The sequence below is a fragment of the Juglans microcarpa x Juglans regia genome, chromosome 2S, assembly GCF_004785595.1.
Source record: "Juglans microcarpa x Juglans regia isolate MS1-56 chromosome 2S, Jm3101_v1.0, whole genome shotgun sequence".
Taxonomy (NCBI): Eukaryota; Viridiplantae; Streptophyta; class Magnoliopsida; order Fagales; family Juglandaceae; genus Juglans; species Juglans microcarpa x Juglans regia.
The window spans coordinates 28,559,860-28,631,948 of NC_054597.1; the positions used below are offsets into that span (position 1 = coordinate 28,559,860).

A 72,089-nucleotide genomic window follows, 5' to 3' on the forward strand; every position below is an offset into this window, starting at 1 on the left:
TTGTTTCTGTAACTCTTTTTTTTTTATTTTTTTTTTATCTATTTTAAACGAGACTAATTTTTATAAAATAATAATAATCTTACAAGATTAAATATCATCCATTTAAAATAGAATTATAAAAGAAATTATATCTTATTATTTTTCATTTTTTTAACGTGTTACATTAGCTGTGAACTAAATATTCTTTGGTTAAAATTTGACTATAAAACTCACATTTTTTATTTTAACTATCCACTTTTTAAAAGTATTACGTAATAAACTCTTTAAATTTAGGGTAATCCTATATACAATTTTGGAGTGTACGGTAATTACGTATTTCCTTTGAAAAAAAGTTGAGTGCCACCATTAAAAAAAATTATATAAGTAAAATTTATTTACTATTTTTAAATTAAATATACGAGAATTACATACTTCAAAACTGTAAATATTATTTAAAAAAAAAAAAATGCCTACTTTCCATACATGTTGCATGAAGAATGAGCACAAAAAGATAAGAGTGGACTAAAAACAACATTAACTGCCACGTTAATATCGTATCTTTTAAGGAAATGCTTACCTCCCTCCCTATAAATGCAACCACGGAAGCACATTTCATGCAAAATAAGACCAACGGAATTGCGCTTACACACTCTCTCTCTCTCTCCTCTCGCCTCTAGTTCTCTCTTCTCTGGCTCAGTGTGTCCTGAGGCCTATTCGTTTCTCGGGGAAATGGAAAATCAGAGCGATAACGATATTGAAGCCCCGAAGATGTCAGTCCTCAATTGTATTGATCTCTCCAATCCTGACATTCACCAATCCGTTTCATTGCTTAAACAGGTCCATTTCTATCTCCTATACCTTATTATTTTACGATTCTTTTTATCCTTTTCAAAACTCTCAGCTGTTAGTGATTTCTTCCCCCTTTTCTCTCGTTGGTGAAGGCGTGCTTGGATTCGGGGTTTTTCTACGTTGTAAACCACGGGATGAGCGAGGAATTCATGGACAAGGTTTTCGCACAGAGCAGAAGATTGTTCGGTCTGCCATTGAACGAGAAAATGAAGCTTTTAAGGAACGAGAAACATAGAGGCTACACCCCTGTTCTTGACGAGATTTTGGACCCTGAAAACCAAACTCACGGTTTGCTTTCGCTACCAAGTTTCACTCTTTTGTTTTTATTACGTTATAATTGTACTTATTTTTATTTCTCTGTAATTTTGTTGTTTGGTAAAAAGTAGGAGATTACAAGGAGGGATATTACATAGGAGTGGAAGTAGCTGAAGACGACCCAGAAGCGGAAAAACCATTTTATGGGCAAAATGTTTGGCCTGCGCCAGGTAACTACAGGAATTTGATACTAACAATATTTTTCTTTGAAGGGGGATATATAGCGATTTAGGAGGCGAATTTTCATTATTCTTTCATAATTCATTATAATGAAAATTAAGGAATGATAAAATAATAAGTTATATTATATTATCATTATTAAATTTATCTTAATTAACGTCTTATAATAAAGAAACAATGTTCCGTTACATAAATTTCACTTAGCATACAGTTAATTATTATATATATATATATATTTTTTTTTTAAGCAGGTCACTCTTTTAATTAGAGCAGGTCACTTTTTTAATTGTTTCCTTTTTAGTTTTGAAAAGTATGTGATTGAATATTGAATTTTTTGCTATTTTTAAGGACTATTTCCTGGATGGAGGGAGACAATGGAGAAGTTTCATCAAGAAGCTTTGTAAGTTTTACAAACATAGGGTTTGTATGATGGAACGATTAACAAAGTCTTCTATACACACATGCACGCGCAAGTACGAAATGTAATAGAACCACAAAAAGCAGGATTTTTAATCTTTTTTTTATTATAATGTTATTGTGGGATGAAAGTATCCTTTTGTAAGTGAGTATATTGCCAAGCAACATATGGTGAGACCAAATCATAGCCGTAAGGGTTGTATAACTATCCACAATGTAAGAAGTTTACATTTTGAATGCGAAGAAGGGCTACACACTGCTAATGAACCTTCTGCTCTTGGCAGTGATTGTGTATGTGTTGTTTTAACAAGCCTAAATTATTGGGTATGTTTAAAGTTTGGTTTCCCATATTAATGCGTGTTTAAAACATTGTGATTCCATTCTCGACTCTCATACTTGTTGTTCCTGTGGATCAATTTTCTGTAGAATGGCCGGTATTCAAGGATCCAGATAGTATAAGTTATTAGCTATTTATTTATTGCTTGTTTGTTTTTAATCTATTCCTCGTGTATATTCAGGGAGATCGGGAGAGCAGTTGCTAGGATAATAGCTCTTGCACTTGACCTGGAGGCTGATTTCTTTGACAAGCCAGAAATGCTTGGCAAGTCTATTGCAACCTTGCGCTTACTACACTATGAAGGTTGACTTTAATTTCTTGTTCTTGAACAATTTTGAACCCGGCTGTGTTATGGCGTTGGTAACACATCAGGGGACTTTTTTAGGTCAATTGTCTGATCCCTCAAAGGGAATATATGGAGCTGGAGCCCATTCTGACTTTGGTTTGATTACTCTCTTAGCAACAGATGATGTCTTAGGTCTCCAAGTAAGAAGACAGCTGTCAAAATTAAATCTTTTTGGGTGAAATAGAATAGTTAGTTTTTTTAATCTGATTAGCTATTGCAATTGTGTTAATTAATCACCAGATATGCAAGGATAAGGATGCTAAACCTCAGATATGGGAATATGTACCACCACTAAAAGGGTGAGTAACTGAGGGCTTTGGAGATTGAGATTCTAGAGCTTTATTATATTGAGTCTGGCTGATGCATTAGAACTAAAATTTAGTTTTCTAGGTAGACATTATTCTCAAATGCTTTCTGAATTCTATTAATTCATTATTATGATCAAACTTGATTTTGATCTTCTTCCACTTAATTAAACATCAGAATAAACCCCTAGGGGTTGGCTCAAGGGGTAAAGGCCTTAGGCTTGGAGGTATGCTCCTCCCAGGTCTAAGGTTCAAATTCCCTTGGGTGCAAACAATCTCTAGGGGCTGTCGGACTTGGGGATTTTCTCCTTGAATTATCCAAGGTGCATTTGCGGGAAACTCTTTGCCGAGGGCTTGTGCACCCTCGGGATTAGTCGGAACGCTGTTCTTGGACACCCGATGCCAATAAAAAAAAAATTAAACATCAGAACATTTTCTTTCAATAGTTGGAATTCCTATCATAAATAGATCCCAATGTAAAGTTAGCAATGAGATCAATAAACTTAAGTATCTAGTATATTGACTTTGTTTCTCTTATTAGGCGTTTTTCATGTATATGCTCTGTGTACTCTGATAACAACTTGTTTCTTCATTAATTAAATTTGAACTTCCTTATAAAGAAAAATCAACCTTCTTTCGTGCAAAAGGATGTTAGAAGATTTTCTTATGAGCTAAAAGGTATAATTTGTTTTTTATTTCTTTCTTTTTTTTTTTTTTTTTTTTTTGTGAAGATGATACTTTGTAAGCCTTACTTCAGTACTAATCACTCGGATTAATATTACGAGGACCATATTGACAAAGTTGTAGAGAAATTTAATTAATTAAAAAATTTTCTATCCACCGTGATTATTAGTGGTGTGAAGACCAGGCCTAAATATTATTGACTGAAAACATTGAAACTTCTGCTCCAGCCTTCTGTATGATAATATTTTTCTTCCAAGTGATTGTGCTGTTTTGAACGATAAAATGCTCGTATGCTACCACTTTAGCTGTACATTGTCTATCTGTATTCTAAGTTTTGATATGAAATATGTAAATAATCACATATTCACATTATAAAAGTGAAAAAGAAAAGTTTCTGTTTGGCTTGGTATGCTGAATTTCTTTCTATGGTTTGTCTTTGGCAGAGCATTTGTAGTGAATCTTGGTGACATGCTGGAGCGCTGGAGCAACTGTGTTTTCAAGTAATACACCTCTTAGCGGTAGCCTTGGTCTAAGCTTTACTTTTATCCCATATAAGAGCCTTTCAATACAATTAGGTTTTCATCCTTAATGGTATTTAATACTTGGTTGTTATGTCTGAGTGCTCTTTATTGCCATAACCTGGTCTGACTGTGGCTGTTATCTACATTGATCTGGTACAGAAACAATTTCAAATTCTAATATGACTTGTGAATTAGTTTTCCCTGGTTAGATTACTGCAGTTTAAGTTTCCTTAAATATGATTTTCAACATCTGAACATACATGGAAAATCTAAAACTAAATAACTCTCTGGATTTCATATGTATATAAGTTAAAGATGTCTATATTGCACTCTTTATTGATATTGTATTTATTGCCATCCTAACTGGCTTTAAGAATACAATTGTAGATGTAGATTTAGCTTTTCTAAGGCATAACACATTTGATATCCCCAATCAAAATCTAAGTTATTAATCAATCATGTTTCAGAAACAGAAAGTATTACTAGTGATCTTTTAAATTACTGGAAAGTTTGACTTTTGTCCCAGGAGTGGTATTATACTGCTGTTGCTTTTTATTGAGCTATTAAGATGTTATCCCGCTTATGCTGGCAAACTTGAATTCCAGATTGAAGTTTGTAGGGTATAGATTTTCCCCAAAAATCATGATTTTCAAGACCGTTATCATGAACCTACTTCTGCTATTGCCATTGCTGGTTTGTTCTTTTAAAGTTTTTATTAAAAAATTGTTGAATACTGTTGTAGGCATTTCTCAGGGACTTTTATCGAAAACTATATTATTCTTGCTCCCCTTCTCTGAAAATTTTCTAACCCTTGTATGGACATTTTGCTACTCAGGTCCACGTTGCACAGAGTTCTTGTGAATGGTCAGGAGAGATATTCTGTAAGACCCCTCCTTATATTTTTATTTTTATTTTTAATAAAAATTGTTTTGAGGCCCTCCTTGAGCCTTTAGATGATACATGAAGATGATGTCACCGGCTCTATAATGTCATCAATTAATTTTTTTTTGATAAGTAAGATATAAACTTTATTGATGTGAATGAAATAGGCATATACCTAGAACACATGAAGTATACAGTTGAACACCTAGATACATTCTAAGAGCGTTAAACTAAAGATAGGAATTCATGTATATCATCCCCATTTAATACAATAGCTGAAAACCAAAGCAATAAAGTGTGCAGAAAATAATTCTTCACCTCCATCATTGTTCTTTCCTTGTCTTTGAAGCATCGCATATTCCTTTCCGTCCAAATACACCACATGATACACAACGGAATCATTCTCCAAACTGCTGCCACTTGATGACTGCCCTGCAATTTCCTCCAACAACCCATCAGCTCCACCACTCTCCTAGGCATTACCCAAGCCACACCGACCCGTCGAAAAATCTCATCCCACAACCCTCTTGCTACATCACAATGTAGTAAAAGATGATCTACCGATTCTCCATTCTTTCTACACATGTAACACCAATCCAGTACAACGCATCCTCTCTTCCTCAAATTATCCGTGGTTAAGATCTTCCCAAGGGCGGCATTCCAAACAAAGAAAGCAACTCTAGAGGGCACTCGAGACCTCCAAATGTTCCTCCAAGGGAATGAGGTGTGATCCTGTGAAATCAAAATTTTATAATACGCTTTTACTGAGAATTTCTTATGATCCTGGAACCTCCATTTCAAGCTGTCTTGTTGCGCCATAGTAGACCCTAAAGAATGTAACAAGCTGAAAAAATCTGAAACCATAGATAATTCCCAATCATGAATATCTCTATTAAAATGAATATTTCACTGATGCGAACCATGAGCAAATAATCGCACTTCCACCACAGAAACGTCCTTGTTAACTGCAATACGATATAAAGCTGGAAACACCCTTTCCAATGCATGATCTCCACACCACACATCCCGCCAAAAACTGATTCGGTCACCCTCACCTGCAACAAAACGAATATGATTTACTAAAATAATCCACCCCTTCCTTATAAACTTCCATAGCCCCACTCCATGCCCCCCTCTCACTTCTTTAGAACACCAACCACCCCAATCAACCCCATATTTAGCATCTATTATTTCCCTCCACAAAGAACCCTCTTCCATATGATATCTCCAAAGTCATTTCCCCAACAACACTTTATTAAAAGTTCTCAAGTTACACACACCCAACCCCCCATACTCAACTGGAGAACATACTGTCTTCCAATTAACCAAATGAACTTTCTTCTCCTCCGCTAAGCCTCCCCATAGAAATGCCTTGAAGAGTTTCTCAATTCTATTCACCACCCCTGCAGGCATAGGAAAAAGGGATAAAAAATAAGTGGGGAGGTTTGTAAGGGTACTCTTGATAAGAGTGAGACGACCTCCTTTCGATAGATACACCCTTTTCCATCCAGCCAATCTTTTCTCTATCTTTTCTACCACCCCATCCCATATAGCTCTACTCTTGAAAGTAGCACCTAACGGAAGACCCAGATATTTCATTGGGAACGAGGACACCCTGCAACCCAGAAGACTTGCTAGATTGCGTATATTAGGGACCACACCCACCGGAACCAACTCAGACTTGTCAAGGTTCACCTTAAGCCCTGATACTGCTTCAAAACAAAGTAATAATGCACGCAAAGTTTGGACCTGACTCCTATCCGCTTCACAAAACAATAGAGTGTCGTCTGCAAAAAGAAGATGTGAAATGATACAAGAGCTACCAGAGCCATTTCCCACCTGAAAACCAGATAAAAAACCCCCACTAACAGTAGCCTGCAACATCTTGCTCAACGCCTCCATAACTATGACAAAAAAAAAGGGAGATAATGGATCACCCTGTCGCAAACCCCTCTAACTATGAAAAAAACCTGCAGGAGTGCCATTAACTAGCACTGAAAACCGGGCCGTTGAAATGCAAAAACGCATCCAAGAAATCCACCTATCTCCGAAACCACACCTCTTCAATAAATACAAAAGGAAATCCCAGTTCACATGGTCATAAGCCTTCTCCATATCTAGCTTGCAAAGAATACCTGGACTTCCCTCCCTCAATCTAGCATCCAAACACTCATTTACAATGAGCACCGAATCAAGTATATATCTCCCATGAATAAAAGCATTTTAAGGCTTGGAAATAATATTTTCCAGCACTAGACTAAGCCGATTAGCAAGGACCTTTGAAATAATCTTATAGACACTGCTAATCAAACTTATTGGGAGAAAATCCTCAATATTCGACGCCCCATATTTCTTTGGAATAAGTGCAATAAAAGTCGCATTAAGTGATTTTTCAAGCTTTTGATAAGCATGAAATTCACTGAACACCCGCAAGACATCACCTTTCACCACATCCCAACAAGTTTGGAAGAAACCCATTGAGAAACCATCCGGACCCGGCGCTTTGTCCTTAGCCATACCAGATATGACCTTGAAAATCTCATCTTCCACAAAAGGTCTCTCCAATACACTCACAAGCTGCGGATCAATTGCCTCAAATGGTAGGTCATCAAGCTTCGGCCTCCAAGTTACTGGTTCGGTAAGCAGAGTCTCATAATAATGTGCAATGTGACTTTCTAGATCAGCCGAAGAAGATAGCACTTGTGTACCTGAATGTAACAACTCAATCGCATTATTACGTCGATGAGAATTAGCCATTTTGTGAAAAAACTTCGTACACCTATCACCCTCTTTCAACCAGAGGGCTCTGGATTTTTGACGCCATGAAGTCTCTTCTAACAGCAACACCCTTTCCAACTTTGCCACAACCGTTACTTTTCTCAATAACTCCTCCTCCGAAGCCCTTCCCAATAATTCCTTACCCTCCAACTCCTGCAACTCCTCCATCAAAATAGACTTTTGATTGTCAATGTGACCAAAAACTTCCAAGTTCCATTTCTTCAGGTCTTGCTTTAGAGCCTTCATCTTACTTGCAAGAATAAAACTCGGAGTGCCACTAAACTGGTACGAAATCCACCAAGTTCTCACCATCTCTACAAACCCGTCCACCTTAAGCCACATATTCTCAAACTTGAAATACCGGCGACCCCCTTGAATGCCACCACAATCTAAGAGGATGGGAAAATGGTCTGAACTGACTCTAGCTAACCTTTTCTGACTAACTTCTGGATAGTGGGCTTCCCATAACGGTGAGACAAGAAATCGATCCAATTTCGACCAAGCACGGCCATTAGACCAAGTATACTCACCACCCACCAAAGGGAGGTCCATAAGATCCATATCAAAGATGAACTCAGAGAATTCCGCCATGGCCAAAGTGTGTCGATGATGCCCTGATCGTTCACTAGGAAAACGAGTAATGTTAAAATCACCCTCCATACACCACGGCACATCCCATAAAGAGTGTATTCCCGCCAACTCCTCCCACAACCTTCGTCTATCTCTATCTATGTTAGGACCATAAGACCTTGCAAAAGCCCAAATCCACCCATCGCTCACATTTTTGAATAACACCGAAACCGAAAACTCTCCAACGCACTCCTCAATCGCCTCAACCACTCTTTTATCCCACATTAATAATACTCCACCTGATGCTCCCTAAGAGGCCAAATAGGACTAACCCATATAAGAACATCCCCAAATACTACGCACAAAACTTCTATCAATAAAACCCAACTTTGTTTCTTGCAAGCATATCACATCTCCCTTCCATAATCTCAATAGAGCTTTGATCCGAAGGCGTTTGTCCCTATCATTGAGACCCCTTACATTCCAAGAAACGATCTTAGGCTTCATTAAAACTTAACTTACCCCTCCCTTTTGATCTAACCCTTCCACTACTCCCCTCCTTGACATCATAATTGATGGAGCATGTTAAGCGTTTAAGTTCCCTATCTTGTTTTGAAGCTGATTTCGAATGGCTAGCTTCAATAGCCATAAGAAGGGCCATAAATTGTTCCTCATAACCTCCAAAAGAGACCCCAAAAATTTTCTGTAGCTCCTCTACCTTTTTAAAAATCCAATTCGTCGAACAACTCCCATAATCACTGGGAGGGAGTGTACATAAAGGAGTAAGAGCCCCCTCTTCCCCAACACTGTTATTGGGAATCACCGAAACATCCAGCTTATTTGTTTCACCACTTAAAACCATATTATTAAGAGGAGAATCATCCCCAGAAAATAACTCATCAGGTCTACTCATCACCAAAAGTGGAAGACCACTCTGAACCACATCACTGTCCCGCGAAAACACCTCACCGCAAAGAGACATCTCTCTATCCCTCAAGCCAGACTGCTCGTGCACCACTTCTGGGACTTCGTCCACCACACACAGTTCCGATAGTCCATTCTCCACAGACGCAGAAGTTAACGCCAGAAACTCCCCCTCCTCTATCTCTTCCCGTCGGAACTCCTTTATCGTCTCACCTGAGTGGTCGACCGAGGGTGTCGGCAACTTCTGTGCCGGCAGGGTTGCCAATAATGCACTTATCGGCGCCACAGGAGCAACATGACCTTGGTCCAAAATCTCAGATCCGAGTCGGATCTCCTTTTCCGTCTCACCAGAGGGTTCGACCGAGGTTGTCGGCAGCTTCTGTGCCGGCAGGGTTGCCGGTAATGAACTTATCGGCGCCACCCGCTGTCCCTGGTCCGATATCTCGGATCCGAGAACCTTCCCCGACCCAACTGTCTCCACTGCCATCCAGGCCTTCACAGGGCCTGATGCCTGACCCTTGCCCAAGCCCATCGCTCTGCCCAGACCCATACCAAGCCCACCATTTCGGCCCACCACCTCCTTACCTTTAACGCAGCGTTTTAGATAATTTATTTCATCTAACACAATGCCGATCTTCTCCTCCAATCCAGCTAACATCTTCAAAATGCTTTCCTCATTTAGCCCCGCCAATCTGCTTTCTGCTACACCATGCCGCTGCACGTCCTCAGAGATGGTTACACCTAACACCACGTCTAATGTAGCACGATACGGTACCTTCTTCAGTACCTCACTGTACAACCTTGCACCTCCTGCCCACGATGATGGAGCACCTCCCTCACCTTTGTTCTTCTTTGCAGCAACTATCTGGATATCAGCCATCTCCATTAAAATATCAGCAAGCTTCTTCCATCCCTCCCCCTTCCTTCCTTCCGGAATCACAAGCAATCCTCTCCTCTTATCACGACCAAATTCTGAGATGGAGATAAAACTACCATTAAAGTTACGTCCCTTCCTCACTATTATCACAATGTCCCCTTTTCTACGAGTTCGCAGAAACTCCTGAGTACCCAATGTTACTGCACACTCCTTCACCATAGAACCCAGCCAACCCAGAGTTTCCCAATCCACTGAAATATATTTCACACCACGATGACTACTTTCTATAATCCTCCACCACCTTGCATTCTCCTTTCTAAACTCAAACAACTTCTGATCAATGAATACCTCCTTGCACAACCCCATCTAAACCAACCCACAGACAATACAAACCTAATGATTCAGAGAATACACTAATCCCCTCAAGAAGGAAAAGCCATTGATGAATCACTAGCAACAGAAGGAAAAAAACTAAAACTGTACGGAGAGAAACTAATTCTGATTTATAAATTGTAGTTGGATTAATTTGCACAATGTCAAGATGTATTACCAATGGCACTGATAGGTCCACAGTTGAGACTTTAGCTACTCAGAACTCCTTTTCCATATCTTCCTCTTTTAGGTAAAATCAGTTGTATTTGTGGCTGTCAGGTGGACAAACTGGTTGCTTAGAAATTAGAGATTAATTGTTCTCCTACACTTTTTTATCTAGCCGACCCAATGACTATGTCAGTAATATCAGTCTGTCAAACATCAAATCTCTTGCTCTTGATTATTACCCTCTCAGTAGCCGCAGTGAACTTCACTGTTGTTTCCGAATGTGAATATTACAGCACAGAAGTATGTATTTACCCACTTCATGTTTCAGAGAACATTGTGAATATCTGATGCCTGTAAATGAAATTGTTAACTTGGCGAGACTCTGAAGATTGTTGAAGATTCCTTCAATCTTACTCATGTTTTCTTTGCATGACATTCATTTTATATATTTAGCCTAGTTCCTCGAGTACCTCTTTTTTTTAGTTGTTATTTTTCATCTACATAAAATGCATTTCTATTACTTTTAGTAGATCCTTTTAAAAGTAATAATGTATATGTGTATCTCATTTCCTTTTCCCTGTGGCAGATTGCATATTTTGTGGAACCTTGTCATGATTGTCTTGTCGAGTGCTTGCCAACCTGCAAATCAGAAAATAACCCTCCCAAGTAAGTTAGTATCCACAAACTGTTGTCATTGCAAATTATAAAGCTCAGTGAGTTCCAGTTTGAAACGATTGCTTGTTTTCCTATGCATAAAGCGAATGGACAATGTGATGTGGGCTTGTCTGAGGATTTAAAAGAAAGGAACAAGTAAATAAAACTGGTTAAATAAAAGCCTCTGAATTGCTGATCTCAGGGTAACACAAATGGATGCGTTTTTACTTTTATGTCAGAAAAGAAAATATTTTCTTGCATAATGTTTTCTAAAATTGCACACAACATTTTAGTGGGTGGGTTCCGTTTTAACTTTTTTGTTTACCAGCTATGAGAATTTGTTCATACAGAATTAAATACTCTTGCACACGTTAACCATTTGACTGTGAAAATAAAGATCTAGATCACCCAAAATTTACCTGGATAATTAGGTGGCAGTTTTAAATGTGAAATCATATGCATGAACTGAGAAATATTAACGGATTTCAAATTTTTTAACTCTTCTATTTCTGTGCTGCATTTCTCTGTTTTGCCAGGTTTCCTCCAATCTTATGTCAGACTTACCTTAGCCAACGCTATAAGGATACTCATGCTGATCTGAGTAGATACAACAAAACTGAAGCATAATAATTCAACCAAAATATGATTTGGGAGATCTACAAACCTGAACAGCCAGCAAATAATTCTACTGAAACAAGTTAAAAGCATATAGCCAGACCAGTAGAGGTCCTTTCTATACAAGTTTTGCATCTTTATACGTATAAGGGTTGATCATCATCCAGAGATCATATAACCTTTTCTACATGCTTACGTTTTTCTAAGCAGCTCGAATGGTGTAGCGAGCTTTGTATGATGGTGTTCCTCTGCCATAAGTGAGGGTAAATAAATAAATTCGGGGTACAATCCTCTTTAGAAATTGGTGTGTTGAAGTTTCATCAGTCCTCCGAGACGTTGTTCCTTTGGTTGAAATCATAGGGGTGGGTTGGTTAAGCAGAGCATCAGTTGCTAAGATCTTGAGTCAGCCAGTCAGGATGTATATGGCAAGGCCATTTTAGGGTTTCAGTGGGCCATTTACTAGAGATATGGATTTATAACAAATTGATGTATATAGTTAATTTTTAAGAAATATGAGACGAAAGAGGTGTATCACTCCTTTATTTCTTCCTTTATGCATGCAAGTGACTAGTATCTCTTTCCTTTATGCATCTTGTGTTGCTTTGACATGTTTCAATTTCAGAAAATTATTAGGTACTCTCTGAGTACGGATGATGTAGTACTTCCATCCTATCGCAACATGTCGTCTAATTAAAATTGCTTATATAAGCATCAAATTTAATTGACATAGTATCATATGAAATGTCTCTCAGACGTGGCCACACAACCAATGCGATCATGAGACTGATTTTTTCCTTCTGCATGGATATGTGACCGCTAGCTATTGTCGACCAAGGTTGGAATTGTTTAAATGGCCAATTTTTTTTTTTTTTTTTTTTTTTTTTTCACTGCTTAATGTCTCTGGGAAAATGTACCTAAGGCGTTCTTTCTACCAATAGACATGTCAGGTCTGGGGCATACCGTTTCGATTGAAAAGTGCAAATGTGACCACTCTTGTTTCATTTTCTAGTTCATGAGCAGCACCAATAGGGGATTGCATCACATCACCTTGGAAGTAGCCCTTTTGACTGTCGGTGGAAATCTAGAGAGAGATGAAGGAAAGGTTGCTAGAACAAGAAGATTGTCGTCCATTTCTAAATTACTTTAGGAGCATCACGTTGCATTATTGTTACCAATAAGGTACTTCAAAGCCCGACTCTTATCTTTATATTGGTCGCGACTGTGGATGTTGTTTAGCCACTGCAAAGTTTGGCTTTTAGCTCCCCAAATGGTGATCGACCAAAATACTGAAAAACTAATCGTGTATTTACACGATTTACAGGAAGAAATTGTTGATTTTTTTTTTTTTTTATTCTTTTTATAAGCTGCCTATGAAGTTACATAGCATTCTTTAATCACTAATTGTAATATATTAGATAAAAAGAAGAGACAATATTATAAATGAAAGAAGATAAAGTGGGAAAAAAATGGATGACATGACTAAATATACAAGTAAAAAGAGTACTTTACGGTTGCAAATATATTTTCTCGTACTAATATCATCGAGCCTGCCTAATACATACATACATACATATTATTCGATGTTATTGGAATGGGAGCTGATGAGGTTAGGGGTCGATGAAGTGATAAAGTTTGAGAACAAACGTTAGACAAATTATCAGAATCAACACCAGCAATAAACCAGCAAATCTACCGTCTTTCTGCATTGCCAGAGCTCTTTCATTTTCAAGAAATCAACTCCTGGAAACAAATACTAACAGAACTTGGAAGTGATAAATGCCTACTCATAAATAATACACAAGAAAAAGTAACACACGTCAAGCTTTTATTCAGCACGGCAAAACAAGAAGCACAGACAAAGCAACACATCCTGAAGAACATATAAAGCAACCCCCAAATCAGAAAATGATATCCTCATCCTTGTGCGCAGCTGCAGATAATAAGTTGTGAGCTGAACTTATTGAAATCCCTTTCTGCAAAGATACCTTCTCTGCAGACTGCTCCTCAGCAAACTGCTTGGCAGATGCAACCTGCTTCTCAATTGCCCTCTTCTTATAACCTTGTATCTTCTTTAACCTGAAGAAGTCCTCCCTTTCCAGTTCATCCAACTCCGCCTTAATGTAAATTATGGTGTTCTCCAACCTTGGCTTCACAACATTCTCTAGTGCATTAACCCTACGATTAGTGGTCTTGATTGCTTCATCAAGTGTCAAGAATGATGTCTGAAGTGAAGCAAGCTCAACAAGAACCTCAATTGCTTTCACATAAGCTGCACGACACTGCTGAACTTGTTGTCCACCTCTAGCCAATCCAGTTAGGTCATTCTTGGTCTCACCTTCAGTAAAATATTCGAACTTGGGGAGCTTCACGCCAGCAATATTTTCTTGCTTCGATCGAACTTTAAGAGATGCATTTTTTACATTCTCGAGGACACTGTGCTTGATACTATCTCCAGCAACGTACTTGACTTCGGTTAGGGCAAATGACGAGGTCTTCATGATCTCTCCCATTGACTCTTTTGTGGAAACAATCTTTTTGAGAATCTGACGGAACTGCACAGTTAAAGCATCACTCTTCTTCTTGAGAAGAGCATGACCTCTAGTAGCACCAACAAGACGTGCTTTCATGGCCCCCAGCATTGTTACAGTGGGAACTACATTCAAGCGCTGGCTTTGACCGGACATCTTTACAAATGTCTAAGCCAAAGATACAAAGTGGTTAAATATTTTAAGACAATAAAATGGCTTAGTGCAGTGAATGAAATGATCACAACTTTTATAGTTCATTGGAATGATCAAACCAATACAAAACTGTTTATTTCCTGCTAAACGCTTCAATAAGGAAAAGAAAATATCACATCAAAGAATAACGAAGCGAAATTTAGAATATTACCAGACACCCTATTTTATAATAAAACACAGCGTCAATCTATGAGAGTCCGACCTCGAGATGATCAGCATCTGCTAGCATCATATTTATTTTCAAGCTTAAAGGCGATTCCCGAAACTTTCTGGGCTTCCCTCATCATTATCTCTATATCTATTTCCCCTTCTTACTTTACCATACCAACGCTCAAACGCTATAATATAAAAACTTCAAAACCGATCACATAATTCAAATGATGTACTCACTGTATTAAGAAATTAAAGTAAATGAAAACCCTATTTTGAAACCTAAACAAATACAAAGAGATGAGCAAACCCCCAAGTTCCCATTCTTGAAATCGACAATTTTGCCTCGCATATGCATTTTATACCCTTAAAAACAAACCCGCAGACCCAAACTCAAAACCAAATAACATTAACCGTAACTAACATCGAAATGTACCAGATCAGACCAGATTACACACCTAGAATGGTTCGATTCAACGGGAACTAGAGTTTCGGGGTCTCCCAGCGTTGCCCAGCAAATTAATCGCGCTAACGGACTACGCCTAAGGCTGTCGATCGTCTTTTATTTTGGGCGTGAACTCTGCTTCCTCCGGCTACGTCAAGCAGCAAGCCCGGCGACACACGTCTGCTGCGGCTATTATTGCCGAAATAACAGTCGAATGATTCGGTTCGAGTACAAAGTGGCAACTTCGCATAGAGATGTTATTACGATCCTATTGTTTGTCGTTTATTATTAAGATAAAAATATCTTGCGGCGGTGATTGTCGCGTCTACAACTCAAATTAAGTCGCCGTGATAAAACTATCTTATAATAATTTTAATGAAGTACACAAAGATGCTATAAAAATAATCTCATAGACTTATATTTTAGATCTACTTTATAATAAAAATAGGTTTATAATCTAACGTATTACATTAAGTTACGCCAATTTATGAGTTTATTTTTATGAAATCTGTTTATTGCTAAAGTATTTTTAAAAACGTATAGAATACTTTGATTTAATGCAAAACTCATTTTGAAGTTTCATATCAGTTTACTCCATTTGTTAAAAAAAGCATACAATAAAATATTAACAAGTGCCATTGAACTAAGCATGATGGGTAATTTTGTCTATTCACACCTTCATCATCGAATTAATGCAAGTTATGGCTGGTAGATAGCAGACCAAATATTAATATGAAGTGTAGATAGAGAGCTAAGAATAATTGGTAAAAGTTGGGTGACAGAAATAGTAAATACTTTCATGCATGTGCTTCTCAGAGGAGGAGGATCAATAGAATTTCAAAACTTCGAGATGCTGAAAATCAACTATGGACAAGGGAAAAAGGGATTAATGAAGCTTTTATGAACCATTACTAGCAGGTTTACAGCTCTTCAGTTCCAGGGGAGGGGGAGATTGAAGAATGTTTAAAAAAAGTTATTCCTAAGGCGTTAGAGGAGATGAATACTCAGATGTTGAGATCGTTTACTAGATGTGAGGTGGAGGCAGCTTTAAATGAGATGGGGCCTCTTAGATCTCTAGGACCAGATGGGTTTGAAGCGTGCTTCTACCATAATTATTGGGATACAGTGGGAGATGAGGTTAGTAAAGTAGTTTTGGATTTCTTAAATTTTGGGGTTCTTAACAATTCCTTAAATGAGACTTACATTGTTTAATCCCGAAAAATAAGAATCCTGAGGGGGCGGGGGGTGGGGAGATGATTATAGATGTATTAGCTTATGTATGTTTTGTATACAATTATTGCCAAAACATTAGCTAATAAGTTGTAGTGTGTGATGCCTGGGGTGATTTGTCCAAATCGGAGCGTTTTTATTCAAGGAAGGGTTATCACGGATAACATTGTTGCTGCATATGAGGTGTTACATTCTATGAAGGTAAAAAAGAAGGGGAGGGTGGGATATATGGCCGTAAAATTAGATATGCCTAAAGCTTATGATCGGATTGAGTGGATTTTTTTGAGAAGAATGATGGAGAAATTGGGTTTTGGGGAGAGGTGAGTTAATTTAATAATAGAGTGTGTCCACTCTGTTAAGTATTCCATTTTGATTAATGGGCAGCTAGGAGAGCCTATTATTCCTTCTAGGGGTTTGAGGCAAGGGGATCCACTCTCCCCATATTTATGTGTTTTATGTGTTGAAGGCTTTACTGCTCTTATTCATAATGCAGAAAGGAATGGATGGATTAAAGGGGTGGCTGTAGCAAGGGCTGGAACCAGGTTGAATCATTTGTTTTTGTAGATGATTGTATTTTGTTTTCTAAAGCCACTTTGGAGGATTGGATTTGTTTGAGAAGTTTGCTGAATATTTATGAAGGGGCCTATGGGCAGAAATTAAATATTCATAAAACTTCTACTTTTTTTAGTGGGAATACTAGGATTGAAACTAGAGAACTGTTGCTGAGAGTTTCAGGTGCTAGAGCTTGTGGGGATTTGGATAAGTATTTGGGTTTGCCCACTATGGTTGGGAGATCTAAGTACAATTCTTTTTGAGGCATAAAAGAAAGAAATTTGGAATAAGATTCAAAATTGGAAAAATGTATTTCTTTCCCAAGCTGGGAAAGAGATACTCATTAAGGCTGTTTTGCAATCTATTTCCACTTATGCTATGAGTATGTTTTGTTTTCCTAAGAAGTTATGTGCTGAGATATCTTCTTTAGTTGCTAGTTTCTGGTAGAGTAGTGAGGAACAGGGTAAAAGAATGCAGTGGGTTAGATGGGATAAGGTAGGGAGTCTAAAAGTATGGAGGGTTTGGGATTCAGGGATTTTTTATGTTTTAACAAAGCCTTGTTAGCTAAACAAGTATGGAGGTTAATTCAGTTTATAGTAGTGGTTTGAGGAAGATGGAGGAATTTCAGCAGGCGCAATCAGAGTCTCCTAAAGCAAATGATAGCTTCACCAATCCAGTTGAGGATAAACTCTTGGGAGTGTACTTGTTGTTGGCACTTTGAAGATTAATTGGGATGCTGGTATAAAGGTGGAAGCTAGCCGAATGGGTGTAGGTATTCTGATTAGGGATTCGATGGGTGAGGTGATTGCTGCTATGGCAAGGGTTCAGGATTCAGTATTTCAACCAGCTTTAGCAGAGTTGTTGTGGAAAGCTGTAATTTTCTGTTTGGATCTTGGACTCACAGTTGTAGTGTTTGAAGGGGATGTCCAGAGTTTAATCAAGGAGATTAATAGCTCAGATGAAAACTGCAAATGGTATGGACAAAGTTTGGAAGATGTTAAAAGCATTCTTATGGACAGATCTTCATGGAGGGTAAAATATGTGTCCAGAGAAAGTAATCAAGCTACTCACCATTTAGGAAAGTTTGCTTTAAAGTATGTTGAAGATGAAATAGTATGGATGGAAGAGGTTCCGGATTGTATTTATTCTTTTATTGCTGCTGATAGACAATGTAATTCTTGAGATTTGATGAATGAAACTTTTATGAGTTATTTTCAAATAATAATAATAATAATAATAATTTAGTATCATAAAAAATACTAAATTTCTTATTTAAACTTCAAATTTTACAAAAAAAAAAAAAAAAAAAAAAAAAAAAAAAAAAAAAAAAAAAAAGGAAGATGATTTCAAAGGATGTTGGCTAGAAAGCAGAAAACTGAGAATTTTAAGGAACCAGAAAAGTGAGAGAACTTTTGAGGGGAATATCTGATAAATGGGGGTAGAAGGTTTGAACCTCAACAATAATTGAATTTTTCCCGAATATACAACCTGCTTTTACATTCACTCACAGCTAAATTGCCAATTGTGGTGGCCAAATTCTCACAATATATAGTTAGTTGAGTGTCAAAATGGCGTACAAACCAAATCATAAATACATGTAATCATTTTGATATCACAGCATTTGCATGCCGATCCAAAATGACTGTCCACTTGTCTCCTCAATCTGTCTGTGATAATACCAACCACACATCTCAAATGGTTGTGACATGAATAATTGAGTAACAAAATCTCAAAGTTCTTAAGCAAATACATGTCCAGAATTCGAAGACGCTGCACCCTCATAAAAGCAGGATGACTTGAACTAGCTTTCACCTGGCTACAGCTAACCGATCAAGGCAAAGTATGGTTCGCAAGTCCCATAGATTCTGCAACTTCTCTAGCATCAAAACTGTCTGCTTGTGCCTAAACATTGCAAAGAACACGCGTCCGCCGTTAGATGCATACAGCTTTCTTTCAAGTCATGAGGACCAGGTAAGGCATGGAGTTTGGTAGGGTAGATCCTAGTTTTGATTTTTACAAAGTAATACAGATACATACAGTCAAACAGTCATTTTTAAAAGACAGCGATTCCTTTTTTTTTTTTTTTTTTCCTTTTCCTCAGTCTCCCCCCCCCCCCAAAAAAATATAACAACATTGATGACAGGTATGGATCATATAGCCGTACATATGTATGTATGGCTGAAATATATAATATGGCTGAAAGCATACTTCTTATAATATTTCTGCAAATGACCAAGTATCCATACCTGAAGACGATGCATCAGATGCATCAAGAAGAGATGTACAAATACCTAAAAACAATTTCTCATAATTATCAAACAATTCAAACTCATTTCATAATCTTTGTCACAAGTACAAGATGAACTCTTCTTACCAGATAAAAAAGCACGATAACTCGAGCAGTTGGGTACCTCCAGAGAAATCTAGTGGCCCTGACAGCTCCTGAATCTAAGAGTTTTGCTGCCTTTTGCAACTGCACAAGGTAATTGAAAACAAAGTCAACTAAGAAAAGGGAGTGTAGGAATGGTGCGAGATATGAGAGCAGGGATACCTGTAGGCTTGCCCCAACCAGATGGCGGTGATACAAGGGGAGGGGCCTGCAGTTATTACTCCATAAGAAAATTTCCAATAATGAATGATAAAACTGCAATTGAGACAAACTGCTGCACACATGATAGTGACACTTGCATACCTATTAACTATAAACAATCATTCTTTTTTTTTCTTATAAGAAGATATTTTATTGAAATTAAAGTAGGCATAGTCCAAGTACGTGGGAAGTATACATGAGATTACACCTAGTTAGGAACTAGAAATGGATAGAAGGAAATTATGAAAGTTCAGACCATTAAAGTCTATAACAATGGCCCACATAAATAAAGTCTTCCAGAAAAAATTCTTGAACTCTTCCAAAGAGCGCTCTTGAATCTCAAAACTTCAGTCATTCATTTCCCTCCAAGTGCACCATAGTAGACAAATGGGAGCCATCTTCCACATAGCTGCAATTTGTGGTATCCCCTTTATCCCTCTCCAGCTAGCTAGTAGGTCAACCACCCACCCTGGCACAACCTATGCTAATCCCATTTTGCTGAAAAAGTAATTCTATGAGGCCCTTGCAAATTCACAATGTAGAAGTAAATGATCCACTTTTTCGCCACTATTTTTGCACATACAACACCAATCAATAAGGATAAACCCAAGTTTCCTTGGGTTGTCAATGGTCAGGATCTTCCCTAAGGATGCAGTCCAAACAAAAAAAAAAGCAGCCTTAAGAGGCGGTTTACTCCTCCAAATGCTTCCAAGGAAAGTGATTACTAGCTTGAGTAGTGAGAACCTCATAGAAAGAGCATACATAAAAGCTTCTTTTACAAGGAGTCCAAACAAACTTATCCACCACTATATCACAAGTTAAAGAATTCAACAAAGTCACCAACCTCCCAATCATGTGCCACCCTAATGAAACTGACATTCCACTGCTGTGAGCCATTAGTAATTTCCCTCAAATCAGCCACCAAAGCATCCTGATTCCATGCAATTCTGAAAAGAGAAGTGCTACATACACAAAGAAAGTACACAAAAATAAATCCACAAACTGATGTGGCTTCATGTAATCCGTTAAATCTACTTTACAATAAAAGCAACTTTACAATCTGACGTACTGCATCAAGCCACATCAATTTATAGGTTTACTTTTGTGTAATCCCTTTGTAGCTAAAGTATTTCTCTTCTGAAAATGGAGGGATAAGCATCCCTAAGAGCCATATATCCAACCCAAGCATCATGCCAAAAACTAATTCTATTACCATCCCCCATACTCAGCCTAGTGTGGCTAGAGAAGGACCCCCAACCTTTTCCAAATATGTTTCCATAACCCCACTCCATATGCCCCCCTAACTTCATTAGAGCACCATCCCCCCCTTATACTCCCATACTTAGTCTCAATCACCACCTTCCATAATACTTCCCTCTCATAATTCTATCTCACAGCCATTCCCTAAGCGAGCCTTGTTGAAGACCCTCAAATGTGAACCACCAATCATTCTCAGGACGGAAACCAAAAAAAAATTATCCACCAAAAGTTAGAGGTAGCATATGAAAAGTCAGAAGAAAATGAAAGTATATTTTGTGGAATTGCATTTTAATGGAAATGTAGCCTTAGCTGGTCACTCAGTTAATCAATCCGAGTTTGGGGGGAGGGGTGTATGGAATTCAAGTTGAAGGTGAATCAAGGAATACAGGAATGATAGGAAAAAACAAAAAGATGGGGAAGAGGAATGTGGTAACTGCTCACTATTCAAAGATCACTAACACAACATTAACTCACACCCTTTAACTGCTCACTATTCCAAACTAAAGCTCATTGAGATTTGTGCAAATTTTATCTCCCCAATATCTATATGCCTACAATTATCTCTCCATCATGTAAAAACTCCAGTTTTACTATTAGATGACCATAAATCAATCACAAATTGTTCAACAATGTCAAGTCTGGTTAAGAAAGCTAATATGACAACTTTAATAGCTGATGAAGACAACATATATCGATGAGCTTCGCCCATGGCAAGCCAGAACCATCACAGGAAGCTTATAAAAATTATGACTATTATAATAATACTCTATAATAAAAAGAATTAACATACTCGAGTGCTTTCATTTCAGTGTCTTCTTCCCAAGATGATGATGCCCTACGGAACACCCTACTTCTTTCAGCCTCAACCTTTTCAATAAAAGAGCAAAATCACAAGAAAAAAAAAACAAAGGTAATTAATTAAAATAACCAGATAAGCAAAAATTGAACTCTAGAACATAATTACCATGAATCAAGAACCAAAGCAAAGAGCATCAGACCTGCACTTCTTGAATACGCTTCTTTTCCTTCTCCAATTGAAACTCTGCTGCAGCTTTTTCACTAACCATGGCCTCTAACTGTGTTTGCTTGTAGTACTGTATAACAGATAAAATTCAGAGATACAAGAACTCAACATAATATTGGAGATAAAAATTAATTAAACTGAGGGACCATGCAGTTTTGAGTTCTAATTACCAGTAGATCAGTTAGTTCCTGGTAGCGTTTTTCCAGCTCCATGTGCTCCTGTTCAACGGCAGCTATTATCAAGAAGTGATTCTTAGATAGCCCAATTTACAGAACTAATCAGATCATTAAGAGATACACCCAAATTATTTATTACAATAGTTGAAAAATGCAAATTACTTGCTCAACTGATGTCCTAAAGGTCACAAAGAAAAAGGACAGTGTAATGGCATAAGAACAAGTTTTCAAGTTCCATAGCAAATTTATTTTTATAATCAATAATCTTGTGAAGCTTTGAGTTTAGAATTGTTACAAGTTTTCCCCTTGGTTTCACTTCCCCATTCAATATGATACCCCTTTCATGCTTTAGAATGTAGGTTTTTTTTTTTTTTTTTTACCATCCATTCCTGTCCACTGCCAATCATGCAACCTACCTATAGCACACAGATATGCATGGATAGAGACAATTTAGGTGCCTCATCTTGAGCTCATGTGCCGGAATCATAGCATCCTAAAGAAAATGAAAGGGAAACCTTCCATCATGGAGCTTGGTCCAATATAAAATTAACGAGAATGGAACATAAGAATATAATATAACTTAAAGTTACAATTATATTACAGTTTTTCAGGCCTCACTTAGTTCAAGTTGACATCCATGAAGAACTAACGTTGGTACCCCTCAAACATTCTCATTATACAAAATATAAGCGGCACATAAAACCAAAAAAATGGTGAAAAGCAGATCGATCAGAGAGGTTACCTGGCGTGAATAATGCTCAGCGTCTCTTCTCATTGCAGCCATTTCTACCCTCATTTTCTGCACTCCAGCCTGAAATCAAACATTCAAAAAGTTACAAAAAGACAAAGCCTTGCCCTGGAAAGCAAAAGGTAATAAGTTGAAAAAAAAAGTCAAGAACTGTTAGGCAACAAGCAAAAGATACTTGCCTCCAAAGAAGAAAATTTGCTCTCAGCATCTCTCTGACCTTGGCGTGCACGTTCAACTTCTTCCTGCCATGCCTGCATTTTAAAACACACACACACAAAAAAAAAAAAAAAACATGAAAAATAGATGCTTTCTAAAGAAAATTACCATAAAACTACTATTATTACTGCCAGCACTGCAGCTAAAGGACTAAATTATGACTTAATTATAAGTAAATAAAAAGATAGTGGCATAATTTAAGGTATTGTTCCCACAGATAAATACAAACCATGTTCACAATTGAAACTGTAAAAAATTTGAAAAATGAAAGATAACATTCAAAGCAGAATGCGCCTTCAACTTCTATAAAAAAAAAATCTCGGGTTCATGCTCCAAATTTTATCATATGTCCACACACACACACACACACACACAGAACTTCCTACAATAAAACAGTTGAAACACCAAACCTCAAAAATCCTGTAGTCAGATCAAGTCCAATTGACTTCAGAATAACATTTGTTCATTGAGTATTTAGAATTATCAGAGTACTGGTCATAACAGAGAATTATTGGTTCCTGGAAGAACATGTATTGAGAATGATTTATCATTAAGGAATTAATTAAAGGTAGTCTGTGTGGCTGGAATTTTAACATTTGAAGGATTTCTGTTATGCAGACCTGAATCACTTGATTTGCCTCTTCCGGCAACTTCTTTTGTCCACGACAAGCACGAGCTTCCATATCTTGTAGTTCTTGATTTAAAGATGCACATTCAACCTAACGTTATATGGAAGGAAAAAAAATTGTATTTTAGAAATGGAGGGAAAAGTCTCGCCATGAAAAAAAAAGAAAAAAAAAAGAGGGGGGGGGGGGGGGGGGGGGGCTGTTTATCTACCTCAAGCAGTGTCACTTTCTGCTCAAGCTCTGCCGCTCTTGCTGTCCTCTCATCTGCTACTCTCTTAATAAGGAAGCAAACATGGAAATTGAATGAAAATGATGGACATCATGGTCAAATGACAGGTACATTCTTCTTATTGCTATTACAAAAGGGAGAGAATGCACCAATTATATTAAATATATAGCTTCATGGAACTCTAAACTCAAGGACCATGGGAGAGGATCACAATGTATTTAATCTTATATAGTTCTCTGATATTCCAAAGCAATCAGTCGCAAACATGATGACTGCTTATATTACCTGGATCCTTGCAAGGGCAGTGGATGCCTCAACTCCTCTATGTTCTAATTCTACTTCTCTTTCCATAGCAGCCTGTTTCATGAGATACAAATTAACGCATTGCAAGGACAAACACAAGAAAAAAGGTAGATTGATTATTCCAGGAATAAACCAGTTTGGTAGTGTTATGTGCAGCACGCTCTTCTTCTGCTCTCCGTTCTACAGATGCCAGTTCCTCCCGTAGAGCCTGGAAAAGAATGTTATTCTTATGAATCTAGGAAAAGAGACAATTATTAATCTCAAAATGTAATGGAAAAGGCCATATGTGATCATATGGACTCAAAAAGTAAGAGATGTTACATGTAAGGATGAACAACAACCAACTTACCTGCATCATCCTCGTCTCTGTGAGTTCCCTACTCCTCATTATAGACTCCGTGTTTGCCTGAGGAAAGTAAACTCAGAGTCAGAAGAGCCTCATGTAATCATAAATTCAATTCATGAGCATGCATAGCAAAATAAAGAAAGTTGAGATATAAGTGGCAGCTCAAAGCAGTTAAATGATAAAATATAGGTAGAAAATGAAGAAGGTACTCCAAGTAGAAAATCTTAGCAATGGGATTATTCCTATTCCAAACTTGACCTGGGGCAGCAGCAAATGGCATACAGACACAGCTAACAGGGCATTTTCTAGGGTAAATGATGGAAAAGCTAGGGTAATTAATATATATCAATCTTCTATTAATTAAATAGGGAAACAGAAAATCCTTTTTTTTTTTTTTTTTCTAAGTAGGGGAAACAGAAATATCTAATGCAATAAGCTTTGAATGTTAGGGTGCAATCTAAGGTTGACGGATCGGAGAGGTTTAATGTGACCATGCTTTTTTCATTCATAATAGAAGTTGAGTGAAAGGGCGTTCACTAAGGTTAATTAATGGTGGGAAGCTTATGTAAAAATGCAGTTTTGGGATTGATCAATAACACACTGACTTCGGGTTATAAATGAAAGACATAAACAAGATACCATAAACAGGGGATTGTGAAACAAATCAAGTAGAAATATAAGCACAAGTCCAGCTATAGGTTATAGTTATATGACTCATACGGCATGGCACATGCACCTACAATCCTCATCAATAGCTTCAACATCCATGAAATTTCTTGTGATTCCTTCCAAAACTTCAAAATACTAATGCTTCATCCTTAGCACTAGACCTAATAACTAGTCTGACACACAATTTGTGCCACAGCAGCGATACTCAACAAGAAAACTACTCTGAGATGTTAAAGGTCTTGTTCAGGCTAATACTTCTTAAAGAAAGTATGCAGAATGCAAACAAACTGAGAAATACAAGTTATAGAAGGAAGGATAAACCAACATACGTGTGTATAGCCAGAAATAATTTTATATTTGGTCACAACAACTCCTGAGTGACCCAATCTGTTTTATCTTAAGACAAATTAAGGCTCATATTTGACATCAATATAGAAAATGTACTAACGAACGGTGAAAAAGTTACTTCAGATATAGCAACCTAGAAAAGAATTACAATGCATAGGGTGAGTCTTGTGAACCTGCAATGAAGCCAGATTTCCTTCAGACAAGGCAGTTTGTTTCTTAAGTGCATCAAGAGAACCAACAAGTGCCTTAATTTCAGAGTTCTTTGCTGCCAAGGCCTCAACCATATTTGACTCCACCCTTGACACTTCACTTTTGGATTCAGACAGATCTTGCTGCAACTGCTTTATGTGAACCTCATATGATTTAGCAAGTTCTCTCTGTAAAGATCACAATAAGGCAAGTGAGCAGCATTCCTTATTAGGATGGTATCAAGATCATAAAAGAAAAAAAAAATAAGAACCTCACCTCAGCAATGAGAAATTCCTCTAGCTGTGCATTCTCAGATTTGTATTCTTGAAGACGGGATGAGAGTCCAGCACAGACCTGAATACTTGTAACAAAAAATAATGTAAACAGCAGATACTGACCAGCTAGTAACTCTCTTCTACCTCCCTAGCTTGATTCCTTGTGGGTCAAGGTGGGAGACCAACCCCTTTGGAGATTTAGATTAGGGGAGTAGCCTAGGTAATATTTTTTTTTGTTTTTACAGTTATATGCGCCCGCGGGGGGGTGGGGTGGGATTCTGCCCATTTTGGAGATGGAAGCTCTTTAAGGGGAGGAGCTAGTTTGCATATTTCTAATTTTACCGATCAAAAAAAAGGGGAGGAGCTAGTCCTCCTAAGTGCTAGCCATTCAGGAGATAATGGAGTTAATGTTGGGACAAACTTTGCTAATTGAGTGATACAAAACGTCAGAAATTCATAACTGTGTCGGATTATCATGCGAGGGATTTGAAGATCAACTGTGGGTTTGCTAATTGCTATTGAAGCAGGCCACTCTCATCAAGGGTTGACCTCTTCCTCCAAGCAAGGTGATAAAGAGAATAGAGAGTTGAAGATTTCTTGATTTGACCTCTTCCTCCAAGCAAGGTGATAAAGAGAATAAAGAGTTGAAGACTTTCTTGATTTATCAATTATGAATCTAGAAGTGGTATCTCTAGTCCCAACAAAAATAAGGGGAGGAAGATGACTATAAGACGTCCAAAACAATTTCTTGAAATGTTAAGAGGTTTAGGGCTCATTTGGACACTTGGAGTAACTCAAAATTTTGTGAATAGTATTGAAATAGTTTGAGTTAAGATGTTTTATTGGGTTTTTGGAAATGAGAGAGAAAAAGTTGAACAAAAATATTATAAAGAAAACAATGCTAACAAGCATCTTAGAAATCTTCTTGACAATGGAAAGCAAATATTGTTTGTTTGCAGGAAACTAAACTAGAACTTGTTTCTAGAAAATGTGTTCTAAGCATGTGAGGATGCAATTAAGTGGATTGATGTTATTTAGCCACTAGAGGTGTGTAATGTATCTCATGGTAAGGATGCTTCTGTGGCAGATCTTTTCAAGATATCTAGTGATTTTCGTCTGTACAATGAAAGCAACAGTGCAGCTCATGATCAGGATGTAGATGGGACATTTTCTCTTGTATTTTTTGCCAAAATGCAGCGGACTAAGGTTTCCCTAAGAGCTGCATTTTTTGCCTGGATAGCCTCTCTAGGGAAGATCCTACTATGGAAAATTAGAGAAAATACAAATCTTTTTGGTTGTGCAATGTTGCATGTGTAAGAGCAAGGAATCGGTGGATCATCTCTTACTCCATTGCAATATTGCTACCGCTTTGTGGTGTAATTGTTAATTGTTTCAGTTGGGATAGTTTGGTGTGGGTCATGCCTTGCAGAATGCTGGACATTTTCTATTCTTAGAGAGGGCTCGGTGGAAGCTCACAAATGTAGCAATGTGGAAAATGATTCTTACTTGCCTCATATGGCGTAGTTGGAGGGAACAAAATGAAATAATTTTTTTTTACCAAAAAGGGATAACGGAGCTCAAGGTTTTCTTTTACAATACTCTCCTTTGGACAGCATGTATTGACTTTACAATAGGCTCAATTCACATATTTTCTTGTATCTATTTTTCCATCTAGATAGGTCTCTCTTATGTACACTAGGATTGTGTTTTTGTGCTTTTTAATAGAATACCATAGTTTATTAAAAAAATATATATATAGTTCATAGAAAAAAAGGTAGACCAAAGAGATCCCATCGTCAATTCCTCTAACTATAGAGCATACCCGAGCTAGCCTTGCCTCTTTAGATTGACCGGTGGAAACTGTAGTTTTAAGCAGTCCCTGAGCCTGCACATAAACTAAAGGAACTAGTCAATAGAAACTCTTAAATGCAGGTATGTACGACAATACAAAAATTGAACAGTGAAGTGCAGTAGATAGTATCCCTTCACTTTACCTCTTCAAGTTGGTCCTGTACTTTGATCAGAGAATCATCAGCTTTAAGATCCTGTTGTCTTTTTTGATTGACAAGAGGTTCAACCTTGATATCAACATCTTTCAGTTGAGTATCACTAGTACCGTGGGAATCAATATACACAGATTGAGATTTCTCTTGGTCGGTCTTCAAAGTAACATCTGCGTCTCTAGATTTGATACCTTGGACAGCATAATTTGGATGATCTACATTAACAATCTCACCTCTTTTGTCAGGTAATGACAGAGGAGGATGTTCTCTATGAACACCTGGAGCATTCTCGCTGATGGGCTCACCATTTGAAGATGATGAGACAACTTCCGCATCAGTAGTTGAGTGGACTTCAATATGATCGGCATCGTGTTCAATCACATCACTAATTAGGGTCTCTGTTAAAGTAATGCCCGCAATGGGGGGATATTTTTCAAAATTCTCCTGCTGACTGTTGTTTGTTTGGGCAACAGACTCAATAGGAGTCCTGTCATTTTCAACTAACCGAGCGGCCGTAGTTTTTTCAGGTGTCACATCTACTTGTGATGTAAAAGTCCTAGTTTGATGCTCTGAAGTATCAGATTCAATTATGGGGACTCTCTTTTGGGACTGCAAAAATCAAAGTGAGAAAAGAGCTCCTTGAGAAGTATATATAAGGGTTACCATGGCGTTCTTCCGCCAAAAGCAAGGGCCCATCAAGAAAGTTTTTCTGGGTGCCATCTGCTTAAAAAAGAAGAAGGATAATATATAAGAACCGCTTATAATGTTTGCAAGTACCTTTGTCTTCGGCTTCCTCTTGGCTTGAGATCCTTGTCCATTAGCAGCTTAATATTTCAGAAGGAAAATGAAACAGCAATAAGCACCAAATTTATCATTTAAAAAGTCAAGCTAGAAACTCATTTAGGATTTATTAGTCATTATGGAGTCAAGCTAGGAAGTCCAACTTGGCTGGAGTCGTTTAATTTCAGGTTTTCAACACCCCTCCCCCCCCCCCCCCCCCCCCCAAAAAAAAAAAAATAATTGTTTAAAAGAACAAAAAGTTGGAATGAATAGATAGAACCATGAATGAAGGGTCAACATCATCAGATCAAATCCTACATGGTGAGATAAATTTCAAATATTCTGAGATAATTAACATCTATACCTGCTGACTGAGTATCAGATTGCTCATCAGACAAGTCGTTGACAACTAGCTTTGCTCTTCGATCTACAACTTCAAACAAATCTGACCCAAAACATTAGCGTTTTTCAGATTCTTAACAAAAGGTTAATATATGACACGGAAATTTGTTTCAATATGTTTCTGAGTTGATCCTACAACAGCTACTTTTACAAATGAAAATGGCAAGAACTAGGAAAAAAGAATTTAAAGTAAAGTTTCTATATGAAGACATTGTGAATGAAATAAAGATCACGGCTATAGTGGGATATTATTAACTGATATGATATTTGAAGTAAGAAGTATCTTCGATAGTGATTGGGATGTAATTAGATCAATGAACTCTACCGTTTTATGACATAATCTTTCTGTGGAACTGCAGAAAGCTACAGGGTACTACCTTCAATTATTTATATCACTAGATGTACTTGAGATATATTATTCTTAGAAATAAGCAGATGGGATGTAATTAGATCAATGAAATTGATTACTTTTATCAGAAGATTTACTATACTGATTGGGAAAAAAATTGAAATGATCACACCCAAGCTACATTTTTCCTCAGATGGCTGCAACAGTACTTCCCATGATGTGGCTAACAACATTAGTGCCACACAGCCACAGCTAGAAAAAAATATTTAATCTATATATATACACATATATATAGATATATATATATATTTCCTTGTAGTATCATATCCGATCCGTAATATCTCCATCCAACTATCAGATGCTGCAAATTGATATAATCAAATCAAGGTCATCATTCTCTGTTTCTCATCCATATAGGACTACCAATCAAGAAAACTTTGATTTTGCACCGCTATTATAAAACTTGCAGTTTTTGTTAGTCATCAGGGACTACCTGCATTTTGCAGTTGGGTTGTTGCTCGAGCCATCCAAAAGTGATACCAAGCGAGGTATTAACAAATCCATAACAATGATTGAAGACAAAGAATGCCCCAAGAACAAAAGGTTTACCAAATAAAGCTGAGATCCCCAGCAGTCCAAGATACAGATTGCCTATTCCAAAACAATGCACTTTCGTTCATGTGAATTAAATCATGAGTAATGCTAAATTCCACGCTTCCATCTCACCATATAAAATGTGGCACGTTTATAACCTTTGGATCATCTTTTAATTGTCTTATAGAAAAACTCAAAATTTGATGGAAAATGCCACCCCACATTGTGATAAAAATAAGATGGGAGTATGGTACGTAGAATTTCCCTTAAATCATACCTGACCAAAGGTTAATAGCATTCCTAGAGCTCTCTCTATCTAAGGAGTTGCTTCCAAACCAATGAACTAAAACCCAAAGAGTGAAACCTTTCAAATAATTAAGCTTAACAAATTCCAATTTGATTCCTCCAAGCTCCCACATTTCATTTCCTACTGAAAATTCTAATAGACAGTTAAAGAGACTTAAAATATAAAATCACCCCAATGCAAAAGGAAAATTGAGGCCAGAAGATTCACACCTTCTGCGGCTTTGAGCCACGAAGCCATTAAATAAACGTGATTCGGATGGATCGGAAAAACAACTAGACCCTAGACACCAATAAATGGAGATTCCATGGTGATGAACCAGTGGGAGAGAGCAAAAGAAGGCTTCGTTACAATCCCCAACAGCTCGAAGCAGAAAGGCTTGGCTTTGAAGAAAATGGGTTTGGCGAAGCTGAGGTGAGGCAGCGCTTAGCGCATCGGATCGTCGCGTTTCTGTCAAAGACGGTCGGTAGTTAGGACGTTCGTTTCCGATTCCGAGTAAAACTGAAGCAGGTTGGAAGCAATCAGGTGCTACCACGACTATACTACTGTGAAGCTCTCTCTCATCCATAACGTCGACGTGGCGTATGAAACGTAAATTCACAGGGAATATTGATCAACGGTTTAGAAGTCCTGTGGAGGTAATCGACGGGCCAGCAGTTCCCTCGTTCTGGTAAGCTGTTGTTCTCCCCAAAAAAAAAAAAAAAAAAAACCTTCACACTATATATTTTCATTTAACCAACATGTAACTTTTTATTCTTTTTTTTTATTATTTAAACACACATATTTAAACAATAAGATAAAATATCAAAAATAATAAATCACATATTGATTAAGTTTAGGTGTGTAATGTAAGGCTTCCATCTAAGATTTCTCTTCTCGTATTCCCATTTCAAAAAAAGAAAAAGAGAAATAATTTACTCAAAAGATTTTATAAAAGCAAACTCGTCAATTAATATGATTTGATATTGTATAAAACTACTTTTATTATAAATTATATCACTACTAGGTGGGTTAGATCCAGTTCAAAATTGGTTCGGTCTGGTATCGATAATATTTTTTTTTAAATTAGTCAAAATCGATCTGATTCTGATTTTTTTTTAATATCGGACTAGTTCATATATATTTTTTAAATTTTTTATATTATATAAAATATCTTTTATATAATTTTTTATATTATATATAATTGTAATATATAATATTTATAATTATATATAAAATAATTTTATATTATATACTAAATTGCTAATATAAATGTTTTCAAATCTTAGATTTTTTGTATGATATACCGTATTTCTGTCGATGGTTGACTTTGAGGCTTGTTATGTAGTATGTTTTAATGGTGGATCTAATTGTTTTGGCGGTAATAATGGGAGGCTCTTGATGCGTGTAATGCTTGCAATGGTGGTGTATTAATGGGATTGGGAAATTTTGTTGATTTAGGTGCCATTTAAATAGTGAGTTGAAATAAAATGAGTTAAGAGAAAAATTGAAAGTTAAATAAAATATTATTGAAATATTATTTTTTAATATTATTATTGTTTTGAGATTTGAAAAAGTTGAATTGTTTATTATATTTTATGTGAAAATTTGATAAAATTATAAGAATGAGATTAAATGAAATATTTTCACTATCTAAACGGAATCTTAGGCTTAATTTTTTAAGCTTCATGTGTAATGTTTGATATAGATGTGTATTAATGGTTGACTTGTAATACTAGATGTGTATGGAATAATAGCTTGATCTAAGAATTTTATAGAATAGGAGGATTGGTTAATTGCATGATATGACTACGAATATAATTTTAAAGTTTGATGAATTTTTGAAATTGCTTGATGAAAAATCATCTCTTTTTAGAACTCATTTGTTATATGTGGACGATGTTCTTGTTTTCTGCAATGGTTCAAAGAGATCCATCTCGAACCTATTTGGCTTTCTTCACGAATATGATGCTTCATCAGTTCAGCGCATTAACAAGTCTGGAGTCGTTCGGATTGAGAAACACTCTCAACCCATCTTATCTCATCTCATCTAGTCATTACAACTTTCTTAAATTTTTGCATAAAATATAATTAACAATTCAACTTTTTCAAATCTCAAAACAATAATAATATTAAAAGATAATATTCTAACAATATTTTATTCAACTTTCATTTAAAATCATCTCATTTCATCTCACTATCTAAGCATCTCCTAAGAGTGCTCTCTTTCTCTCAAGGAAAACAACTATAGCTAGAAAGATTGTAATGCAAAACAATTCGGATATCTTTGCAAAAGGATTCTAAATCACTTACCTAGGTGCTCCTTTGTATTTTGGAAAGTGAAAATAAACTATTTCGAACCCCAAAAGAAAATAGAAGGCTGGGTTGGAAGATTACTCACACCTGAGGTAAAAGAATCCCTTAGACAAGGTTGAATATATATCTACCAGAGGAGGACAAGATTAAAATAGGCTAGCTCATTCCTTTATCGGGAAGCTCGGGAATTCACGGTTCAAGGAGTGATCACGGCTCTCTAATGGCTGCTTTTGCAAATAAGATGAGATTGGTAACTAGGGGCAGGCTATGCGGTTTAGAGCTGGGCTCCGACTCCGACGGAGTCGGAGTGCTCGTTTCCGACCTCCGACTCCGACTCTGAATTGGAGTCGGAGTCCGACTCCGATCTTAGGTCAGAGCTCCGACCTCCTATGGAGTCGAAGTCCGACATAAGATCGGAGCTCGACGTGCGCTCGACGTGGTGCTCAAGCGGAACTCTTTCAGAGAGGTTCGCTCGACTTCCGCTCGATATGTCGCTAGAGCGAACCTCTCTGGAAGAGGTTTGTTCGACTTCCGCTCGACATGTCGCTCAAGCAGAACTCTTCCAGAGAGATTCGCTCGACTTCCGCTCGACATGTCGCTCGAGCTAATGTTCAATACAACGTGTGCTCGACTTGCGCTTGACACCTCGCTCGAGCGCAAGTGTACAATAAAAAAAATTTCGGAGTCAGAATCGCAGTTTCTTGGAGCTCCGACTCTGAATAGATATTTGGAGCTACTCCGAATTCCGACTCCGAATTCTGATGACTCCACGAAGTCGGAGTCGGAGTCGGAGCGGAAGTCGGACGGAGTCGAAATTTTTAAAATTTTGCACACCCCTAATGCGGTTAACCAATTTCTTTGTCTTCTTCTTTAAGCTCCTAGTCTTCAATGGGCTAGCAAAAGCCTTCATTCCCTTTTTATTGGAGAAATCACAAGGCTCATAATCGAATGACACTGCTATGAGTAATAGAGGTGGGGCAACTGCGCCATATATATGGACCATTTTATGGGGACTCGACTCAGCCTCTTCCTCTTCGTTCTCCACAAAATATTGGTAATCCGTAGTGTTTGTGAAGGCATTTCCTTCGAAAAGAGACTCGGGAAAGAAAGAGCTATGCTATTGACCGATCTTTTCATAGTGACTTTGAATTAACAGGCCTCTCCTTTTTTCTCAGATCTCAAATTTGGCCAAAATTTTCATGCTTGAATATGACTATATGTTATATTAATCGTTTTGCTTGCATTTCCACCAAATTAAGTTTTGCTTTCATGACCACAAATAGGGGTATTCGGAAGTTAATTGAGCTGAACATAAAACTTGGGGAAAATTTGAAAAAACCAAATTGAGCCGGTAAAATTGAAAGTTTTGGTTTAGGGGTGTAAGCTATATGGTATCAATTCTCAAAATCAATGTGTGTAGATTCGGTTATAAAATATGTCCAAACTAGACCGAATCAAACCAGTTAGAGCATTAGCATTAGATTGACCATCCTATTCTTCAAATTTTGACTAATATGTAGTTTTTTCACTTTTAGCTAATCATTCAAAACTTGAAGTCTACATTAGATTAGTCATCACACTCTCTATAATAATAAAATATTATTATTTATATTTTTTTAATTAGTTTATATTTTATTTTTATATTCTTCAATAACTTCCAACAATCATATTCATTTTCATTTTCACAATCTAACAATCTATAATATAATAATCTCAAATGTATATAGATGATAAAATCTCATATGAATAAAAATCTCATATCTATAATATAATAATCTCAAAAAATACTTTTAGACTTACTATAGTTTTTTTCATATTTGAAAAGAAGAATGGATTTACTGTAACTTATAATTTGGATGAAAACAATTTAGTTAATTCAATGTAGAGCAAATATGGATAATATTTGTTAAATTTGAAGATGAAAATGTATTTGACTAATTCAATGCTAATGCTCTTACACCCCTAATCACTACAACACATCAGGCCTATTGCGGCCAAATTCTTTTCATCCACGTTGTTATTGGTCGCAAAAGATAAATTTTTTTGTATTTTTGTCCTACCAATTTCTGCAGGTATTCGTTCGTCACAAAAAATATCTTTTTGAAGCAACTAAATTTCGCCGCAAAAATATTAGATCAAGTCAACTTCAAAGTGTCGCTTAGTGAGTTTTTTGCAGCAACTTTATGTTGCTGCTAAATATCTCGTTTTATATCTAGTTGTTCTGATGACACAAGTAGCCGTAATTTCACAACTGTAAAAATTATATTAAGCTCTAATTTGTTTCCCAGCCTTCACATCGATTGTAATCTTTTCTTTTGAATTTTTTGCATTACCCCTCTACACACCAATTGCTCCCACGTTGTCATAGTTTTGCCCCCAGTAAGTCTCTCTCTCTCTCTCTCTCTCTCTCTCTCTCTCTCTCCCCCCCCCATTATCTCTTCCCGCCAATGTCGAATTATCACAAGTCTATTTAGTTTTTTGGATCTATTAAATTGTTATTGCTATTGTGATATTCATTTACTCAGGTGATGAAGACTTTCATTTAACATTTGATTGGCATTGTATTTGTCATTGGATTTCTAATTCCAAGAAGATCAACAAGTCAATGGAAGCGTAAATCGATCCCAAATCTGATTCCTTTTTGTTAATTACTTTCTTATATATCAAACATCTATGCAACATTTAGTTGGTCGTGATTTGTTATATGGTCGGATTGAGACATTCTTATTTTCTTTTAAAAAAATGTTTGTAACCAATATATTTTTTGTTGAATACGTGTCAAGCTTTTACATGAATGGATGTACACTTGTAAATATGGTAATGACAATTTTGTAATATGTGATTAATGGCACTTTTGTAATATCTCAGTAATAGCAAACTTGTAATTATGAAGTTTATATATAAAGGCAAGTGCCCTTGGTGAATTAGAAGCAGAAGCAAAAACAAAAATTACTTTACCTTTTTCTTTGAAGCCGCGCGTGATACTGGAGAGAATGGAATGGATTTTTTCAAATCCTAGTTTTACCAAAATCAAATTGAAACTTGAGGAGATGATTAAATGTGTTTTTATGGTGTGGTTTCGTTAGAAAATAATACAAGGAAGCCAATCCATATTTTGTGCGGTGATCAATGGTTGTAAGTGATTGTAAACTCAAGTTTTGATGCATTCTTCAATAATAAAGATTTCTAGACTGTTCCTACTGTAAATATAAACTATTAGGGTTAAACCATGAAATTTCTTGTATTAATTTCACAATTCTTTTATTATTCTTGCTTTTATATTTTATTTTGCATAAGTATATAATGTGATTTCGGGTTCCTAACGAATTTAAATAAAAAAACTAAACCGATCACGTTAATCATATATTTTCTTGGAATTTAGTTGTCTGTTGTTCATTATTAATTATATATTACAACTAGTTACGTTAATTTGATTTTTTGAGTATTTGTTTGTGAGAGGGCTGAAATTATAACAAGTGACATCAGAACTGTAGTTCGATGGGGACTGCGAGGTTCAATATCGAAAAGTTTGATAAAAAAAAATGACTTTGAGCTGTGGAGGATCAAGATGAAAGCCCTTCTCACTCAACAGGGTCTCGAGTTTCTTGAAGAAAAGAAAATGGAATCAATTAAAGAGAATGATAAGAAAGAAATCTTGAAGAAGGCTCACAGCACACTCGTTCTTTCTCTCGAAGACAAAGTTCTGAGGGAGGTAGCCAACAAAGACACCCCTGCTGGAATCTGGTTGAAATTAGAGAGCATCTACATGACAAAATCTTTGGCCAACCGACTGTACAAGAAAACAAAGCTCTGCACATTCAAGATGTCCGCAGGTATATCAATTCCTGACCATCTCGATGCTTTCAATAAAATTATTTTAGATTTAACTAATATTGATATTAAAATTGACGATAAAGATCAAGCAATTTTATTGTTGAGTTCTCTGGATAATTCTTCTGCTAGTTTGAAAGAGACCATGATGTATGGGAGGGAAACACTGACCTTAGATGAGGTTCAGGCCGCATTACACTCTAGGGAATTTCAAGCCATGTCTGAAATAAAATCTGAAGTTGGGGAGGGCTTGACTGTGAGGGGAGAGCTGAAAAAAGGGGTCAAAAGGGAAAGAACAGTAAAAACAATGTGAGGGGTAGGTCTAAGTCTAAATGGAAGCAATTAAAATGCTTACTGTGTCACAAAGAGGGGCATTTCAAAAGAGATTGCCCTAATAAGAGATCTAACACAGGAAATGGGCTAAGGAGGAGGGGATATCTCGGTTGTGAGTAATGGGTATAAGAGTACCAAGAGACAGTCAGTACCCAAAAGTTTTTGCAATATTTTTCATTAAAGCCAAGGCTGCAAAAATTGTTTATATTTAAGAAAACGAAAGTTTCTATGAGGTGGTGTCATTCACAAAGGGATGAGGATAAGAACATTTTGAGGCATCCTACAGACTTTGAGGTTTGGACATATTTGATTGAGAGAACCCCTGGCTTACTTAAAATGCTTGCAATGTCAGGCTCAGTCTTACTAGTGATAGCTTCAACCCGTTTAATAATATGAGTAAATCGTACGGCATATGGCTAGTGATTCTAGTTTCATATAATTTGCCCCATTGATTATGTATGAAAAATCCATTCTTCATGTTATTATTGCTAATTCTTAGTCCAAAATACCTAGGAATGATATTGGTGTTTACTTATGACCCTTGCATGATGACCTTATTGATTTGTGGGAAAATGATATATCTACATATGATGCATTTGTTGGGCAAAGATTCTGATTGCATAAATCTTTATTATGGACAATGAAGGATTTTTCTACATATGGTAATTTTTCTGTGTGGAGCACTAAAGGAAAGTTAGCTTGTCCAACATGTAATTTGGATACAGATTTGATGTGGTTGACCTAAGGTCGGAATAATTGTTACATGTGCCATCGTTAGTTCCTACCATCAGCTCATATCTGGAGAATGAGTAAATCCAAGTTCAATGGTAAGGAAGATCATTAGGAGCCACCGACAGAACTATCTGGAGATAATATAATGCAACTAAATAACATTGGACATGTGCAGTTTGGTAAGGTAAAACACAAAAGGAGGAAACGTGTCCCTAAGGAGTTGAATTGGACGAAAATGAATATTTTGTTTCTACTTTCTCTATTAACCATCTCTAAGATTTAGACATAACTTGGACGTCATACACATTGAAAAAAAAATTATGACAATGTTTTGGGTATATTGATGAATATTTAAGGCAAAATAAAAGATAATATCAATACTCACCGGGACTTAGCCGAACTTGGTATACAAAAATATTTACATTTGAAAGAAGTTGGTGACTGAATTACAATCCCACGTGCCAATTTCGTGTTATACAGAGATGAAAGAAAGAGGTTTTTGTGATTGGTTGAATAGTGTGAGATTTTTTTTATGGTTTTGCTTCTAATATTTCTAGATATGTTAATGTTAAAGATTATAAAATATTAGGAATGAAAAGTCATGATTGTCACGTTTTCGTGTAAAGGTTACTTCCCGTAGCCATTGGTGGGTTCTTAAGATATGATGTACGCTTAACATTGATGGAGCTTAGCTCATTTTTTTGGAAATTGTGTGCACGAACATGTGAAAAAGATATTGTGTAATATCTTGAATCCGACATTGTCCTCATCTTTTGTAATCTAAAGATGATATTTTCACCAACTTTGTTTGATGTGATGGTCCACATTGCCATTCATTTACTATGTGAGTTGCTGCTTGAAGGACTAGTTTAATACAGGTGAATGTATCCTTTCGAGAGGTATTTAGGTAAATTTAAGTAGTACATAAAAGATAAAGCTCGTCTGAAGGAATACATTGCAGATGCATATATTCATGTAAAATGTTTGACATTCTTCTCAATGTATCTTCATAATGTTCCAACTAGATTCACTCCAGATGAATGAAACATTGATATAGGTTTGCAACACAGTGAGTCAAATGGTTTCTCTATTTTCTCATAGAATTAATTTGCAGCCATTGAGCTTGTCAACACCTATCCAATTATATAAGAAACAATTTAAGACTGCCACATGGTACATCTTCAATAACTGCATAGAGATTGTAAACTATTTTGAGTAAGAGTCTGCTTTCGCTGTTATCTCTTATAACACATTTGTAAAGACATTTTCATTTTTTGGTGTTTTTTCTAACTTTATATATGAAATTTTTTTCTAGAGATCACTATAAGAAGTTGAGGGAAGAACATGTTACTAGCATTGAAATGAGACATGAAACTGAATTTTCAACATGGTTTACATGGAGTGGGGTAGGTGAGCAAATGTAGTGTGAGGTGTTGAAATTTGAAAGGATATATACGTAATTTTAGTGTATCCTCTATTTGTCTTTCTTTGTAATGATCTTTCTCTACTAGTTTGGGCAAGTAGACACGCAAGAGGCTATCTGGAAATTCCAGTACTTTCAATCCCAAAAAAAGACCTTGTAGCTGAAACTTGAGATTTTGAAAAGCTGGTGACAAGCGTCAATGACGGGTGCTGAAACATAGATGCAGGCAAACAACATCCTCAGTAACTTGAAAAATGAGTGGGTAACTTCAATTACAAGACCCTGATTTTGTTATCTTTGAACAGGAGCTATGATTTTCTGGAAAGCCCGAGTTTTGGTGTGCGATTATAAGTTTCAACACTATTTGTATTTCGTATATGTGGTGGTTTGAGAACATGATGATCTTAAATGGTTAGATATCCACGATAATAATGGGGTTTTCCTAGTATTTTAATCGGTTTTGTTTGGAAGCGAATAATTGGAATACGAGTTTGTGGTGATACTTCAAACATACGTATTATCTTTGTGATGCATGATAGGTTTGATAAATTGACACTCATACATTCGATGCATGCAACTTTTAGAAAACTCAGACTCTTAGCATTAAATGCACAAGCTGGAAAATGAGTGTTTTTTCTTTGTAGATATCCACAATAATTCCTCATTTTCGAGTCCTGTTTCAAGTGGTTTTTGTGCTTGGTTTCATTGTTTCACTTGTTGATATATCACAAATCCAATCCTACAATGATAGGATTCGGCTTATCACCAGTGGCATATTAATTAGAGATCTATTATAATGCCACGTTTCTTGTTTTTAAAATAAATGGTTGAGATTAAAACTTCATAGTTTCTTCCTAAACACAAGGCAAGTATTTTTTTTCTACCGATAACAACAATGAATGTAAAGAAAAACTATAGTGGCATTAGAAACTACTATCATTCTAATCTAACATGAATCATTCAAAACTTAATACGTTATGTTCTTGAAGGGAACTTGAATGGTATTAGAATTTATATACAACTTTAAATATAATAATCTTTTTTATTAAATTTAAACTCATCAAATAAAAAGAAAAAGTCAAAATAAAATTGAAAATCAATATTATTTTATTATATCTTTGTAACAAGTTATTATACAATAGTAATTCTATCATTTTTCTTTTGTGAAACCCCATCGTAGAAAAGAGTGAGATCGGTGGGACCATGTGAAGGGTATTAGATGCCACTCTTCACATGGGCTTAACTATTACACCCACATACTTTTGCTGCGTTGTAGATTAGTTATTTAATGTCAAAGCAGACTGACATATTAGTTATGTAGTTTTTCTTTATATTTCTTACTACTATGATTGAAAAAAAGGTTCAAATTTGAGAAGAAATTATGGATTTTTAATCTCACCTAATTATTTTAAAATCAAGTAATGTGGCAACATAACATGAGATCTCATGTTAATGTGCCACTGGAGCCAAGCCGAATTCATAGGGATATGCTAACTATGTGCTATGTTCACACCCTTCCTGAATATTAAATATTCATCTACACTCTCCTTGGACTTTATGCAGCTTAGCCACTTGGTATACCCAATTGTTTTGACGCAGAATGGTTAGAATTTATAAAGGAATAACACTTGGACGGGCTAGAGGAAGTACATGGATTGTTCCTTCATCAACCAATCAATATTCACAATCATCAGGACCCAATAGACTGAGACTCAAAGATGACACTGAATCATTGTTAGATGACTCAACTCAACCACCAAATGTGATATTTGAAACGGAGTTCTTGAATCTAATGGTCGACACAGGTAGAGTGCTAGGTGCTACATTCATGCTAAATAGTGGTGCATTTAGTTATTCTTATTAAACCTAGAAAATTATATTTCTGCTTTTATGCTGGTTGTGACATGACACTTTTGGTGATTAGTGAGTAAGAGATCTGATCATGGGCCTACAAAGTGTGCAAAGTTTGACAAGTTTCGAAAGCTTGGATCGGTTGATACCTTTGGCCATCAAGAATGAAGATACTAAGGTGTTATGCGAAAATGCAAGCATATTTATTATAAGAGTTTCATGGATAGTGAAATATCATGCTAACATAAGTTACCATCAATGGAGCGATGTGCCTGCTGCCAAGAAAGAGGAGCTATGTAATCGTGTCTGAGTAAGCCGTATTTTGCTAGTGATACCTTTACTTAGGTAATTATAATATAAATAATGTAATATGTCTCATTTATACTATGGTGTTTAAGATGATTTTATTATAGAATGGAAGAGAAATAATCAATGGACAACAATTACAAACCAGCTTAAAAGCATATTTAACTCTTTCACTATAGCTACACAAAATGTACATTAAGTATCAAAGTCATAAAGCGGCACTGGTAGGAGGGATCTCATTGGTAGATGAAGTGGTATGACAAAAGTTATGTATGTTGTGGGGGAGCGAAGGCTTCAAGGTAATGTTGTTGTATTTACTTAGCATTTTTTTATTATGCAATGGTAATATGATAGCTAGCCAACATCAATGTTTTAAGTTGGTGTTATTTGAATCTTCATTATATGATGCACTATTTTGGTGCTGAATGTTTATTATTCATAGAGGTTGTCATTACAAAATAAGTCAAATAGAAAACAACAATGTACAAACCAAACTGCTAGTTGAAAGTCTTTTGTTTGATTCTCGGAAGAAAAGGTAATAAGGCATGTAAGGACTGCAATTCATATATTGTCATATACAAAGTCTACTAGAAATTAAGTTTAGCTTCCTATCATTATTGAATAGCATCATTGATTCAAGTTGAACTTAATTGCAGCATGACAGTATAACGAACTTGATTGAATTCTTTAAAGAGTCGAGATGATCTAAAGTGCACATGATGTTGTTGGTTTCCTTAGTTACATAGTTCAAAGAAGTTTTTGCTTATAAACTATTTAATTTCATCATGTGAATTGATGAATATAATTGTGGTGAATGTTATTCATGAAAAAGATTAAATACAATGAAACTTGAAAACCAAACGAAGGAGGTAGCGCCGGGCGTCTTTAAAGAGATTATAAGATGTAAATCGAGGTATGCTAGAGGCATGGGCCAAATTCAAATGCCTGAGTCATCAAGAACCCAATAAAATCATGAGAATGTTGAAAAATTGTCACAAGATGCACAGTACTACAACTACAAAGCCGAGCTTAAGGCGTTAAAAGTAAGTGTAAGGGAAATGTTAGAAAAGCAAGCATAATTTGATATGTTTATAACATACTCAATGTCACAACAGTAATCTCAGGGAGACTCCCATTGAAGATTTTTTGCTTACACTCATTAGAGGCAAAAGAGTTAGAACTTAATGCATGTCCATTTGATCTTGAAAGCATTAGAGATGAAATAAAGGAATAAAAATATTAAAGCTTATTTTGAATTTAAACATGTAATACAGTTAGTTTTAAACCCAACACGGATGTGTAATAATTATACTTTTTCAGATCAAATAGTGTCAAATTTTTTATTTTAAAGTCTTATGTAATACTTTAATGAAAATAATACTTTAAAGCCTCATTTAATGAAAATAATTGCAAATTGATTGGCATGAAGATGTCGTTGGTCATCACACCAGTACTGTAACACACTAAAGATCTCTAGTTGCATTACTACAAGAAAAACGAGCATTTGTGATGGATTATTTATGACAAGAATGATTATTTACAATGAAAACAGACTCATTTTAGTTGGAAATAGTCATTTTCGTAGGAAATAAGCAGTTTTTTAGTAGTGTGCATCCATGCGATGTCAGATAATTTACCTTTCAGTAGTTATTTAGTCATGAATCCTGAGTATTGACCATGTGTACCAGAGTTAGAATTGAAAATAAATGAGAGTAGAATTGGTTGTTAGGTGAACATATTCAGCTTGTCACCTGAATATATATGGTAGATTTTAGTTGAATATCATATAGTAAAGCTAATTGTGGATAATGTAGTAGAATATTAATCCATTAATGATTATTTAACTATAAGAACATTACTGGATGCAGGAAAATGAAGTTTTAAGGTTGATTGAAAGATGAACAAAGATGGGATCTACCATATTCTACAACCAGCGACCATGCTTCAATGAAGAGACACAGTGAATGCTAATAACATCATGTAATTATTTTACTAAGGCTCTAAATGTTGTCTACTGCTATTGAAATATCATATGAATATGTCTCTTTTGATATAGAAGTTGTGTATGGATAGAATGCTTGGAATATAAATGATAGTATTGAAGTTACTAACATATATATGATTGCTTTTTCTTTACATTTTTACCCAATTACATGCCTAAGCATTGCCTTTCAGATGGGTAGATTGAAACATCAATAAATGGATATATTTATTCATCAGGTTACTGAAATATATTCATCACTAGATGATATTGCATCTTTTTAGCAAAAATTTGGTGGTTTAGGAAACATTTTGTATCAAACGCTTTACTTGCAACGACAATATTGTAAGCGGACGATAAAAGTTTTTATTCTACAAATTGTAACCAAAATAACTATTTGTGACGCCACCAATTCGTTGTAATTATGTTATCAGTTGGTACGGAGCATCTAACTATTATCAAAAAAATAATTACATAAGCCACCACATAATATCGTCCAAAATAATGTTTACTTATGTCTACACTAATGCCTATTTACAAAGATTTTTTTGTTAGAATATTTTTTTTGCAAAGACATCATGTTGGTCGGTAAAGGCTCTTATTTTCTACCAATTGTAGATTCTTTGTGGCCAACCTAACATATATTAGCGACAATATTAATTGCCGCAATAGAGTTGAAGATTTGTAACCATGTATAAATATGGCCGCAAGATACCTTTTGTGGCGCTTCTTTCACGACCACTTTGCAGCCATCGAAATTGGACAGAAATACTATTTTGCAGCGAAAAAGGTTACTTCTTGCGGCGTAATTGAGTGCCACAAATAGCTTTATTTCTTGTAGTGTATCTAACGTATCATATGAAACTACATCATTTTGTGGGTTCTTTTTGTGACTGTAATACTTCTAAAAAAGATTGTGTTCCCTAACCACATAATTAGTCGTTGAGTTTTGCATCGCTATGTTTTTTATCTTTAAATTTTTACTTTGATCATTTTGATTTTCAAATTTATAATTTTTCATAATAAAAATCAAGGTGTAATAATCCTTTCATAATAACCACATACTTCTTTTGAAAAAAGTGAATAAATTTATGACCACATAAAAAAATGTATTTTTTAATAGTTGACTTCACTTTTTTTAAAAGAAATATGCAGGACTTGCATACACTAAAATTATATATGACATTACTCTAAGCAAATAAGTATAGATTATTAGTAAATTTGGCATTCCTTCTACAAAAATTAATACCAAGCACAAATCCATAACGCGATAAGCATAAAACCCTAACAGCTAGCTAGCAAAAATTAGAAAATTGAAATAACCAAAAGCAAGAATAAAATCGTACACATACCACCTTTCAAACTTGAATATATAAATATATATATATATATATATATAATTCAAATTGAAAAATATGAAATACTTGTGCGAAAATCATGAAATTCAAAGACCAAAAATCATGAAAAGAAAACCAAATATTCCAAAAATCTAAGTGGAGAGTTTTATGATTTAGATTGGAGACCCAAGGCAAAATAGCACACATGAGAGCAAGAGAGAACAATATTGTGAGAGGCAAGATTGATGATGTAGAAAGAAAGGAATCACTAGGAGGCGATCTCAATATTGCGTAGCACCCAACTTATATTCTGATCAATGGTTATCATTCAAGCATGTAGAGTACTTTTGAAATAGGCTCGCATGCACGCCTCAACATAAGATGGCGGCCAACAGTCACAAAAAAACTTTAGCGAAGTTGTACAGTAAACCGTCACAAAATACTTTATGTGACGCCTTTTTTGTGACAGTTGTGGTGGCGGTCTCAAATCGTCACAAAAATTTTTTTGTGATAGTTTGCTTATTTTTTGTGACAGTTTCGTTCGTCACAATAGATCAAAACTGTTGTAGTGCAACAAGAAAAGAAGAAGATGAGCCGTGCTATGGGACGGCTCCTTTATAGACCAATTTTACAAAGAGTAGTGTTATATCTATAAAGGAAGTATACAAAAACAATATGACTACAAACTGACATAACTTTATCTGATCTGTTAGATTTATTTTATAATAACAATAATTTCAATTTGACGATTAAGTCACGTCAATTTACGATATTATTTTTGTGGATTTAATTTGTGGTTAAGAGTATTTTCCTTTTACTATAATAAAGGGCTACCCATAGTGGGCACCTCTTCCCCTTTCTCTTTGGTGTTATGAAGTGGCTATCAATCCACTTCATGAGCCTTGCTAGTTAGATCTTAATGGCTAGTTGAGGGTTACACTTAAAGGGGCTATTTACATAGCTTCTCCCCCCCCCCCCTCTGGATGACTTAGTTGCGCCACAAACATATTCTCTCAATGTATTGGTTTTTTCTAGTCTCGACATCTAGGTTATGGGATTTTTGAGTGTTGCTTTGATCTTACCACGTAGCACACTCCATCATCGATACTGGAGGATTTTGGATGAACAACAACTACGATGGAAATCCATGGAACAACTGCATGCACTAGATCTAAGATATTTTCCAACAAGGTAATATTGTTTCTGCTGCATGTGTATTTTGATCTAGTATTTCTAATATTTATAAAATGATATGGTAGAGCCACATGGTATTGCCCATTAATGTCATCTTGGCCTACAAAATTGGTCCCGGATGGAGCTTGTATAAATAACATTTTTCAAAGTGAAAATGTTATGCAGTCCACACCTCACCCTATTAATTAAGAAAAATGATAGTTGAAGTTATAAGTGTGAGCTATTATTAATTTGTTATGAATAAAGCCTCTAAAAAAAATTTAATAAAAAATGCATTAATTGGAGCTCAGCCAGCTCAGCCCATGCATTGAGAGTTTAATTTTAACTTCATCCAATATTAATATTATTGATGTCGTTGATCTGGTTATTACCAATATCTCTTGGTATATTAATTGGTACAATCAATTCCATCAATATTGTACCAGGACTTTATTTTTTCTTCTGTATGAATATGCTCAAGCTTGATTAGAAATAAAGTACATCATGACATGATCTCTAGTTTCACCTAGCTAGATTCGAAAAGATCCACAGTGATCATGCATGCAAACATTCATGTGGTTCAATCTTTCTAAACGAGCTTTAATTTATCTGTACATAAATAATATGGTTCATCTCCTAGCTTGTGATTATTAAATATGAGAAAATTATTTTAGACAAAGAGATTTTATAAAATTAAGTCTACAAATTAACGTGACTTGATATTATATATTAAATTATAAAATTATTTTTATTATAAAATAAATAAATACTATCATATGAACTACTCATATAATTTATAAATTTATTTTATAAAATGCACTTTTCCTTTTATAATATATATTCAATCCCGACAGGTTACTCATCCATACAGTAATTTTATTTTATTCTGTTGTACTTTTTGTAAGGGTAGGGACGATTCTTCCCTCTCAAGTTGGCTATAACCAAGTAGCTGAGCTGATGATTATGCGAGACCCACTTTGCATTACTTTCTCTTTTTCTATTCCGCTTTTCCTCCTGGTATTTATTTATTTATTTATTTAAGCGCTAGAAACCCAAATTAAAGAGAAAAGACTATATATATATATATATATATAATTGCTGTCAATTATATATAAACCAATTCTGACAAGTTTGGTGTTTAAGTACTTTAAACTCAAACTAGAGTACCATCAGTACTATCTACTTAAACATATTAACATGATATTAATAATCTTATCATGATCATGTTAATCTCAATTAAAGTAAAGGAATTAAAAAGAAGATCAATTAGAGAGAGAGAGAGAGAGCATGGCTTTCATGTCTAGGAAACCACTAAAATCACAAAAAAATCATTGTGCTTGGGAATTGACTACAACATGCATGGACAGAAAGCCCTTGCTAGTTATATATATCTATATATACATACCTAATAATAAATCGAAAGCTCCAACCCCACCAACCTAGAAAAGCAGTACATTAAAATTCTACACTGCTTGTCGACAAACATAACGCTATCTACCTAGCTAGCTCTTTATTTGAATCTTCTTTATTTATACAGCTAGCAAGCTGGTCGTAGTAGGTGTATATATATATATATATATAATATATATACACACATATATAAGAACTTTATAAAAAGAAGTGCAACACAAGCTAGCTAGCAAATAAAGAACTAGTAATTAGTTTTAAAGAAAGCAAAATTCGTGAAATCTTCTTCTTTTTTCTCCCTTCTTTTACTCTTCTATTATCCGCATGCATTGACGTTGAAACAGCTAGTGGCTAGATCCAAGAGGAAGGTCGAAAGGAAATGAAAAGAAATCTGTGAATTAACCAATAAAGGGCTATAATAATATCAGATATCATCATGAAGGAAATTAATTATCATGTGACTCTGAAGTCATTTGCAAATTGCAGAAAATCGATGCATTAGCTCATGTTGAGAAATTGATCACAGTAGTAGTAGTACATGATGATGAAACTCGATCGACCTGGCGAGATATGATCGCAATGCGCTAGCACTGTTGCGAAGATTAATGATTGATTTCTTCATCGACCCCACATCATGTCACGGTACGGTGATTCGAGGCCGGCAGTCTTTCTTTTCTGCAACGTGAGGTCTTTGTAAAAGTTCTTGATGAATTCCTCCGCAGCCTTATCCACTTGGCCGCTATGAACATCTCCGTCTTCTTTCAACGGAAATGGCGAGTCTGTTACTCTCAGCTGTCGCACCATCGGACTCCTTCCGAACCCAGGTAACGTCACCAGCGGCGATGCCTCCACCGGCGGAGCCGTGTTGTCGTGATTGTTCAGCATCTCAAGCACCTTCTGAAATGCAGTGGCGGTGGTGACGTCGTCGTAGCGATAGGCGGACTTGGAGGCGGCGGAAAAGAAGTGGTGGTGCTTATTGCGCTTGTTGAAATGGAAGATGGCTGGGCGGTGATGATAGGCGGGGCTGTTGCTGCAGCTGAACTCGTATTCGCGCGGGGATACGAAGGCAAGCGAGTCGCTGGAACGGCAGCTCAAGGCAGAGAAGTGGTCGTGGAGGGTGAGGTTGTCGGCTATGGCCTTGCCCGCGAGCTTGCCGCGCTTGAGTATCGTATGGAGGTCCCCCATTATCTTGCTCTTGCATATGCCTTTTCTTAGCATGAAGAGCACGACTCGAACCATGTTCCACAACTTCTTGGCCACCATTGGTGGACTTGGTTCCATTTCCATTACTATTGGTTGGCTCATGAGAGACAGGGTTTTAATTCTGGTTTGATAGCTGTGAGATCAGGGGGGAGAGAGAGAGAGAGAAAGGGAGAGAGAGAGAGAGATGATCTACAGGTATGTTTTGGCGTTGTTCATGGAGGATGAGAGGGGGAGAGAGCAAGGTATATAAAGGGCAAGATGATTGCACGTAATATAAAAGGAAAAGACGAAGACGATCGAGTTTTTTTGAAAGAAACTAAAAATGATATTTGATGAGTAGTAGTAGTCTCGAGTACTCAAAGCGCGTTTGTATTATTTTGGAAGAAAGGTAAGGAATTGAGTTTGACAAAGCAAAGGCTAGCTAGGGTCACTTTGTCCAGATTACAAAGAGGTCCCTGTGATTGCGACCAAATTACTTAAGTAAGTCCTCGGGCTTCAATGATTAGACAGATATTTGGCACTTTTTTAAATGTCACAATTTGCCTAAAGTTGTGGACTCTAGGTAAAGTGACATACAACCACAATTAGAAGCGACATTTAGGGAATTATTGTTAGAATTTCAAGGCAAAAGTAAAATCCGGATATAGACATGTAACTATATATACTCTCCTTACTGAATTTAAAAGGTAGGAGCTGGGATCAGCACGTTGTTTTTCTATTGAACAACACTCTAGTCATAAAAATAATTTCATAAATTTACATAATTTAATGTAATTTGTCAGATTATAAAGTTATTTTTATTATAAAATAGATCTAACAAATAAGATAAAATCACGTCAATTTATAAGATTGTTTTTATATAATTTATTTGTAAATATAGCAATACTCTTTTCTATTTGGACGTGATCCTAGTAATATTTTATTTATTGTAAATTCAAAAGGATCATGAGTCTAGATAATAGAAAGACGCAGGCACTCCTTCAAATCAGGTTTGAATCATAGCTTAAAGCCTTAGACTTCGGCGATATTAGGAAATCCAATAAACTTATATGCGACTAATACTAATAATTTAAAGTAAATCCACTATAAAAAAAATTATTTATCTGTAACAAGCTATATTTTTCTACAAAAATAACTATTTTCTATTAAAATGAATCTGTTTTAATCACAAACAGTCATTCTCATCGTAAATAATCATTCACAAATACTCGTTCTTCTTGTAGTGATCTATATTCAGATCTTTATCCAAAACCTAATATTTGTCAAACCACTTGTGAGTAACTGATCAAGGGCCATTGAGCCACCACCACATTTTGTAGTACTACTATACAGGTATAACTAGTATATATTAAGAGAGAAAACCCTCTCAAATAAAAATGAGATAGATACGTAAAACTGGTTATACAATATTAAAATTAAATGATCATTAAAATATTTAATGATGATGTTTAAATAATTCATATGTGCTGCAAGAAATATTACTGTAGAACTTGTTTTACTTGCTTATTATAATCTCCATTATTAAAACTCTCAAATTGAAAGAAAGATTTGAAAATGTATTTGTTCCACATAATTCTAATCATACAAACGCTACAAGGAATTCAGTCTTTTCCAACGCTACAAATTCACCGCTAAAAGCCACAAAAATTCTGCAAAAATTTTTTTACAATAAATTTTTAGTCGTTGCACATTGGTTGCCAAAAATCGGATGCTGAATCTTATGAGCGTCAAATTACAATAAAACGCTGCAAAAAAAAAAAGAAAAAAAAAAAAAGCCTTTTTCCTTGTAGTGAAACCAATTATTTTAACCCAAATATCTTATTTGAGTTAAAAAATAATGTTTAATTTATTTGAGTTTATACTCCAAAAATATTAATCTGAATTATAATTAGACTCTCTTAAAAATCATCATAAAGAACAAAAACAACTCCTTCTCAAATAATATGATATTTAGTACTTGCTTTAGATTAAGCGAAATATAGATCAATAGTTTTCATGCATGGACTTGTAAACCAAAGTTGTAATTAAAAATTTAAAGGGGTGGTTTAATTAATTAATTTACGTTACAAAACAAATTAAAATTTTAGAAGTAGAACGAAATAAATGGCACTTGAGTACTCGATCCGGTCGACCTCGATCTGGTCTTTATGATCATTAATATATAATATCGAAGCGTTTGGTGTTGGACATGCATTGAATAACTTATTCCCATCACATAAGTTTTATTAAGAAAAGAATATCAGTGAATGAAAGTTGCATTTCTCAAATAATATTGAGTTTTTCTAAACCAAATACTATATTATAGCCTTGCACGCAAAGAGATCATGCAAAATATGATACCATGGACATCATCATGCGCTACTTCAGATATTCTAATTAATCAATCAATCACATATATGTGAGAAATGTACTTAAGAATCCTAACAAATAAATTTACAACATGACATATGTCAAATATTCAAGTAAGAAAAAATAATTTTATATAATTAATTTGTAGTGTAACTTATATTGGCATTTCCCGATCATTTAAAGTTATTTGAGATTTTCTCTCTATTTTTTGGTGAGGAGATATATCTTGTGTGAGCTATGCATTATTGGTATACACTTACGAGTCATGTGTATTCATAATTGTGCAGTATTTTTGAAAACTATTTTTTTTTTTAAAAAAATTTCATAATAATAATATAAAAAGTAATATTATGTGCAAGTTATAGATAAACAAGTCTCGCACAGACCTTTTGTAAAAATACAGATTATACTAGTTAGAAAAGGATATGTTTTTTTTATAATTAATTTTCATGGTGGAGTCTTACCTTTTACAAATGAACTACGTTAAGCTTGTCTAATTTGAACTTGTAAAAGTCATTTATCCTTTTCTATATAATAATAAAGAGTTTTTCTACCATTAATTTTATACCACACGTACCCCTATTGTTGTGGGTCTTTATTTTTTATTTATTTATTTTGTTTCTTCATAAGATGTCTGGTATAGGCGCTATTGAGTAAAATTTCTCAATAAATTCAAAATTTTCCACTCATTATTTTTATATTATATAAATGTTAAGAGAACAAAAATCAAAAGATGAAAAATAAAAGCAGAAATACATCGTATAGAAAGGATTTCATATGGTATCGTTTAAATTTAAAAATTAGTTGAGATAAGTTAAAATAAATTATAAATAATAAAAAAATAGATTATAAATAATAATAAAATTTATAAATTAAAATTACTAAATAATAATAAAATAAATTACGAATACAAACAAGCCTTGAGTTGAAGTTGCTCTTTGTCACAGCGTAAAGGCGCGTGGACTTTATGTGTCTAACTCCGCCCACACCTTTCACTGAGTGAGGCCCAGCCAGCCTGACAAGGTTGGCAGGATGGAATGAATACAAGCAACCTACTCAGGACACGTGGCCCTCCTCTTGAGGTTCAAATGAATCTATAGCCGTACTCTCGTACGACAATCACTTTATCTAACCCACAGGGCCACAATGTGGCCGTCCAACTTTCCCTATGCTTTAAATTTAATCATATTTTTAACCATTTTTCTCTTTGGCTTGAATCAGATTTTTCTTAGAAAAATATTAGTATGCCGTACAGTTTTGTCCCTGATCATTTTCATGGTTTATGTATTTAACTTTTTTTTATTTAATAATTAAAGAAGCAATTTTTAATATATTAGTTTATTTTTTAAAAATATTTAAAAAATATATAAAAAAAAAATATAAAATTTGTATTAATAGACACATTCAATAGTCAAAATTGAGCGACACATTAGCATTACTCTTTTTCTTAATGTACCACTCCTAGATTGTCTCTATCAATATAAACGGAGAGCTGAACGGATTTTTCTCGAGCAGAAGTGTCTTCTTCAACTTCCTTTATATAAATATTAATATTAAATTATTAATATGTTATTATTTATTTTTATATATTAATTAGATTCTTAGATATATAAAATGTTATAAATATAAGAGTACCCTTTTGATATATATATATATATATAATATCATAGATAAATACATTTTTTATAAGTATATTTTTGCACATTTTTTGTGGTTATATACATAGTATTTTTGAAAACAAAGTTTTGGACTCTATCATATTCCGATAGACAAAAAATAAAATGTTTTGGGTCAGAAAAATCCAAGTAGTCCAACCAAAAAGCTCAAAACCGAATCATACCTGTAAAATCGAATTGAAAAATCAAAAGTTTTGGTTTTCTGGATGAATCAGTCTGTATCGATTCTCATAATTTCAAAATAGATCAGTTCGGTTCTAAAATATATCTAAAACCAAACTGAACCGAACCGAACTGATAACACCCTTAGTATTAATAAGAAATGAATCGAAACATCAACTATTTGACTTGTTTTGGGTATTTTAGCGATATGTTCTATAGGTTTTTAACTAAATTGAGAGTCATAAGTTTTTAAAATAGATGGTAATTAATATGAAACCTTTAGTTTCAAATAAGTTCCAAACTTCTAATACATTAAACTATCATCCATTATATTGACTTTATGATAAAAATGATTTTACAATATAAGATATCACATTAAATCACATCAATTTATAAGTTTATTTTTGTATAATTTTTTTGTATGTAGAGTATTTCTCTTTCATATATTCTTTTATTTTCTCGAACTTATATGACTATACACACATCCATCCCGGCCATTTACGGCCTACTAGGTCACTGTTGGAGTTGGGATAAAAATATGGTTTTAACAGTAATTAATACTACACATATATATATATATTTAATTATCTTATGGTTTTAACAGTAATTAATACTACACATATATATATATATATTTAATTATCTAAGTAGTACAAATAAGATACAATGTTGGAGAAACTAAATTCAATTTAAATTTAGCCACGTGGAAGCTAATTTAGGATGGCTCTTAATAAAGCAAAATATTTGGGCATGCATTTAGAGGAGGGAAATTTCTTTGGTTTGTTAATTGTTAGCAAAGGGAGGCATTAATTAATTGGTTTTTACTTGGACAAGGAGTAGTACTTAAACAAACTAATTTATGTCTGATTTCAAACTAGCGTAACTGTATTAAGTAATGGTACTAAGGCCGGGCACCTCAAATATTATATTCAAACTAATTTATGTTTTTTTAATTATAGAAACCGAAATATATAAAATATCAGATTGATGAAAAGAAAAAGAAAAATATTTGAAAAAATTAGGTTGTGAATCGACGAAGCATAACCGGCTATTATATAAAAATAAGTGCTACAACTATAAAGAGATTTTATAAAAATAAATTCATAGTTTCATATGATATACAAGTTAGATTTACTTTAAAATAAAAATAATTTTATAATTTAACGTATAACATTAATTCATATCAATTTATGAGCAGTTTCACTCGTATGCACATAAAGGACAAGTTCGGGTGATGTATTATATTTTAAGTGGTTATATATGATTGAGAATGATAAAATTAATGAAAAACATGATCCATATGTCTCTTTTGGATTGTAATTCAATCCTCATTTGATAGCAATACCCCTTTATACCATTTGTACCCTTTCTTTCCAATTTTGACACTGATCTGTGAATAAAATTACGTATATGCCACTGTATATCTAAACCTCTTAAAAAAAAATAAAAAATAAAAAATGAAGAGAGAGATTATCTAAACCCCAGTAAACCCTTTTTGTTGACAATAAAATATGCCAACACTGCTTGAGAAAGCAAGGCAAGCCCACAAGATACGGTACTGTATGTGTGTTTACATCTTTTAAGAAAAGAAAAGAAAAAGCCCACTTTAATTGCTTTAGGAGCAAGCGTGGAACAAAGTAGGAGTTTTTACTTTAATTTTGCACGGAACAGTTGACGTGTTGCATGTCATCACTCCTTTTGAGAGTTGCATGGGGAATCCTATTCCTAGATTTAAGATATATTATGTGCCAAAACTGTGTGACATATACAAGACAAACAAAGATTCCCAACATACCTTAATGCATGCATGGGCTCCTTTCTCTTTACCATTGACGGTGGGGTTCCATTGTTTCAGACTACTTCGATTCTATATATATATATATATATATATATATCCACTTTGATATGAAAGACGCATCCTTTGTATCATTGAGATAACGAATTAAGGATATTTAAAATTTTAAATTTTTAAACTTCTTTTTGCAAACTAGCTTCTACCATGTCAACAGTATAAAATCTACGTCTTTCGTACCAACTTATAAGTGCAAAGACTCGAATAATTATTACTAGGCATTATTTATACCTTTTGATCAGTTTCAATCTATGATCTATCGAATGTCTTTTGGTGGAGTTAGGATAGAGCATGCTTTATAGTTTTGCTATTTACGAGCATGTGCGTAAAGACGCCACTTTACTGTGAAATTAAAAATAGTTATAAAAGAAATCTAGTACAAATAGTCTTTTTTATGTTGGCTAATGTGGGCAATCTTTCACGTTAGGATTGTGCATTCAGATACAGATATAGATATATGGAAAGATTTGGATCTGCATCTGGATCTTTAAAGCTGGGCGGATACCCGCCCGAATAAAACTGGTTACAACCTGGAAGGGTATCCAGTTTTATAATTAGATTCCAGGATTGTAACTGATATCTCGTTCTAATTCCATTTTTCTTTATTCTAATTTTTCGTTAACCCTAGTTTTTGTATTTGTAAAACAATGTGGTTTTGCATGTACAAAAACTACGTTGTTTTGAAAAAAAAATCTATTTAAAAAAAAACACCCGGTTATGGATAACCGGATAAATAACTGGATCCAAGTGGGTAGAATAACCCGCCCAAATCCAATCCTATCAAATAATCACCCGGATTCACCCAAATTTTTGGGTTCTAGACCAGACCCAAAAAAAAAAAAAAAAAAAAAGGGTCCGAATGCTCATCCTTATTTCACAAGAGGAATTTTATGTATCAGTCATGCACTATTCACTTTCACGCCCAACACTTATAATTTTTTTTTCATAAGGTGTAGGAGTGTTTTTCATAGGGTGTAAGAGTATTTTTTATAAGGTGTGGAGTGTAGAATAACAAATAGTGGCTGATGAGAAAAATTTTTCATTTCACAATGAATTATTAGGAATATGAGTAGCTTCAATGGGACCAAATGGGCATATATGGGAATTACATAAGAAGGAAAGTTGATTCCGATTGACTTTGAACTCGAGGAAAGCTTAAATGAGAGGGATTTTAAACCTACAAGGAACCACTAATTAGTTTCTATCCCACCCACCTACCTTCGTGATTTTTCCTTAATTATTAATTAATTAGTATAAACTTCATTATTAGATATTTGAGTCCAAAATTATTTTTGGTCCGGAAAAGGACATAAACTTGATTTGTTAGACCTGTAATTTTCATGTCACTTTCTTAATTTGTTTCTCCCCATTTTAAAAAAGTACTTTACACACATGAAATCACCTAATGCTCATAATAATTAAACACTGAGCTTTGCTACTCATTGTCAAACCAGGCCACACACCACATTTTTTTTTTTTTTTAAATTTTTTTAAATTTTTAATTTGTTTTTAATTTTATTCTTCTTAAACTTAATGAATTCTTCTACTCATCATCCATATACTATACATTTGATAAGATTAAGAAAAATAAAAAGTGTGGTCATGTGTGGTGTACTGCTGACATGTTTTCTTTAGATTTTTATTTGCCATGTATTTCATGAATATTGTGCGCCATGGTGGCTCCTGCATGCAATGTAAGTAATTAATTAGATTTTTGGCTGAGTGCATGGGTTCCATAAATATATATTAGCTAGATCACTCCTTAATTCTAAGTTGTAATTGCCATCGATGACGACCGCATCTATGTATCATGCGGTCGTTGTCGATATGCATCATGAGTTCTATCGATCTCATGTGTGTTTGATATAGCCATTTTTCTCCCATGATGGACTTGATATGAGGCAATTCTCATCAATATTTATTTCTACACTCGGATCCGATGTCTTGTTTGTTCATCTTCTTGTATAAATTGATCCTTTACATGAGTACTCTATTTTTAGTCTTTTATCCAACAAACATTTACCTTTTTGATGAACAAAGTTGTCGTCAAAGTTTCAATGATTACTGCTTTCAAATGTAAAGTTATGGATTTTGAATGCTTTCCAATATTGAATTTAAAAGTAATAGTTGAGTTTAAGTGAAATCTACATGATAAATTACTCTTAAGAATTCTAGAGAATCTAGAATTCATGAGCTTTCACTAACTACGTCTTCTTTTTTATATATATTTTTTTATCTGAACCATACGGTACATATCGAATAATTATAAATGAGTAACAATACTCTGATCATCTTGAATCTTATCATTCGCAATCGCATTTAGATTGATGCCGCACATTTTATATGATCTTCTTTGTCAACCACTTAAATATATCGAGTAATAGGTGTGACTAGGGTTGAAAAGATTTCTTTATTTCTTTGAAAAAATAAATCATTTGATAGTATAAATATAATTTAATGACTTCAAGAACTTACTCTTTGATTACAATTACATTGATAATACACAAGTCATAGAACTCAATAATATATTGAGAACATGAGTATTAATTGTATCAGAAAAATTCAGAAGTACTTCGATCTCTTGCGCCTGCATTTTCTGATTTCTTCGAAACTCTATATTTTTACATCTTTCTAACTTTGGTGATGAAAATGGCTTGTAAGGAATTAGCAGTTACCATTTTAAGGAAGATTTATGGTCAGGATGCAGGAATGCCATTGGTTCAAACCTCCCAGCTTATTGGATATCATGATCAGATTAATAATTGGGTTATTGCTGCTCTATGCAAAATAACGAACAGAATAAGGAGTTGGAATTGTGTTCCGACTTAGATATTCACCGGAGAGAGGTTTTGGCTTACAAATCTACTATGATATTCCGCCAATCATCGCATCGGCTATGCTAGCTAGTTAGCTTTGCTATCAAGGCATAACATTTTATATATGGACTCTTCGAGAAGTGTTACAGTTACACATAGATTCTATATATAAAATTAGACTTATAAATTAACGTGACTTCATATAATATGTTAAATCTACTTTATAATAAAAATAATTTTACAATTTAATGTATCATATCAAACTAAGTCAATTTATGGATTTGTTTTGGTAATTCTCTTGTGGCTAAACATTTCTCTTTTCCTTGACCATATGTTTGGTTATTAAAATTATCTCAATTCATCTTAATTCATTATTACAACTTTTTTAAATTTCAATAAAAATATAATAAACAATTCAATTTTTTCAAATCCTATAATAATAATAATATTAAAAAATAATATTTTAATAATATTTTATTATCTATATTTAATTTAATTTAACAACCAAACACAACCTAATAATCTACGTCGAGAAGGGGTGCAGTTGCCAGTTGGAAGTATTGATGGTTTAATCAAAGGGTGTGAGCCTCTAGTCTTTGTCGAAGCATGATCCAATGACATCGAAAGCAATGATAGCATGGATGACACTAAAATCTTGCGGGAGTCCTTCAGATTATTAATCTCTCATATTTAGTGGGCATAATGTACGGAAAATCTTCGATCTTCTTACAGGAGGAATATCAATAGACTATCAAGGATACTAGTGAAGAGGAGGAAATCGAAAAATCATGCCGCATTAATGACATCACTACCCTAGTTACACACCACATTAATGATGCTGTCGTAAAGTCACGCCACATTAAAGAACTCTGACAAAGGGAACGGTGCAAAGGACACATACTCCATGTGTAACGACCCGATCCTATATTTTTAGGGATAAATTAGGGATAATTTATTTAGCTTAATAAATGAGTTAAAGCCATAAGAGAATTATCAGATAAATTTTTTTATTTTTATTTAAACCTAGAGTTAAGGCTCCATTATTATTATTATTATTATTTTTCTCCAAGCGCATGAGTCCAAACACTATTACCATTATTATTTTCTTTTAATGATAAAACTCCTACCTATCGGTTTTTCTTAATAAAGCTCCAATGCACGTACGTCTCTTCCTCTTATTCACTAGGGTTTCCCTTGGTCTATATATAGAACTTGTATATGATAGACGTAAATGTCTTCAACCTAGAGCTAGGGTTGATGCAGCAGCTCCATGGTTTTGCACCAAGCAATTGTTGCCCTACTGTGAACCACCACATAAACCGGACCACCACCTCACTGGAATCCACTGCAAAGTACATTCAAACACTGGCCAGTTGCACTGTCGCCTCTGCCTAGCACTATCGAGAGATCACGTACGCCCAAACTGCCCACCACCTCATCACATGCAAATCCACACCGCTGCAAACCACATTAAGACAGCCTCTGTTCTATGTAAACAGCCACCAGAATAGCCGCCCAACAAACCACCTGCACGACGAAAACCGTACATTAGCACTGCCAAGTCCCGCGTTTAGTCCTGCAGCATGGCTACCCCGGTGCACCACCTGTCCGCACTAACGTTCACCATGCAACACCCCGAGCTCACGTCCCCTCCCTTAGCCAGAGCACCACACGGCACCACCCAAATCTGACCTAGTCCACCATAAGCCTGCGGACAATCCCCATACGGTTAAGCCCCTGTTTCAAGCAACATAAAACAGAGCATCTCCGAGCACGGCCAATCAGCAAGCTCGCAGCCATCCTCAGTCGTCCAAACTCCAGAGAAAACCTCGCTCAAACCCAGACCACAACAGAAACCGTCGGCCATTTTTTTTCCTGTCGAACCTACATCTTCCCAGTAAGCCCATGACCGCCGCCATCCTCCTCTCTCTCTCAGTTGTTTTCGGCTTAACAGAACTCCATTTCTCCTTCTCTCGGCATCGCACCACCCTGCCCAGAGGACCCCGTCACGTCGCCGGCACCTCCATCCACCATAGAGCCGCCGTACTGTGCCGCATCCTCTTGGTGAGTATCACATGTCTCTCTTTCTCCCGAGCCTTCTATTTCTCTACAAACATATTAAGTTACTTTTAGTTTTTAGTTTAGTAAGGGCAGATATTGATGAGATTACAAAAAGGCCCCTTTGTTTTGTTTTCCCAAAATGCCCATGCCCAGTATGTTGTTTTTCCAAAAATATCCATGCCTATTTAAGACTATCGGGTGAGAATATTTTAGTGTGAGGAAGCATTTAGGTTTAGGAAATGTAGATTATTTTAGTAGTTAAGGTTTTAAATAAAGTCATAGGTTTAATTAAAATTTATGAAAATTGTGTGTTTATTTTTATAGGCGACTGACTACGTGTTGAAAATAGTGGATTAACGCTGCAAGGTAAGTAGCATGATCATACCCTTACATGTATGTATGGTAAATGATATGTTTTTTTTTATAAAAATATTATGCATGTACGCCCTCCATTGGAAGCCCCTTTTTACATACCTAAATCATGATTTTATGTGAACATTTATGCATTAAAGTATTTTATGAAAATCGTGATTTTATGTAAAGGTTTATGAATATTGATGATCTTATGTGATAATTTATGCATTAAAATAATTATGGAAAGTCATACATGATTTTATTTGAGAGTTATTTCATAAAATTATTTATGAAATGCATGATTTTATGTGAGAGTTATGCATAAAATTATTTATGAAAAGTCATGAATTTATGTGAGGAAATATGTATCATGACACTTATGAAAGAATGCAATTTCATTGGAAATCTATGATATGATATGACAAGTCTGTATGTGATTTCTTTTGAAATCTATGAAATGACAAGTTTGCAGGTATGATTATGATAAAATATGTAACGGCCTATGTTATGATATGAAGACAATACCTATGTTATGGGTATATTGCATTGTCAGGTCATGCATGCTGGTAGTGCACCCAGTATGTCTTCCTTATGTATGGATTCCACAACCCGCGACCACGGGCAGAATCAGAATCTACTTAGATTCGCTAACCTTAACTCACGGGGGTCAATAGTGGGTAACGACCTATGATAAGTGAAAGATAAGTTCATGTTCATGTTGATTACATATGTATTTGTGAGTATGTATGTTTTTCAAGAAACCTTATGTTTATTATGTTTACTGTATGATGTGTTGCTTATTGAGTATTCGACACATTTTAGTTTGTTTTTATATTTTTTAAACCACCCAGGTAATGACATTTTATGAGGATGAGACTGCATGACAGGACTTGACCCCGGGAGGCGTGGTAGAGGCCTAGACAAATTATGATGTGATTAGTTTTAAGGTTTAAGGTTTAAATAAATTATTTTGATAAGCACATGAGACTTTCGTATTTTTTTTTTTAAAATAAGTGCTTCCGCAAACTTTGTTTTGGATTTTCAATATTTATTGAAGTTTGTTTATTTATGAAAATCTTTTGCATCTGATGCTTTGTAAAAAAAAAAAAAAAAAGCTTTTAAGTTTAAGTTTTAGTAGTAGCACATTGATTCCCCAAAAATTCTAAAATGTCTTTTTGGGAAGCGGGGTGTTACACCATATCTCTCCAAATTTATGGTATAAATAGTAAGTCTCAAGTACAAGAAAACGCTTTCTTATCCCTAGATTCTTTTATTTATTTACAAACTTCCAAAATAATTTACTAACTTTGGCATCAGAGACTCCTTAGCCCCAAGGCCACCCTCTCCTAGTTGTCTATTTTTTCATCTTTTCAGGCCTAAATTCTGAAGACCTGAGTTGTCGGAACCTAATTCAAATGCATGCGAAACACGACGTTAACAATAAGCATATGCATAAAGAAGCCACTTTATTGTGAAATTAAAAATACTTATAAAAAAAATCTAGTGCAAATAGTCTTTTATGGCTAATGTGGGTAGTCTTTCACATTAGGGTTGTGGATTCAGATACGAATCTAGATAATTGGGAATATCTGGATCCGCATCCGGATTTTTAAAATCGGGCGGATACTCGGTCGGGTAAAACTGGTTACAACCTGGGCGGGTATCTGGTTTTAGAATCGGATACCCAGATTGTAATCGGTATCTGGTTCTAACTCCATTTTTTTTAACTCTAATTTTTGTACATGAAAAACAACATCATTTTGCATGTACAAAAACGACGTTGTTTTAAAAGAAATTCTATTTAAAAAAAAAAACCCTGTTATAGATAACCGATTAAGTAACCAGATTTGTAACTGGATCCAGGTTGGTAGAATAACCCACTCGAGTCCAATCCTAGCGAATAGTCGCCCGAATTCACCTGAATGTTTGGGTTCGGGACCGGATCGGAAAAAAAAAAAAAAAGGTTTAGCTCCTCACCCCTATTTCACATTAGTAGTGTGTTTTTTGTGTTAATAAATATTAATAAATAGACTTGCAAATAAAAATCTTCACAACTTTAATTATAGGCTCAATTATTAGAAATTATCTAATCTCCAATTGCCCTCTTCTCTATTTGGCCTATGATATATATATAAAAAAAAAAAAGAATAAATCTTCTCATTAGTCACTATTTACTACCTCACGCCCCACACCTTATGTGGCAAACTGGATTCACTAACAAGTGAATCAGTTCTTGCCCCAACCCCTCTATGAGAGAGAGCTTGAGAGAGAGAGAGAGAGAGGCCGATGAGAGTTTGAGGAGACATAAGTCAAAGAGAGAGAGAGAGCTTGATGAGGCCGAGGAGAGAGAGAGAGAGGTCGAAGGTGATGGGTCTAACATAAAAAAAAAAAAAAAAATATCATGCATGAGATGTGAAGGTGAATAGTAACTAATATATGGCAAAGCCCATAAGAAAAATCATACATGAGAAAAAGGTGATCAACGTGGAATAGACACAATGAATTATTAGGAATATGAGTAGCTTCAATGAGACCAAATGGGCATATATGGGAATTAAATAAGAAGGAAAGTTGATTTCGATTGACTTTGAACCCGAGGAAAGCTTAGAGGAATTTTAAACCTACAAAGAACCACTAATTAATTTCTATCCCACCCAACTACATTTGTGATTTTTCCTTGATTATTATAAATTAAGTATAAGCTTCATTATTAGATATTTGAGTCCAAAGTTATTTGAATAAACTTAATTAGTTAGACCTGTAATTTTCATGTCACTCTCTTAATTTGTTTTTCCCCATTTTAGAAAATTACTTTACACGCATGAACTCACCTTCTCATAATAATATTTGAACACTTTGTTTCCAATTAGGGCTTATTTGGGTTTCTATCCTTTGAAGTAGATTGGCCATGCATGGAATCTGTTTTAGCTTTTTATTGCCCACGTATTTCATGAATATTGCGCGCCATGGTGGCTTTTTTTTAAAAAAAAATTTACGTACTATATCAAACTAATTAAATTAATTTATAAATTAATTTTTGTAAATTCTCTTGTCAGCTAAACATTTCTGTATTTTCTTCGAAATAGAGTCTGCGTCGAGAAGGGGTACTGCAGTTGCCAGTTGGAAGTAGCGATCATGGGTTAATCAAAGGGTGTGAAGAGCCTCTGGTGTTTGTCGAAGCCACATGTCAATGATCCAATGACATCGAAAGCATTAATGATGGCATAGATGACACTAAAATATTGCATGGGAGAGTTCTTTAGATTATTAATCTCTCATCGTCAATTTCATTGAGACTTGTTGATACAATAAAAAGGAACACAGTAACTTAAGCCATTATATATCAAGATCTGTCAAATAGATAGTGATATAATTAATTATTAATTAAGTTCTTAATTATTCAATTTCACCGTGTTCACTTCCCGTCACCTGCGGGACTATGCTGAGAGTAGCCGTTTTCAAAGGCAGCATCGACGGCTTCTATAATCACAGAATTCCCAAATCATCCCCACCTTCTCAACGTATTTACGTGAAACCACCAACACCTAAAACAACATATCCAGCAGGCGGCTCCCCTGGGTCAACCCGCGGAGGGTCACTTTGGGAAACCACTTTAAAAAAACTAACCGCTGGTTTTTTCTTCCTGTCTAAGCCATGTCCCAGTATCAACGTTCAAACTAAAGACTTTGAAAGCATCGAAAAGAAAATGGCAAGAAAGCAAGATAGATATCTTGTATTTGCATAAGAATTCTAGGCTACTTGTGTTGTCCAGTATTTCGACGTCTCCATCATTTTCCATTTACTGAACAAGGTAGTTGTCGTTTTCTTTTCCATCTTTTAATCTTGCTTGAACTCTATTTCTATTTTGTAACTGATGAAGTAGTTCTTCTGGATATGCGTTGATTAGTAGTAGTAGATGAAAGTAGGGGGATTTTTCTTTGTTTTAGAAGTTTTGGCTTGTTTTGGATTGGTTTACATGATTCAGTTTCTCGGGTGTTCTTTAACCACATACTGTCAGTTTTCTCTTGAATTTTCTATGCATGTCAAGATGATTTTGTGATTTGTTTTTGTTGATAAGTAGTTTTCCTTCTATTTCTTCCTTGTGAGTATTTATTTATTTGGATGGTCCACTTTGGGATAAGTTGTGTAGATTGTGATGAATTACAAGCCCACTGGCAGCAACCAGACGCCCCAAGGATTTAAGGCAAGGCGGGCTTTATAGTTGTCATTGCTTTTGGGTGTTTGCTTCTGGTTGCTATACCAAATTGAGCACTCAAACAGTAAGGGGAAGGACTATGGTGGAGGTCTACAAAGCAAGCTCAGGGAACAAAATGCTGTTCTTGTTTTGGGTCGGAAAGGGAATGCAGCATGGTCAAGTGATGGAGGTGTGTCCAACTTAGAAGATGTCAATCTTGTGGGAGAAGATAAAATGAAAGAAGATGGTGGAGGTGGAGATGATGAATTAGATGGAATTTTAGAAGAAAAAATTTTCCAGAAGGAACTGGAGCAACCGGAGATGGTGTCTCTAAATGATTTAATAAATAATTCTGATGTTGAAGGATTTTATTCCAAGAAAGGATATGATGACTCATGGGGAAGTAGTGAGCTAGGAGGTGAGAAGAGGCTTGAGATTGATGATGAAAGAGATGGCAAGGACCCGAAAATAGAAGTTAAGCAGATAGGTGGAAAGGATTAAAAAAGACAAGGTAAGGAATCAGAAAGGGTTAAGGAAATTGCTGATGATTCTATCTAACAATACCAAGATGAAGCAGCCATCTTCAATAGACAAGATGAAAAGGATAAAGATATTCAAAAACACTTGTTGCAAGCGCCCTGTGCAAGCGGCGTCCAAACGGGGCTTACGTGGCAAAAACAAAATGAAAAATTTTGTGTTGTGTTGAAACCATTTCTCCTCTCGACGAATCTCTTCTCTCGTTTTTTTTTCGTCTCCTCAGTTTCCCTCAAATCCCTCCCTCCCTCGCTGTCTTTCTTCCGCACGAAGCTTCCTTCCTCGACTCGGCATCCCTCCCCCTCTAGGCCATCCCTCAACATGTTTATTCTCGGTTCGTCTCCCGCAAACCGATTCCACTGTGGCCTCTCGTCTCCCATAGAAGCCATCTCTCCCTTTGGTCAGTTTCCCTCAGTTTATTTTTCTTCTTCCCACGAAGCCTCCTTTTTGGTCAATATCCCTATCTCAAACCCTAACCCTAGCCCGCCTCAATTTCATTCATCCCGAAACCCTAACCCTAGCCCGCCCCAATCCTGTTCATCCCGAAACCCTAACCCTAACCTACCCCAATCTCGTTCATCCAGAAACCCTAACCCTAGCCCGCCCCTTCCTGTTCATCCCGAAACCTAACCCTTCCGGTAATATTGTTAGGCCAGAGGTAATATTGATATTGAATTTATTATTTGTTGTCGAATCTTTGATGGCGCAGATTCTGAATTTACTCCGTGAAGTTGTTCTCTAGTTTATTGTATTTGAACAAGTATGAGATTCTGATATTCCTATGGTAATTGTTAGGTCAGACGTAATATTGAGATTGAATTTATGTACTGTTGTCGTATTTTTCATGGGGTAGATTATGGATTTACCAAGTGAATCTGTTCTCTACTTTATTGCTTTTGAACAAGTATGAGGTAATATTGAGAGGTAATATTGAACAAGTATGAGTGAATCGGTTTATTGTTTTTGTTCCTACAGTAATTGCTAGGTCAGAAGTAATATCTCCTGATTAAATTTATTTATTTATTGTTGTTGAATTTGTCATGGGGTGGATTAACGTGGATTTATTCTGTGAAGTTGTTATCTAGTTTATTATATTTGAACAAGTATGAGACTATTGTAATGAAGTTGTTTTTTGTTTAAAGTGATTATTGTAAGTATGAGACTACTCTGCCTCATGGGGCAGACTATTAAACACTTGTGGGTGCCTTCACCCTAGCTTTTTGTTCTTTATATTCTCTGGATTATTCTGTGACTATTGCAGACTATTATTCTGTGAAGTTGTCCTCTAATTTTTTTTTTTCAATATATTTTCTAGATTTTCGTCCTCACCCCAGCTTCTGTTTGTTTGTTTGTTTGTTCTTCTATTTATTGTCTGTCTATTGTAATGTTGACAGTTATTCTGAATTTTCAACTCTCTCCTTTTGTTATTTTACTTATTCTAATGAAAAAAAATTCTGGCAGCTTAGATTACAGAAGTTGGGATTTTTTTTCTCCTTCTAATACTATGGTAGTCTAGGTATAAGCATAGCAGACAGGCTAGGACTGTGTAAATTGTGCTATGTAGTTTGTTTTTTTTTCCCCCATTTCTGTATAGTTTACTCAGAACTATGCTAATCAGTGACACCATTGGTTCCAGTGACCCTTAGGTTTCAGTGACCCTTAGGTTATGATGTTCAGTGACCATTTGTGTAATGTTTAATCAAAACTGAACTTTCCCAGGTAAATCCAGTGGCATTGGTGGTGGCTCAATAGTCCTTAGGTTATGATGCTTTCAGAAATATGTATCTTTTGATATGTGTGCCTTTCCACTATGCTTATGGTTCATGTTAGAATGTCGTCATCAACTCTGTCTTCTTCATCCTCTGGTAAACGTACTTGTCAACTATTGTGCTTCTGCAATCTTCAAGCTACATTCAGATACTCAAATACTCTCAGAAATCCAAGATGACCATTTTTTGGGTGTCCAAATTACAACACGAAGGCAACTACATCACTTGTAATGTAACTTGTTTAATAAATTGATTAATATTAAAAACATCTAACATTTTTTTATATATGTTTGCAAATATTAGGGATTACCATATTGCAAGTTTTTCAAGTGGGCAGATGGTGATCAATACATGGAGCTGGAATTACAAGAAAGAAAAAATGAACTATTAAGGAAGGAGAAAGAGGTTGATGAGAAACTTCGCGATATTGAGAAGAGGGAGATTGAGCTCCGTAAGAGGGCGGATGAGATTGAGAATAGAGAGATGGTGCAAGATGGTCGAGATGATGAGTTTTTGAAGAAAGAGTTTATGCTTCTTGAGAAAGAAGCTGGAATAACATGTTCACGCACCCTTCTCCGAGTGTCTTGGGCTTTTATAATTGTTGTTTGTTGTTGCTTAGTGACTTAGTAGTGGTTGTTTGTTGTTGCTTAGTTTGAATGTGTAATTTAAGTGTTAGAAGTCATTTTGGCTGTTTAGTCATTTTGGTCAAATCAATGGAGGCAATGGTTTGTTATTGTTATTTTTTACCATTATGAAAGAAAGCTTTGGAACTCTTTTGAGAGCATTCACATTGGATTAGCTATCTCTAAGTTAAAATTTAGCTAATATGATGACTTTTTGGCTTTTGACTAATGACTCAAAACTCTCACTCCACATTGAATTAGCTATTTCATTCTCTATAATAATAAAATATTATTATTTTTTAAATTTATTTTTAATATAATTTTTTTTAATTTCTATAATTTTATTTACTTATTTATTTTTTCATAATCTCAAACTCTTCCCAACAAATCCCAATAATTATTTTCTTTTTTATTTTCACAACTCTCCCCACAAGCATTTTTAGTTGAGCAACAAGTTGTGCTACTACTATTATCATTTAAACACTACCACTCTTGTTTACAATCCAACAATCTATATTTTCAGCACTTACACAATTGTTGCCCAAAATTTACAGATAAAATAAAATCACAACTGCAAACAAAACTTCTTAAGGCAACTACAAATCAAATCACAAGCTTTACAAACAAATAAAAAGAACTGACAACTCAAAAAGAAGCACTAGTCAGCTTATAGTTGCTGACCACTATTGTTGTCCATACATAACAGCAGCTCAAGAAGATGCTGCACACACATAACAACATCTCAAAGTTGCTGACCACATTTCTGCCCACATAATAGTAACTCCAAAATATGATGCACACACATAACAACGACTCATAGTTGTTGACCATTATTATTGCCCACACATAACAACAGCTCAAAAAGATGTTTCATACATAACAACAAATCATAGTTGCTAACCACATATAACAACCTAAAAAATATAACAACAGAAGCATATAGTTGCTCCTCAAAATTTACAAAAATTATCACAAAACCAAGAAGTTTCTTTCACATATAGTTGTTACCCACAAAATATAACAGCAGCAGTACCCATGAGGCCCACATTACAGCAATATGCAAAATATAACAACAACAGTGCCCACATTACAGCCCAAAATACAACTCTTCCTCTGCACATAGTGGCTGCCCAGCCACATGTATTTCCAACACATGTGGCTGCCTAGCCACTAAAACCAGCTAAAAAGTGTTCTACTATAATATTAAATAGATAACAACAACGACCCAAAATATAGACAAGAAATGGCTACACACCCCCAAAAGGTTGAGATGGAGATGGAGATGGAGATGTAGATGAAAACCGCCTCTTAGATTCCTCAAAAATTTCTTTTTGAAGATTTTGGAAATACTCTCGCTGCATTGCATTCATACCAGCAAGATCTAATTTCATTATTTCCATATCAGTTCTCCTTTTCTTTTCAGCTACTAATTCAGATCTATCAAAGTTCGCTTTGATAGCCTCTTGCCTTCTCTCTCGCATGAACATGGCTCTATCCTCGTGCATCTAAGTTAAGGAGGCATGAAATTCAGAGTTCGAAGCTTCTGTAGCCTTCCTCATTCTCTCCTTTTTTTTCTCAGCCTTCTTGCCTGGAGGTCTCTCAATAATGACCTCAACGTTCTCACCTACTGTGTCATCTCCTACTGGAGTCGAGTCTGCAATAGCTAAACGTTTCCCAGGCGGTTTCCTTCTTGTTGACAACATTGACAAATGTTGCTGCCATTTTGGTTGGTGTCTTAATAGACACCAACAGTGATTAAGACACCAACAGTGTTCCATGGTGTAGCTGGATTTCTCAATCTCTCTATACATGATTTTGGCCTTTTCGATCTAAATATGCCAAGGGAGAATGTGAGAATATAATTTCTCTAAATAATTTGCATATTTGAGACAATTCGAAATTTATACCTTGTCTTGCTCCGTTGCACCACTTGGATGCAATGATTCTACTTGGGCTATAGCAGCACAAAACTTATTTGTGCATTTTTGGATCACCGACCATCGATTGGTCAGTGATACAACAGAACGTTCTGGATTGCTAGGTTTCTTATACTCATTGTAATAATCCAAAATTCTATCCCACATTTGTGTAGATTTTTGGTCAGTTCCTCGAATAGAATCAATGTTAACGTTGAGCCAACCCGACACGAGGAGGTTGTCCTCCTCTATGGTGAAAGACACACCTCGTGCATATTTCTTACTAAGTGGTCTTTTTTCACCTTCCAGTCGTGTTGGTTGGAGTACAACATTATCATGATTGCTACTCATTGGAGTGTTGAAGATACCTTGTTCACCACTTTCCAATAGGGTGGTGAAGAAGGGATCTTCATCAAATGTGGCGTCCATCCTTAAAGAGATTGTTATTATACAAAATCAGACGTACATTATATGTAGATAATGAGTAAAAAGGCGAACATTAATTCAGTGAACAACCAAATCAAATGTAGTCTTGGAAAACAAAGGCAAACATTCAGCTCATGGATACATATAGTTGTTGCCCACATTATACAGCCTATGTAATCACTAATCTCAAAACACATGCAGTAAGATCACTAATTTAAAAACACATGCAGTAAGATCACTAATCTAAAAACACATGATGTTCATATGAGGGAAAGAAATATATTGATATTTACAAACATTATTTTTATTATTTAGTAATCTTTTATGTAAAGAGGAGTCTGCATATTTAATGTATTCTAGTGTCTTATCATATCAATATTTTCATTGGTTTTCCTTTTCTTTAGTGACATTTTTACTGGCAATTTTCGGTACAATACCCTCATTTGCTTTTCCTAACTTTTTTCAGTTTCCATACTCATCAGATGTGAATTACTAAGCATATTTTTCACTTCAGCTATTATATTAATTTTTTGACTACTTTAGCAAGTATGAATGAGATCTCATATTACTTCTTATAATTGATAATAAAAATAAAACAATATATGTATGATAATATATCATTAGTTTCAGTTTCCAACAAAATCAAAAACACAATTAGCTAGTATACGGTGTTGAAATCTGAGAAAAATCCACATTTGCCGTTAGTGCTAAAATATTGCTATATCTAATATCTTCTACTCATAAAGAAAAGTTAATCTGAGCTTTAGCCTTTCGGAGTGTCTCTCTGTTGCAAAAGAAAATTGAACTCATTCGATATGTAATAATTGTTTTAACTCAAATAATTAGGTAGTCATTTGACCATTAACTTCAATAAATTTCTTCCTGTAACCAAACAAATTCAGCAAATATTTAAAACAATATGCCCCAGGTATTAAGATTCTTGTTAATATCATTTTCTTTATAAGATTTATAAGATTGTAAGATTTATGATCTAGATTAGGATTGTAATAACTACGTTGCAGAGTATATCTTAAAGGCATGTCTTTCTTAACGATTGAATAACCATTCCCAGAAAATACAAAATAGCCTTCTCAATCCTACCTCCACAGAGAGAGAGAAACAAAGAGAGAGAGAGAGAGTCTTCTTCATAGGACTAAAACCATCATCCTCTTAAAATGACACAAACATGGAATATACCCACAAAAGTGACTTTACATCAACAAAAAAACTGAAATTTACACAACCAAAAACAAATTGCAAGTGAAGCCACACGCAATCTGCTCAGATACTTGGTATAAATATACCCAAAAAAAAAAGAACAATAAAACCATACAAGAATATAAAATTCATATGATCCAGAACCCTATCCCCAAAAATACAGAATATCCTCCCAAACCCCAGAATCTCCATCTCTAGTTCAACCAAGAACACGACCACAACCCTTCTTTAATTCACCCAAGAATATGAAACATTAAGAGAAAAACAATAAGAGAAAACTCACCTGTGAGAAGGGGTTCAATGTGAGCAATGCCAAGTAGGAGCTGGCGACAAGAACGAGCGAGCGATGGAGACGAGCTGGAGAGAAAATCAGACGGCAGTTTTTTAAAGAAAAAATGTGGGAGGAAGAAGAAATGTGAACGGTGTGGGGGAAGGAAAGGGAAATGTGAAAGAGAGAGGAGAAATACGTGGGAAATAAACGGAGTGGAGAGAGAGGAGAAGTGGGTTTGGTGAGAAATATTCATTAAAAAATAAAATGATTGAGCTACAGTTTACTTCATATTTGAAGAATGACTGTAGATAAAAACTGGGATGAAGTTGTTATTGCTAATCCAATGCCAGTGAATTTACCCACAAATTCTTTATATTTGACTGAGCACTGGCATTTGGCTAAGCCAATGCTAGTGCTCTGAGAGGGTCAATTAGGGGAGATATTTATACGTGAACATAGCCTTTCTCAACATATTCGACAATGGCCAAACCCCAGAAATCAACCTTGCATAGTACCTGAAATCATATTGTTCAATATCCAAAGTCAATCTTTGAGAAGAATACTAAGGGTCCAAACAAATGTTTATTGTATATAGAAAACAAACATGTTGCTCAAACTAGTTGTGTCATATTGCTAAAAAACCTAACAAGTAACATCAACATCTCTTTGGCTCTAATAAGCTATAGACATACGGTCAAGCTAGACCAATATTTACAAATTAACCAAGACTATAGTCCTCAAAGACCAAGTTTCAAGCCCCAATTCCACAACATTGTAAATTTGTATATAGAGAGACAGTCAAGATTTTGTAAAAATAGGATACCATTAGCACCTCCTTTAAACAAAGATTGAAAATCTCATATCTTAAAAACATAATGCAACAGTCCTCAAAGAGTCCCTAAAACACTAATCTAAAAATAACTAAATCAGATACAAGCTTCAATTGAGGAACTTTGTTGAAGCTTATATCCATCCATGTCCAAAACAAACAAAACCAGGAACGGCATAGGCACTCATTCAGTCAAAGAAATCCATTGCAAGTTCATTTATCAGAAAAGTTTCAATATTTTTTCTTCTCCAACACTATAGTTTTTTATACAGCTCTTCAAAAGTCCATAAAAGTTATTCATTACCATGCAGATTCACCAACATCATCTGATCAAAGCACAGCTCCAAAATGAAAATTGTGAGAATGGTAACAGGAACTAAAAATAATCGACTACAAATGACTGCATCCATAACTTAGAGGTAGCAATTAATTAAAATTGTAATGAGAGCTCAGAAGATAAGTGATTCATGGGAAACAAAAGTGAATGACCATCAAAGTTCAAAGCACTACAAGTTCGAATATTATGTGTTTTTTTTTTTAAAATTTTTTTTTTTTACACAGAAACATGAATTTCATTCACATGAATTTACATTTCTACAGCATAAACACATGACACGGAGCTGGGTTTCCAAACACACAAAAAAAGGTGCTTTACCATTGTACGTGTTCCAGGTTATATCCACCGTGTTGACCAATTCACCTCATAGCTCCACTTGAAGACCACGAAATCCCAAAGCTTTCGAGAGAGAGTCGAAGATGCCGTGTTTGCGTCTTTCTGATTTGAAGCCGAAGATTGTTAGAGCTCCCTAACTCCTGCAAACAAACAGCACAAAAATGTAAGAGC

At 35.2% G+C, this 72,089-nt stretch overlaps 4 protein-coding genes and 1 long non-coding RNA gene across 10 annotated transcripts; 2 read left to right on the plus strand and 3 right to left on the minus strand.

Annotated features, from left to right (window-relative positions):
* Positions 1-564: 564 nt before the first annotated feature.
* LOC121251924 (2-oxoglutarate-Fe(II) type oxidoreductase hxnY-like) lies at positions 565-12,074 on the plus strand. Of its 2 annotated transcripts, none has more exons than XM_041151334.1 (11): positions 565-816; positions 921-1,116; positions 1,212-1,313; positions 1,672-1,723; positions 2,259-2,380; positions 2,463-2,563; positions 2,664-2,722; positions 3,856-3,912; positions 4,769-4,814; positions 11,091-11,170; positions 11,695-12,074. In XM_041151334.1, exons 1-11 carry the CDS (start codon positions 571-573, stop codon positions 11,783-11,785), a joined length of 1,152 nt encoding a protein of 383 aa, XP_041007268.1. In that variant the 5' UTR covers positions 565-570; the 3' UTR covers positions 11,786-12,074. The 2 variants fall into 2 exon arrangements, with proteins under 2 accessions (XP_041007268.1, XP_041007269.1); XM_041151335.1 differs by having other exon boundaries at positions 569-816; positions 1,215-1,313.
* A 1,375-nt stretch (positions 12,075-13,449) lies between these two features.
* On the minus strand, positions 13,450-15,365 carry LOC121251926 (V-type proton ATPase subunit D-like). Its single transcript, XM_041151336.1, has 2 exons — positions 15,123-15,365; positions 13,450-14,469 (listed from the first exon to the last, which is right to left on the minus strand). The coding sequence occupies exon 2, from the start codon at positions 14,455-14,457 to the stop codon at positions 13,672-13,674; it is 786 nt and encodes a 261-aa protein (XP_041007270.1). The 5' UTR covers positions 14,458-14,469; positions 15,123-15,365; the 3' UTR covers positions 13,450-13,671.
* A 2,990-nt stretch (positions 15,366-18,355) lies between these two features.
* LOC121251927 (golgin candidate 1-like) lies at positions 18,356-30,827 on the minus strand. Of its 5 annotated transcripts, none has more exons than XM_041151338.1 (22): positions 30,535-30,826; positions 29,918-30,075; positions 29,038-29,118; positions 28,671-28,717; positions 27,885-28,502; positions 27,713-27,775; positions 25,892-25,969; positions 25,600-25,803; positions 24,413-24,469; positions 24,197-24,271; positions 24,046-24,117; positions 23,743-23,805; positions 23,526-23,624; positions 22,869-22,940; positions 22,684-22,752; positions 21,936-21,983; positions 21,740-21,835; positions 21,532-21,608; positions 19,443-19,488; positions 19,266-19,364; positions 19,138-19,182; positions 18,356-18,793 (listed from the first exon to the last, which is right to left on the minus strand). In XM_041151338.1, the coding sequence occupies exons 2-22, from the start codon at positions 29,949-29,951 to the stop codon at positions 18,722-18,724; spliced, it is 2,115 nt and encodes a 704-aa protein (XP_041007272.1). In that variant the 5' UTR covers positions 29,952-30,075; positions 30,535-30,826; the 3' UTR covers positions 18,356-18,721. The 5 variants fall into 5 exon arrangements, 4 of the variants coding, with proteins under 4 accessions (XP_041007272.1, XP_041007271.1, XP_041007273.1 ...); XM_041151337.1 differs by having other exon boundaries at positions 29,918-30,448; XR_005938141.1 differs by adding an exon at positions 20,326-20,428 and having other exon boundaries at positions 18,697-18,793; positions 29,918-30,827.
* A 16,601-nt stretch (positions 30,828-47,428) lies between these two features.
* Positions 47,429-48,513, minus strand: LOC121251928. Its single transcript, XM_041151341.1, has 2 exons — positions 48,367-48,513; positions 47,429-48,328 (listed from the first exon to the last, which is right to left on the minus strand). The coding sequence occupies exon 2, from the start codon at positions 48,294-48,296 to the stop codon at positions 47,610-47,612; it is 687 nt and encodes a 228-aa protein (XP_041007275.1). The 5' UTR covers positions 48,297-48,328; positions 48,367-48,513; the 3' UTR covers positions 47,429-47,609.
* A 14,490-nt stretch (positions 48,514-63,003) lies between these two features.
* Positions 63,004-64,213, plus strand: LOC121251933. The gene is made up of 2 exons (XR_005938142.1): positions 63,004-63,275; positions 63,615-64,213. It is a non-coding gene; the product is annotated as an uncharacterized LOC121251933 (long non-coding RNA).
* Positions 64,214-72,089: the final 7,876 nt, after the last annotated feature.

Excerpts from the sequence above, each read along its gene's own strand:
- LOC121251924 (XM_041151334.1), top strand. The coding sequence starts at position 571 with ATGCAACCACGGAAGCACATTTCATGCAAAATAAGACCAACGGAATTG. Across the intron at positions 1,117-1,211 it reads CCCTGAAAACCAAACTCACG|TAGGAGATTACAAGGAGGGA; the intron begins GTTTGCTTTCGC and ends TTTGGTAAAAAG. Across the intron at positions 1,724-2,258 it reads AAGTTTCATCAAGAAGCTTT|GGAGATCGGGAGAGCAGTTG; the intron begins GTAAGTTTTACA and ends GTGTATATTCAG.
- LOC121251926 (XM_041151336.1), bottom strand. The coding sequence starts at position 14,457 with ATGTCCGGTCAAAGCCAGCGCTTGAATGTAGTTCCCACTGTAACAATG.
- LOC121251928 (XM_041151341.1), bottom strand. The coding sequence starts at position 48,296 with ATGAGCCAACCAATAGTAATGGAAATGGAACCAAGTCCACCAATGGTG.
- LOC121251927 (XM_041151338.1), bottom strand. The coding sequence starts at position 29,951 with ATGGCTCGAGCAACAACCCAACTGCAAAATGCAG. Across the intron at positions 28,503-28,670 it reads AGAGGAAGCCGAAGACAAAG|TCCCAAAAGAGAGTCCCCAT; the intron begins GTACTTGCAAAC and ends TGATTTTTGCAG. Across the intron at positions 27,776-27,884 it reads TACAGGACCAACTTGAAGAG|GCTCAGGGACTGCTTAAAAC; the intron begins GTAAAGTGAAGG and ends GTTTATGTGCAG.